At 43.7% G+C, this 60437-nt stretch overlaps 1 protein-coding gene across 4 annotated transcripts; it reads left to right on the forward strand.

The window, feature by feature from the left end:
* Window positions 1–17238: 17238 nt before the first annotated feature.
* Window positions 17239–59866, forward strand: LOC105028601 (POU domain, class 2, transcription factor 2). 4 transcript variants are annotated; one of them, XM_010901456.5, is made up of 16 exons: window positions 17239–18456; window positions 45929–45994; window positions 46537–46571; window positions 47069–47125; window positions 47959–48066; window positions 48404–48622; window positions 48832–48958; window positions 50446–50543; window positions 50659–50853; window positions 51302–51443; window positions 51537–51685; window positions 52765–52956; window positions 53369–53417; window positions 53588–53735; window positions 54421–54494; window positions 54984–59866. In XM_010901456.5, the coding sequence occupies exons 1-16, from the start codon at window positions 18357–18359 to the stop codon at window positions 55280–55282; spliced, it is 2058 nt and encodes a 685-aa protein (XP_010899758.2). In that variant the 5' UTR covers window positions 17239–18356; the 3' UTR covers window positions 55283–59866. The 4 variants fall into 4 exon arrangements, with proteins under 4 accessions (XP_010899758.2, XP_010899759.2, XP_019906070.1 ...); XM_010901457.5 differs by having other exon boundaries at window positions 48832–48940; XM_010901458.5 differs by lacking the exon at window positions 17239–18456 and adding an exon at window positions 43551–43824.
* Window positions 59867–60437: the final 571 nt, after the last annotated feature.

Genomic DNA, 60437 nt, shown 5'->3' on the forward strand with positions numbered 1-60437 from the left:
AATAAACTTGCAATTCATTCAAATAGGCATCTTTCACATGTTTATTTGGTTGCGTATTGTTTTCATTTATATAGAAAAAAATCTAAAAAGCCATTTTGTTTGTTAAAAAGGTTTTTAAGGAGTTATTTATTTTATTATATTATTTGCCCAATCAAATACTCCAACAAAGAGTATGCTGCCATCTTCTCAACCTTTTCTAACTTGCAGTGTTTCACAATTTTCTATGGTGAACTTTCAAGAGCACCTGAGTGAGCATACTGTCTAGTACTGTATAATGCAGAGCACCTAAAATATGTTGAGTTTGAAGATCAGTAGACATCTGTAGTTAATGTTTTTAAATATTATTTTTCTACAAAATGTTTCAGAGTGCCTGAGATATTCCCCATTTAAACTCTCTTGCTGGTCCCTCTAGTTTGCATTGATGTATACTACACAGTGGCCCTTTAAAACATGCTTGTGTTTGTGGACCTCATAATCAGCAGAGTTGGTAACGCAAATGGTATTAAAATGTATTGAATGTCAAGAAGAAAAGAATGGATTTACACTGGTTACAGTGTTTTTGGCTTTTACGTAACTAATGACTACAAGTGACAAACAACATAATTCTGTCGCTGTAGTTGTGCGAACATCAGTACCTGAAAAAGGATGTTGCCGATGCGTAAGCTGATTTCCAGACCCCCATTTTGGGTCCTTAGGTTTGGTTATTGCTCTTGAAAAATCACAATTGACTTCTGTACACTATGATGTAGAGAGGTAGGTCTTGTGAAACCTTGCCACTGATTGAGACAGGTACATGTCATCATGATGTGCAGCACATCGGGCTGAAACCACCTGTCCATCAACTGGAGAAGATCTTTTTTTAAAGCAACATGGCTGCAAACACATTTTTAGAATATTTAATGGAGCACATAAATGTCTCTTAATAGTAATTTTCACAGACATTTACTAGCTACTGTACAAAGGCACCTTAGTTGAAAATGTTCCTGCTACACTTTAAACTATCCAAGTACAACCTGGAATGCAAGCCTTTCACATATTGAGGTTTTCTTATAATAACTAAGTGCCCCCCAGGAGTAGCTTAGGGCCGACTATCAATAACCTGAGTAGAAAGTTCATTTGAATATCAATGGAACTGACAATATAGGGCTATCTTGTGAACCTACTTATGGCAACACAATATTAACGTAGATTATATTATCTTAACTATTTCCTGTCTCAGACTCCATCTTAATTTGATAGTGAGTTTATGTTCCACTAAAATGAACTGGAAATGAAATGGATGTCATCATCGAAAGACAAAACAAAAGCAAAAAAAGTAGCTTATTGAAACAAAATTCACATCAAATTCTCATCTTGAACTTTAATTACCGAAGAAGAATGCCTAGTAACTGTTGATGAAATCTCTCCTTTAGCACACATGATAGTTAGGTCATGATCTGAAGTCCATCACCTGCTGCCCCGGCTTTAATCTCCCTCTGTACACACACACGTGCCCCCTTTCTCTCTAACTGCAGCGCCGGCAACTCAGTCGCCATGGAAACAGCCAAGATGCCGAGTTGGAGCGAGGGGAAGACGAGGAAGAGATGAAGCACCAGAGGTATAGAAAACGTGGCTGAAGGACATGTACAGATTAAAGGTGAGTGTTTTTTAACGCTACTTGTATATGTAACGGTCCCCTTTTAACCCACCGGGGCCCTAAACTGTTGCTGTTCAATGAAAGTCAGTGGCTGAGCCCCCCCCACACACACACACACACACATACACACACACACATACACACACGACAACCCTCAACTTTCCTACATCTGCTTTTCCCTCAAGGCTCCCTCTCTCTCTCTCACTCTCACTCTAAACCTCTTACACACCTTTGCACTGCTGCCTTATTAGTTTCACCGCTGTCCTCTCTCACCTGCTCTCTCTGTTTCTCTTTCTTTCTCTGAGAAAGCCAGATGGACAGAGGGCCTTTTATTCACAGGGGCCCTAATGCACGTGCCTCGGATAGAGAGCCTTACAGCGTTTAATTCATGAGACAGAACCCCCCCCCCCCCCACACACACACACACACACACCCCTTCTTACAAGAGAGGCCTCAACAATCTTACCTCTTTTGCTTTCTTTCACTCTCTTTACACACACACTTTCTCTCTCCCTTTGGCAGTGCAAAGGGCTCTATCAATCACTGATTCACCATGTGTTAGCTGAGAGGGGAGACTGACTGTAAGGGGGTTCTGGATGCATCCCTCCCCACAAACATTAAACTGGAATCTGACCCCCCCCCCCCCCCCCACACACACACACACACACACACAAAATATAGCTTAACACCTACTACCACCTTCGGAAGTGGAGCTCTTATTAGTCAGCTGTAAATGCATCATTTCTGAATAAGAGGTATTTTTAGGATTTCAATTTAGTGATAAGATTAGGCGCCTTCTACGTTTTGGTGTAGAGGTATTCCAAATTGTGTTTTGTTTTTGTAAATGCATATTGTGATTATATAGATCCGATTGAGCCTGGTGAAAATAATTTAAGATGAAAACTACCTCATAGTAAAATATGTTGAATGTAAAGAGTTACAGAATGTTTTACTGTATTTCTTGTTTTTTTGTTTTGTTGACTTTCAGAGGAATAAACAGAATCCGGATGTTTCAGATAAGCGAATAATCAATACGACCAAGAAATAACGAAATCAAATATATTTCTATACATGAAACTCATACGTAAAGCCCAGGTGTCAACACACACGCAACGATATTTCAATAAATTCAATGAACAGTTGAATTAACTGCGATGTATTCAATATTGCAAAATCCAGAATACCAGCAGAGAGAAATTATTGATACGTAGCATCATTCCTAGGATTATACATTTTCCTAAGCGTCTCGCACAATTTTGCGTTATTATCTGCCTTTGGACGTGAAAACGCAGATGACGGTCACCCATAATGTTTGGGCAAAACAGCTGTAGACTCATTTGTACACGTACAGAGGTGCCACACCACACTTTCTCTCTCTCTCAACAAGGTTTTGTGACGCTTTACATTTCAAGAGGGAGTTAATTGTACTTCCCTAGTCGACAGCATAACCGGAATTTATTTTAATATCGGCCTATGCGATTTTGCTTGGTATGTGTCAGTGATGGGCTACTGAATCATGATCTCGGTGTCACACTGCCGGTTGAGGTGCCTTTGTCCCGGAAATGGGATTATTTAGTGCTGTTGATGCGTAATTGTAATCGAATGTGGTCAATATTTATTCGGCGGCACCCCAGGTGACTTCGGTTAACATTAAAATAATAAGGCTCCACAAGCGGTTCTGTGTGTTAGCGGATATCCAGGGCCAATACCCTGTCGTAGGAAAATCGATGAACACACTGAGTTAATTATGGGAAATCAATTAAAAGGAGGGAATTGTCACTTCAAAGGAGCGCGGTGCCATTTAGAAATTGACAGAGACCGGAGAAGAGACTCACTTTGCCAGCGAGGAGCAGCTCCTGCAGTCTTAAGATTTCTTACGTCTGTGGCTGCTCCATGTTCTCTCTGCCAAGTTTTGTAGAAAAGGAGGTAAATGGGAGTTAATACGAACCTGTATTTCTCATGTACGAAAAGTATCAAGTATCAGGTGGCTTCAAACGAAATAAACTCTTAATAATGTTTCGCGCTTTTATATGCAAATGTATCTATTTTACTTTTAATGTATCTATTTTACGGCTGTTTGAACGTATCTCTCTCTCAAGCGCACATACTGTCATTAAACGTGTGGACTTACATTATACTCATGATATGAAGCTTTTGGTGATAACACAGCCGTGGCTTATAGTGGGGTGGTCACTACAAATTTCAAAATAAATTATAGTGAAGCAAAAGCAATAGGCTGATAAATAAATGGAAATCCTATCGGTCAAGGGTGTGCCCTACAAGGTCAATAGGACCCCCCCCCCCCCCTTTAGTTAGAGGCTGGGTAAATATTGACGGGCTTAACACATAACCAGAAACATATTCGCACTTTTTTTCAGATAGAAGGTAACAATAAAAAAAAAGCGAAGATTGCACATTACATTACAAAGTCTGTTATTTTTTGTTATTAGTATTATTACATATTAACCCCTTTGAGTAAGTAAAACGTTCAAAATATTTCATATTAACATTTGTGGTAAAATCCTTAGAGCAAGTTATAAAAATGTTGGCTATATCGGCAGTCCGAATATAGTGTTATTATTAACATAGAACTAATGTACATGTTTACATGGTTGTAGATTAACTGTGAACATAATTTACATACGAGAATTTGCTTTGATCTCTGTATTTGTGCATGGTTTTATCTATAGATGGAGGTTTAAAGCAGCTTTGTAAGGTATAGGCTATAGAAATGTAAAACATGCTAAAGGGTAACTTGCTTTGAATACACAATCATCGTAATGTGAACGTTTTTTCAGAAACACTTGACATACCTCGTGTAGTTTGTTTGAATAATTTCTCACATATACATTTGAAGGTTGAAACCTAATTATGTAAATATCAAATATTAATGTCGTAGTGAAATTTGCATAGACAATGAATCTGATCCTAGTAACCCGGTTAAATCAACCTTCCAGTTTTTTATCTAAGGATGCGATTTAATTTGTCTACATTCTTTAAAATAAGCAACAATTATGCATTGTGAAGTAGGCATATATTTTAGTATTGCATATAACTTAATTGTAGTATATAAAGCTATATGACATTATTTTTATTTTAGTTATTTTTTACATTTCAAGTAATATTCAAATACAGGACTTTAGCGGTAGGCGACGCAGGCTCTTTGGAATTGTGTATTAATTCTGATCAATATATTGATCACGTGTTCAATACGAAAGAATAAACTTGATATCAACTTCTAAATGCGGCTTCATTGATCAGAGTTTATGGAATGCAAAACTTATTAACCAGAATTAGGCTACCTTAATGACTCTGATAGACATAATAAGAGAACCCTCGTATTTCTTTTTTTCTGAGCAACAAAGATGCTCCCTGTTTTTACATTTATTTGGAAAAGATGAATCACCGACAAAACATTTGTTTAATTTCATTGACCTAGCTATTCAATTTGCATACCAAAATTTTTGCATGTGTATGTTAAATAATTATGTGGTCATACTTTTTCAAAGTGTTCAAAAAGGTCCAAACAAAACAATAAAAAATTATTTGAATAATGGAAATATTCCAAGGGATTTTCGAATATAAATGTATCTACCAATAAGCAACTATGCCATGCATAACCAATGTATAATAAACCCAAACAGTACCAATGACAATAACATTTAAGATAACAAGAACCATAACATAAAATAATATTATTCAAATATACAAAATGCGCTATGCACATTTAATTTATTGAAAAAACGTGCAGGCTCTTTATGCATGTTATTAACCAACGTTACGCTGCAACTTTTGGCTACGCCTTTACTGAATGTAAGATTAACTTGTTTCAAAAGTCATGGTTTCATTTGAATGACTGCGCAGAACTACTTGGACAGACCACGAAAACCTAATCTACTGCCTACACCCATTGTAATATAACTACATACAGGTTAACATTTAAACCATCAAAACCAAAAAGTCCTTTTAATTAACTACTGCCTTAAGTTAAAGTCTATTAATGTTCTAATATGCTACATTTAGTTAGAAGGACACGTGTGTTGCTTTTATTGTAGAGATGTGTTATTATAATTATTAGTGAGTGTTTTTATTAGTATTGCATTTTTCATACATTTCTGGAAAGCGTCTGTCACCCACCACCGCCAGACCCCATCTCATTAGAGCAACCCGGTGTCAAAGGGCAGGTGGTCAGTCTCGCGATTGACAGCTACTGCAGCGTTGGCTGCCTATCGCATCCGCTCCATTGTGCAATGGTTATTTACTGAGAACACCACAGTAACCAATATCAGTATCGATGTTTTATTCAAGTTTATTCTCAACCGTGAATAAAGTTTATGTGAAAAACTATTACTCTTCAGTAACCTAAAGGATTATTGTACTAGAATAGGCTTTTCCCCTTTCCAAATAAATGTTAGGCTGCATGGGCAATGTTTAATTATATTATTTAGCTATATTTTGCCGCTATTTGATTATTTTATACAATATACGCCTTCAATATGCTTGATATGAAATTGCGAGATACTGTATTTAATAACAGGTACGAACGTAGTCTGTATTCCCTGCCGCGTCCATATAATCAATGATCCCTAACTTGGCTAATGTTACCTATCAAGTGCAAAGTCGGATAAAGATTAACCCGATGGTCATGGGCATTGTTTATTTGTCCACGGTTGAAATGAACGTGCGACAGTATGCCAAAGGGAGTAGTCAATGCAATGATTATTAGTAGCCAGGAGGTAATAGTGACGAACCAGTTGTCACTACCTTCGAGGACAGGAAATGGCTTATGATTACCATCAGTAAGGAAATAATTCCAAAAGAGAAGCTTATAGTCAATACTGGTGTTATAGAAATTATTATACCCCATCAATAAAAACTGGTAAATAGCTGCTGTAGCATCTTGCGCGCGCACGCTCACACTAATCCTTAAACCTATAGTCACCACTGTCTGCATGGTTCATTGTCCAGGTGGTTAGGATGCAAGCAGGCTTTCAAGCAGAGAGGGTCAAGGGTCAGTTTCATCCCAGACTGCTGACCTCATTCGACTGAGTCTGACCCCTATGGTCAAGTTGGTGGGGGGATGGGCAGGAGAGTGGTTGAATATGTAGGGAGTGAACATCTCTCTCCCACTGGACTGTCCTGCTCCTGTCTTTCAGCAGTGTGGCTTTGGTCACCCCTCCCTCTCCCTGGTTCAGTCCAGCTCACTCTCCATCCCCCTCTGTGTGGCGAATTAACACTTGACCTTGACTGGTGTACCCCTACCCCCTAGACCCCTGACCCTTGTCTCTCAGCCTCCTGTGAACCCCTACTGTTTTAAAACGTGCACTCTATCTTGGTGACACGCATTCACCCTGCCGTAAACCTGTTCATGGAAACGAGCTGACCGTTTTTAGACGGCTGCGTTCGTGGGTTTTTAGTCTTGTTTGATTCTGTGTTCTATGACAATGGATGACTAGTGTAAACACAATTATGGCATCACTGTCTCAACTCGAGAAATTCTCCGCTCGAGAAGTTGTGCAGCAACACCTGTGGAAAATACTAAATATGACCGTTACTCTGTGAAGTAAGACGTTAATTAATAACTGTGTAGCCAATCTCATGGTGTGAGACTAATGTCGATTCAAACCTATATTACCTTCATTTTTTTTAACTGACACGCCGACATCTCTGTATAACACGGTTCCCCTCCCGTGGACTAGTGTGGATGTTAATGTTTTTAATTGTCCGCTCTGAAGACTCTGTCAAAGTAGTTGTTGTATCAACCCATCGCAGTGAGAGGCCACAGTCAACGGATGGCGCCAGCGAGCGGCAGCTTCTCCCTCATAACTTCTACACCAATCTCACTAGCCCAGGGGTTCAAACAGAAAGGTGAGAGGGTGATTTTCTATTTGGGGCGGGGGGTGGGGGTGGGGGGGTGGAAATACGCCTCACCAAGCACTTATGTTTCGATCCCTCCCCTCTCGCTCCTCTCCCCCTCCTAAAAACTCCCCCTATCTTTTTCTTCCTCCCCTTTGCCTCTAATCCCTCACTACTTCACTGCATATGTTCCTTAATCCCGAATATGTGGGGGCCCCAGTCTCTCCTCTTTGTGCCCATAATGCCGTAACCTCCCTTGATTCCTCCCTGGGCTGGATTCTAGCTCTCCCTCTTATCACTCCCCAACACTACCAGCATGCCTCCTCCATGTCTCCTCCATGACTCTCCCCATTCCTCGCCAGCACTCCTACTTGTCATTCCCGTTCTTTGACATGTTCAGTCTACTTTACTCTTTCTTTCACACGCAGTCATTGTTGTCTACCTAGCGGTTTTCGCGGTTGCAACGTACGAACAGCACACCCTGTTTCATGGGCGTCCCTTACAAACACGAGTGCGCGCGCACATACACACACACACACGCACGCACACACTTTATCCCTTCTCTGTACTTTCCCTTTGTTGAATAGAATTCCCAGAGCTTTTGTCGAGCGTTGTTCGAACACGTCAAGTCATGTTATTTTAAAGCCCCTGTCAATGGATTTACTTGGAAATGATCTCTCCCTATCGAAGGAGCATAGAAAAGACTAGAAAAGACCAGAATACCTAATGCCTCTATTGCTCTATCATTGCACAATAAGTCTTCACATTTGTATTGTACACGGCTCTCCACACTTCGCTGGTGTGCTTCCTCTCAACACTCATAAAATACCTGCTTGCTTTGTAATTAATGCCCTCGTGCAATAACAACATAACGACGCTGTGGTGGCTCAGCGGGTTTTTTTCGTACACTGTAAACGGATGTGTCCTGCCCTAAAACCGATGTCCAGACATAATGGTCTGAGACTGGCCATTTTGCAGTAGAGGGTGTGCCTCAATGCAATTGCACCCCATTTTCTATCTGAACCACGGGGAGAGTGTTGGATGCTGCCGAGTGCATTTATTTATACAGTGGGTTGCTGACCGCGGTAAGAAACTGGACTGTGGCCCGCTCCCCTATTTTAAGGCCTAAAATTATGCCTACCTACGTTTGCTTATTATACATGCGGTAGGTGACACATTCATGTGCATATTTTATTTACAGCACGTTGCCTAATATTGATTTATGTAACACTTTATTCAAGCCCACAGGTATAATATTTTATGTGGGGTTTTTCAGAATGCAGCGTTGGACTTCTAGTGTTGTAGTCACCTCATTATGACCTTGGCTGAACAACAACCAGTTTAAATCTGCTAAAAAATACCTGCCCCCAGTCATGACATAATATGGCTTTTAATATAACAGTATAGAAGGAGGTTCATGAATGCCGTTTTATTGAGCTGGCTGGATTAGTTTTTGCCATTGAGAGTTAGTTGTATGTATGAGGAATCAATACAAAACATGACATGTAAAAGCTGAAAGAGAATACATCCCAAATAGGTCTCTGTATGTGTGGATATGATATGGCTAAATACCTTAATGATCAGCTAGGAACCAGGATATAGTGTGCATATCTGTGTAAGAGTATGTGTGGTGTGTGTGTGTGTGTGTGTATGCTTGTGTTTATATGTGTGGGGAGTGTGCGCTTGTGTGTGTATACGTGTGTGGGTGTCTATGGGTGCAAGTGTCATATCGATAGGTTAATAGCCCCAGTCTCAGATTCAGTAACTCTCTGATTAGTTGTCAGTTCACTAATCCACACACAAGTGAGGAGTTATTGGCCTCGCCATTGATTTTTGCACCACAAGCAATGCCAGGAAAAGCTGGGGGTCAGGGAGGGGGTGCAACTATTGATCGACCCCAAATCAACCCCGTTAGCCCCTTTCACCCATGCAGCGGCGTCTCTCACTTGTTTCCCGATTGGACACCATTGGAAGCCTTGGCGGAAAGCCGTAACCCTATTGGTTGGCCGTAGTGTAATAATTGATGATGTATTAGTTATATGCGTTGATTGACTGGTTGACTTACATGGTCACACGTGGATGAGTGACCCTTCATCTGGCCATCTGACGGATCGTTGGGTCCACTGGCCACGCTGACCTGACCAACAGACAGATGCACAGTGACCATTCGTTAAAGGGGCGAACGACAACCATTTTGGTTCTTTCTTTTTTTTCTTCTTCTGGAAAATCACCTTGAGCGGCAGTGTGGCGTATCTTCACTTTTTCTTCAGAGTTTGTAAGGCCAGCAACTGCCAGATATTGTGAAATATCTGGAGTAAATTCCATTTCTGCCACAAAAGACGTCTCTTTTATTGACAGGTTCCTCGTTTGTCTCGCATGAATTCGTCTTCTCTTCAGTGCTCTATTCCCCCATCCTTCATTCCTCCCTCAACATGTCCTCTCTCCTTCCTCTCTCCTCTTGTTCGCCCCGATTCCCCACAGTACTCTCATCTTATCTTTTCCTCCCTTTCTCTGCCCCCACACCCCCCCCCCCACATACCTCTCTGTGTAAGCAAGTGAGAGGTGGTTAAACATTTGTCTTCGCTCTTAATTGTTTTGACTTGTGCCATTGGCATCCCGATTAGGGCTCATTGATTTCCCAGTGCTAAGTGCATTGATTTCTACATTTCTTATTGATCCCGGTTCTAAATCTACCCCCACACACAGTCTCAGTGCACATAGCCACAGCCCACAGAGTGAAGGAGAGATGGAGAGGGAGAGAACTGAAAGAGACAGAGAGGGGGGGACGAGTGGGAGAAAAGGCAAAAGCGAGGGATTGCCATGGATAGAGGAGAGTTGGTTAGAGAGCAGTTGATTCCTATTAGTACAGTGGAAGGGAAAAGTACTTGTCTGTTTACACGAGGTGCCCATTAACAAGTGAAGGCTAGAGTAGATAGGAGAGAAAGATGTCAGAGGACAGACGGTATCGTGTAAAAGCATGGCTCTACTCCATCTTGCTGTGGGGTTTTCCTGGTCATGTTTGGTATGATGTTTTTTTATGGTGTGGTCAGTGGTGGTGAGAATGTGTTTAATAGATAGCCCTTGTGAAAATGGTGAACTGGTGCACACACACACACGCGCGCAGACACATACACACAAGACACACAGACACACACACACACACGACCAGACACAGACACAACGCCACCATGGCTGGAGCAGAGGTGGGGGATCTACTCCCTGTGCAGGCTCGCCTGCGTAGGTCGGATAGCCTCTTCCATGTCATTGCATTAGATGGAGTCTTGATGCTGCGTTAGCGCTAAGCTATAAGCTATTTGGTCCCCCGACTCCCAGCATCAGATTCCAGGCACTGGCAGCACAAAGGGTCCACTGTGGTGTGGCCACGGCAAAGTCCTTCTACACGCCATCAATCCTTTACACCCAGAACAGGGATGAAATAGGATGCAAAATATGTGTGAAATGTAAAGGGGTGTGGAAGAACGTGAGGCAAAAAACGGGCTGGAATAGAATAAGAACACCAGTGTGACGGGTAATGACGGATGTGCTCGGAGTGAGTGTGAAATCGACAGTACTTGAAATCGAAGGCTAGCTGTGTGAAATGAATCCTGATCCAAAACCTGCGTTTCACGCGTGTTGTTAATATGACTTTGCTGTGTTTGCCGTGGGATCAGCTGAGCTTGTAATGGCCGATGTGCTTAGGGTTTGTTACGGCAGCGGTGATCATATTATTGGTGCCGTATTGATTGCTAATGTTTTATGGCCATCTTGATCTGTCTGCTGTGGGAGTAACTCTAATAATGGATCTGAAGGGGGATTATTGGCAGGGCCCGGATGGGCTATTGACAATGTGTCAGCACTGATCATTTAGTCAAGGTGCAAGGAGAAAGGAAGAAAAAGAGAGAACGTGAGAGATAGACAGAGAGGTGAAGAGAGAGAGGACGAGAGGGAAAGAAAGGAGAGAGAGGATGAGGGGGAAAGAAAGGAGAGAGACCTAGAGAGGGATAGAGAGAATGGAGAGATAAGAAGAGGCTCGATAAAAGCGCCACCATTTAAGATAATATGGAAAGAGAGCTGGAGATGGATCATATCATGGTTGTGTGTGTGAGACAGGGACAGCCGGGCTCTATTTCTCTGAATTAGGGGCTCGTTAGAGCGCCAAGCGAGGTGGTGATATAATTGTAAGCTGGTATTGATTGGGGCCGCCTTGTTATTGATGAGACAGAATTTAATTCAACCAACTCGTTTGTCAACATGACAATGCCATTTACAATGAACTCTCACTCACACACACACACACACACACACAGACTCCATCATTACATTGTCACAACTCTAATAAACATGCTTATTACAGTTATTTAATAAATGCTATACACGTTTTGAAGTTCATAATATGGCTGCAGAAAGACTTGTGTGATTACATTGTGGCCAAAGCTGAATTCTGATTTTGAGGATACTGTTTATTGCACTGCAAAGTGTTGAGCGATACTTGTTTTGATTTTGTGTAACATATCTAGTGTTGATTCAGGAGTTAAATAAACTCTGTAAAAGAGAAATCAACCCTCATTACTGTAAAAGAGCAAATTCTGTCTGGATTCCAGTAGGAATTACAAATGACTTTGCTAGTCAAAATATTCTGACTGGTAGGTGGGTTGCAAAATTCTACTACGATTTCTATCATTTCTAGGTTTTCCAGAAATCCGAAATGAAAGATTCCTGGAAATGACAAGGGTATCTTATGGGGATAATCTAGTCTTAAAAAAGCCACACTGATCTCCTAAACCAACGTATAGGTCTACAATATGGACCTGTTTGTGTAATGATTAAATATACTAGATGAGGTAGTATGACATAACACCATTTGTTAAAATCAGCAGTTCCCAATGGTTTCATTTCGGGACCCAGATTTGACAACAATACTTATGAAATCATATTGATTATAGATTGGATTGCAATTTACATTTAGTAAAATCTTATTGATTGTTGAGATTATCTTGCAAAACAGTGTCTCATTAGGCATTTTTCAGGTTAAAATAAAATAAATAACATAAATAGACTATAATTCTGTTTTAAAAGACACAACCTGACAGCCATTCACCATTAGAATTTTGTTTCTTTTTAAGATAATTATCCATTATAAATGATCAAATACAGGAGAATGGTTTTAACAGACTCAGCTAAATATAGATTATTCGAAATCTGTGAATAAATATAGCTGTTAATTAACAGTATTTCAGTGAAACAAAATCTAAAATGTTAAAATGAACTTGTGAACAGCATAAAAACGTAGAAAAGTGTTTATTTTAACCATTCAAGTTTTAATAATTGCAATCAGAACATAACCATATACTTAATGAATTGGCATTAACTGACCTAGTCTAAATTTAAATAGACTCACATGCATTTATTAATTATTCCAATTGGACTCTTAATATGTTCACCCGGCACAGCCAGAAGAGGACTGGTCACCCCTCTGAGCCTTGGTCCTCTCTAGGTTTCTTCCTAAATTTCGGCCTTCTTATGGAGTTTTTCCTATCCACTGAAATTCAACACTACTGTTGTTTGCTCCTTGGGGTTTAAGGCTGGATGTTTTTGTAAAAGCACTTTGGGACAACTGCTGTTGTAAAAAGGGCTTTATAAATAAATACATTTGATTGATTGATTCACATTATATCTATTATATGTAATGTCTGTAAAGACAGTGCACAGAAAAAGACATCCCAATCAGTAGGAAAAACACGTCAAAATAGATGACTTAACTGCTCCTGATAAACAAATTAATATTGACAGAAATGTAATGCTTTATTTTGAACCATCTAGTTCCTAGCAAGATTGTTACACCACAAATCTGTAAACAATCCCCCTCTAGCTAGCTAGCTGTAGCTAATGACATTAGCTACTGAATTTGACCAGCTAGATCATTGTCTGACATGAATATCATGCTTAGGTTGTTTTATACTATTGTTGACATTTGTTGATGAAAATCTGTCTCTAGATCAACATCTCAATGATACTACTTTCATTCAGCTGGGCACGAGTCTACAAACATTACTACAGGAGTAATGGAAACAACAGATTGTGGGTTTTGTGATATCTTGTATTGTTAGCTAGATACTACTTACAATAGCTAGCTGCCTTTGGTGGATTATATTTTCATTTGTGTTTGCTGTACTCATCACGACCATCCCTTTCATTTTTATGAAATAGCTATGGCTAATCTAACATTAGTTAATAACCATAGCAAAGATGCTAGTTTTTGTGACATTGTCACATTTCCTAAATACGGATAATTGGTGCACAAAGAGCCTCAGCTAGTTGCAAAATGTCATGAGTGCACCTACAACAACAAGGGATCCACTGCGTTCCTGTGTGTGTATGTAGTGGTAGCAATGTGTTTATTTATACTTGCTTGTGACCATTTGAAAACCACCAGCAACCGAAATTTAGGTTGGAAACCCTAGTATAAACTACAGTTGTGAGAGAAATTGTGTAAATCTAAAGATTGAACATATTAGAGTCAATCTCTTTTGAAAAAAAACTGAGCAATATTGCATTATCCGAACATTTGCTGATTATAATATTATTTGCTGTAATAGAATACAAAAGAGATTTTGTGTAACAATAAATACCTTTTTTCTCAAAAAGGAATGGGACAAAATGATGTACCCACCTTGATATATCTCCTTGATCACACATAAGTCGGACCACACTTACTATCACACATGCCCTTTTTCCGGTCAAACCAGAGTTTTTCAATGTCCACAGACTGAGATGACCATTGCAAAATGTAGTTTTGGGGCCTATTTGTTTTCAATGGTAGAATAGATTTTGATGTGTGCTGGGGCTTATTGTCTTGCTTGAATATAAACTTGGAAAGTGTCAACTTATTGGCAGAGTCAACAGTTTTCTGCTAAAATGTCCTGGTACTAGATATCTATTGACCTTAACAATGACCCCAGGATCATAACCCCTTTATACCTACTATAAAATATGAAGGTGGATCTTTGATGTTGGGGCAATTGTTCTGGGCCTGGGGTATTTTAGTTTACATTTAACCGTTTAGCTGATTCTGTTATATGGAGCGACTGACAGGAGCAATTAGGGTTAAATGCCTCACTCAAGAGCGCAACAACAGATTTTTTTTGATGGACTGTCAAGATATGGTTGTGGATCTGTTTTGTTATGGTGCTATTTTGCTTACGCTGGTTCTCCCACCCATGGTAAGGGCAAAAGCATCATGGTCCAAGTCCCAGGATATTTTAGCCAAAAACCTGAGGTTCTCCCAAGACGCGATTACTACGTCATACGTCAAATCTTCCAGCAAGACGAAGATTATCCAAAAATAAATGGTTAATTGACCACCAAGTCTCCTGACCTGAAACCCATTGAAGACCTATAGTTTGAATTGAAAAGGACAGTCCATTCCGAAGGATAAACAGCATCTAAAAAGTTTCTGTATCAAACTCAAGTTCAAATCAAGTTCTATTATTTTTCTAATGGTAATAAAACAAATCCATAGTCTTTATTTCATTATGATTTTATTATTTGTTATTATTAGAAAATGTATTTTTCTGAGCAGTTGTATTAGTTTAAAATTATATATATATCTTTAGCTACAATGTACCACATTTCTCATAGCACTGTATGCTGAAGGGAAGTAGATTAAAAACTCTTGAATTTGCTGTGTATTCTTTAATCATAATACTTCAGCATATTATGGCAAATTGTGACAAGTTTCATGTTGATGTTCTCATAAGATGTGAACAGAGTTAGGGATATAAATGGTAGATTATGATAATTGACGTCGCTCTTTTACCATCGCTTTTTACAAACACAAGTATCGTATGAATTTACAAAGCAAATTTTTTCATGATGTGAAGAAAAAAACACTCCCTTATCGCAGCCGGATTTGCCAACAGGCGTTACTGAACCTTCGCCAGCGGTGTCTGGGAGTGTGTCCAAGTAAAAGAGTGCTGGAATCAATGGTCGACAGTCTACCACATTCTACTCCAGCCTGTGTCTGCCCATCACAGGTTCAACCTACTTTTGTTTGTTTGATGTTGACCGACTGTCTGTAGACGTGATGCGCACGCGTGCCAAAATGACCGTGGTGCTTGGAACCACTGCTTGGCTTCTTTCAGGCCTGTGTTTGTTTGCCTTGTTCTCTGCGAGTGTGTGTTTGTCTGTGTGTGTCCGTCCGTCCGTGCGCGTGAGCAATTGTGTGCGCTTAATGTTTGTGTTGGCATATGTTAGCACGTTCTCCCCCATTGTGTGTTCATATGGGGTTGTGGCCAGGAGAACAACCTGATAGCAAACCCATGCACGCATGTTATTCAATGCTTATAAAATGTCAGAAAAGGAAAGACAGCCCGTTTTGATGGGTCCACCATATTCCTCTCCTTAAAATCCACACACCTTTCTTCCCTCCCTCTTAGCGATAGAAGCGCAAAACACACTATATTCTACAAGAAATAATTGCTTTTGTCTGGAAGGAGTTTGGATGGGGGGGGGGGGGGGGTTCTCCGCGCTTTTGCCCTCTCCTGTGAGGGGGTTCGTGAAGGACAACTAGTCGCTTCTTTTTTCCCTTCTCCCTGCCTCCCTCCTTCGCTCGTTGGACATGCGGATGTCATCTGTCAAATGGAGAGGGGCGTGAGGGGGTGCGCGGGGGGGTTGTGGGGGGGTGGGGGACAGAGAGCGGGGACAATAAACCTCACGCCACTATTGTGGTGTCTATGCGGAGATGAAATCAAAAGCACGGCCAAAACAGAGCTTCCCCTTCCCATTGTTAGAAGAGGCTTGATAACGATATGTTTAACAATAGTGATTATGTTTTATCCACAACAGAGGGGATATATATTATATGCCTTTTCTACCCTCCAGTTTGGTTATTAGCATTGGCAATGCCTCAGGCTTTTTATGATATAGGCCCATAATTGATCGATAACTCATTAACAACAGCTCCCACCACAGAGCATATACCAGAATCAGAGATGGGGAGAGAGAGAGCGAGTGTTGGAGAGGGAGTGAGAAAGAGATCAGGCTCAGCGCTTTCGATTTTCCTGTATTGACTGCGATGTTTAGCGTATAGATTTTTCTATTTAAAAAATCTATGTCGGCAATAATCTTGAGTGTAAGTGCGCGGCACAGATTGTGGCTTTATAACTGACAGCATACAATGTATCGGCTGAGGGATGGGGATGGGGGTGTAGGAATGGATGCCTACTATCCTAGGAGTTGCACATATTGTAGACGCTGTAGAAGCTCACCGTTAAAATGACCAAAACTCCAGCATTTAAGGGCTTTTTATGCACACAACACAATGATGCCCAAATTCTCAGTTTACCAATATATATATATTATCTCTATACCTCCTGGTCTGCTACTCATATCATACAAAGGTAGAATACTACGAGATAGTATACTGGTGAATGTTGTCTATGACCTTGCATTGCGTGGATACACGAATGAAGAGAGGTGCGAAAAATCACCTGCTCAACGATACGTTAAAGAACAACTCTAAATCAATGTATTTTTGTAAACCAATCGATTATAAAACCGCCACGATTATTGGCGTCATTATAATGGAGTCTAATCAAGAGATCAATAAAGAGGATAGCTCGTCTTATATGGGATTAGTAAGAAAAGGGAGAGAGCAAGAGTAGAAGGAAGCGGGGGGAGGAAAAGAGGGGAGAGTAAGGGGGAGGGGGAGTGGAGCGGCGGGTCCTCTCTCGCCTCAATGTTGCGAACATCGGTGTCAGAGCGCTTTCAGACTGGAGGGAGTCGGACCGAACGAGCTACCGGGGTTCCCAAATAACGGGAACATAGAGACAGACACACAGACGGATGGCGGGACAGAGCCAAAAAAAAGATACCGCATAACGGGTACCGTGTTTGTTTTTCGTTAAGCTTTCGTTTTGTAGAGACAGCAGGTTAGTTTGTTTATTTGTCTATCGATTGATTGCGTTTTAATTACCGGCCTATGACAGAGAGAGCGGGGGGAGGAGCGAAAGCCAGGAGGTGTCCCTGCGTAGCCTTACTTATTTGATTATTTAAATTCATCAAATAATTTAAATGTATATTTTATCATGCGAATGCTGCTTTGTGTGCATGTTTTCGTGAGCTGACCGATAGCAAGACGGCTAATAACCAAATATAGAGAACCAAAAAGACAACTTGACTCGCACAGTTGTTAACCTTTTGTATTCTGACGAAACACCTGCTATAACAGACTGTGAGAAATAATACTTCTTCATGAAAGTAAAACTGGAGTGACATTTATTTACAAGCATAAACCAAAGCAAAACCGCTCGAGGCAAAGGAGGCCACTACGCGAACAGTCGTGCACCTGTCTTGATAAGCCAAATATTGAAATAGGCCTACCCTAAAAATATTGGAAATAATAAACATTTACACAGTTGATTTCTAGGCAGTTTTGTAGCTAAATGCAGGCTTAACTTTGACCAATGAGAATATAGCCTTCCAGCGTTAGAGAGCCACACCAAGACCGCTATTTACTTCTGGCAATGACTAATATCAACAGAAGCCTATTTTACATATAGCTGGCGTGGTGCATCCTACTATCCGTCTGTGTGCTAGTCTGAAGTGAGGACAGTTGTCTGAACTACCAAGGGACCATATATGCACATCGATATGGCATAAAGACACAAAACCAAAAACATGTGATTTTAGCATAGTCTGGATAGAAACATATACGCCAGCGCAACCAAATAGGCTACTTAGGCTACGACCAAACACCTTTTGAAACACCGTCTACCTGGAAGGCATACGAAGACAAGCAACGAAGAACAGAAGACAAGCACGAATAGAAGAAAACTGCAAATAAAAACCAAGACGACAGCGGATCATGTTTGTTCCCTTGCCGGTGCCGTTCGTCTTTCAGAGAACTGCTTCCGACTTCAGCGCCTGGCGTATCAAGTCCCCGCTGGCTCTACGCTCCGGCTCGGGTAAGACCTTTGTACACATCCGACTAAAGATGTCTCATTTTGCCATGCTCCTGAACATGAACAATAATGTATTTTTATAATCTTAACATATTTTCCCTGCCCTGCCAACTCCTTACACCGCCCATTGAATCCCAATAAAGGATGAGATTTCGATTGAATAATTTATAATGTAGAAATATTATATCTTCGTCGAAGTTGCCCCACAAAAGACGTTAGGATAATTGTTATAAAAATCCGAAGTGTAAAAACGTCTTATTCCAAAATGTTGTCAAGAAAAATATGGTTCAACGGAGCCTACATCCTTTAAACAGTTTCCTGTGTGTACTATCCCATGTTTTGCCAGCCCTTTTCTCTCCCCACTTCATCCCCATCTGTCTCCTCTTCTCCCCTCCGTCTGGCTCTGTCTTTGCACCCACCCGTCTCTCCCGCTTTCGTCCCACGGACGGTTTAAGGGAATATTCATGGTAATTTATCGATCTGTTGGAGATCGATCCAGGGGCCGCTGGAAAAAAAAGGGATAGAGGGTGAGCAACTTCGCGACAAGGCTGTGAGTGGGAAGGACGGAACTTACTGCCAATTCTACAATTAGCATATTCTCAAAGTGTTGATGTATAAATATATATAGGACTAGTTATTTTGTTATTTTGTTAAATGGACATCATTAAAATAAATAGGAAATGACTTGTTTCAACAACCTGTGGAGTACAAGAACGATCTTCTTGTTTTGAACTATCGTCGCCACTTTTTGATGCTAGTGATGTCTATAAACGATGAATGAGAGAGAGAGAGAGAGAGAGAGAGAGCGGGAGAGAGAGGGGGGTGGGATATGCGGTCCCTGTCTCGCCTCCACCCAAGCGGAAATTTCAAATGACAGATGGAAGAGAATATATGCACCTCTCCCGGGTTGTGATGATAATGCAGGCTATCCCGCTTAACTGCATGTCAGGAGGAGAAAAACGGTTGAAATTCTTAATGAGTGCTGGTGGTCAATAGCCAGGAAGGCCGTCGCCAGGAAGACGGCTTGACAGGGCACGTATGTCCATTGCTTCTGCTGCGACAGAGAGGGCATAGGTCAGGGACACTGAATGAAAGGGTGAAATAGACGTTGAGATTTAATAAGAATGAAAAAAAAAATTGTTTTGAGAAGCAATTAAAGAAATTATGAAATCAGTGAGGCTGTAGTTCAGGTTAAAGTAAAGTAGCCTAAATTCTCTTCATCTGCTTTTTATCTTGTAGGCAAATTAGAGGTTATCCACTTATAATGCTCAATATGATTTTTATTTGCTCAATGATTTACCCAATTCACGCTCAAGGTGTACCTACCTAGACAGCCTTTTCGAGGCCCAAAGTGAGATTCTTGACATTTTCCAGTGACGGGTGAGAAACGGTTGTTTTAAAGCTTAGTGCTCACATGAAATCCATGTGAAAGTAGGCACAAGTCCCGCAGGCCTACTTTGTAAATTGATAATGATGTGTACTACAAGGTTTCGAACGGCTACTGGACTGTGGTAGGCCTATTTAACAATGTCCAGCTGATCTGAGCTAACAGTGATTTATTGAGCGATTTAATAACAGGGATTGTGCCTTTTGTATTCTTTTAGTTTCTCAACAGTAAGTTCAGACCTTCGATTTGGCTCCCCCCAAAAAATGTAGCCTTTTGTTTGTAGAAGTTACTGTTAGTTGGTCCCTCAATGTAGTTTTATGTTTGTAGAAGTTACTGTTAGTTAATGAGGGACTTTATACACAGCTGTAGTCTGCTGTTGGAAGGCTATCTCTTCCACACTTGTATCAATCGGGGCTGAGGTGTGAGGAGAGGCCTAGGAATGTAAACACACTCTCGTATTCAGGCTTCAACACAGCGATATAAGTCAATACTCGTCCAAAATGTGAAGGGCTAAAAAAGTGAAAACACCCCCTCCATTTCTTCCCTTCTTTCATTCCTCCTGGTCCCACGAGGAAATGGGTAAAAACATGAGATGTCGGTCAGTCAGTAAAGAGCACCACACATAACCCCCCCCCCCCATCTAGCTCCACCTCCCTCTCTCAGTGTCTCGCTCATCTGTTTCCCTCTCATATCTTGCTCCATCTCTGTCTCTCTCTCTATCAGTCTCTTGCTGTCTCTCTCCTTCTGTCTGTCTGTCTTTCGGTCTTTCCGTTTGTCTTTCCTTCCTCTATTCCTTCTGGGATGGGCAGGTTTTCAATTGGATTTGCCTGGTCTTTTGGTCTGGCCTATAAGCCAGTTTAGCTAAGTCTGTTACCCACACTTCCTCTTCTGATCTGAGGACCAGATGATGGAGAGCTGGGGGGCTGCTGGGGGTTAAATCCCAGCATGCTTAGAGAGAGAGAGAGGCTAAAGTGTTGGTGTTAAGGAGTGAAGGAATGGGGGGACGAGAGAGCGAAAGAGAAGGTACAAACAGCATACGTTAGCAAAGATGGGCTATTTGGGCTATCCAGTGGATTTGAGCTAGGAGCTTAGAGCTTGGGTTAGGTTGACCGTGGCATGGAATACTGTATATGTGGCAAACCCACTAACCCCAAGTCAAGTGATAACACCCCCCCCCCCCACCCCCCCTTGCCGACCACGATTTTGGTGGATGGTATAATTACAGTGCTGTTTTTCTCCACAAGTGCATATCATGTCAGCAAACACAGCATTATCCTAAAAGGGATTGCTTCAAAGGTTTAGACATGGTTTGAAATACATTTGTGATTGGTTTTAGGTTTGATTAATGAGTTTAGAAGAAGCTGAACAATAGCGGAGGAAAAGCTGTAGTCTTAGTAGTAGAAGTGAGTAATAACCTAGTTATACCACATTGACAGTAGTAACATCTGTTATGATAGCCATGGAAAGATGAGGGGAAGGTTTGCATTAGTCTACTTAATAAATCCCATTGAAATCGATGGATTCTGTTGAAATACGTCTGCCAAACGGCTCTTTTCTCAGACGCCTAAGTGTATTGGGATGTGCCATTACTCTGTTAGAACTGTAGGCTTTAAAGTTGTCCGCAGCCAGAACAAAGAAAAAAAACAACACAGTTTTATATCCCATTGAAATCTCCAGAGATTTTGCCCATAAAAAGCCATCAAATTCAGAGACAGATAGGTAAGAAGTCATGCATTTTTGTAGTTGGGTTAATGCTTGGGTCGTGCTATTCAGGAACCGGCATGTTGTGACTATCCATGTGTTTCTTAATCAGATTCATAATTGTATTTTCACCCATCCAGTGGTTTTTTGTTTAGTTTCATTAGGATTCGTTTAGCTACTGCCAATAGCAGCTGCTACTCTTCCTAGGATGGAGGCTATACTAGACAGGATCAGTCGTCTTCATGTACTCTAGAAACAATATGAAAATAACTTATGAGCTGATCAACAAAGAAACGCCAGATCAACATTTATGAGTGTGTTTGGAGAGTTCCCAGTGTAGAATGTAACGGGCAGTTTCCTGGTACAGCTATTCAACCAAATTTACCACCACATACCGCTGCCTCCATGCTGCTAGATAACTCCCTCCAGCCCACACCCCAACTCCTCAGTTCTCTCTGCCCAGGAGGAGGCTTTGTACCTGGGCTGGGCGAAGGCAGAGAGGGGGTTGGGCGGGAGAGGGCTTGGAGGCCTGGATTAATTGGCTACTATTTCTCTGTTTGTGCGTGTGTGTGTGTGTGTGACAGCTCAGGTCTGTGTGAGAGGGCGGACAGGTGGTACACTGGATAATTGCACATTGAGGTCAATTATAGATCTGTGTTTGTGTTTCCATCTGAACCAGTATGAATTCACAGGTACTTATTGTACCAGTCGTTTTAACCTTGCACTGATATTGATCAGGCTCCGCTGACTATTCTTCGCCTGTGTGTGTGTGTGTGTGTGTGTGTGTGTGTGGGGGAATGTGTCTGGGTGCGTGTGTATAGATCAGATTTAAGAGAGAGCGTCAGCACGTCCCAGTGCTAACGTGATTGCGAATGACAAAACGTCCACCAGGGTTTGTTAGCGACATAATGGAGAATCAATGGACAGAACAGAGATGTCAATACAACATGCTTTATTGCATTAAGCTACCTCGGCCATCCCCTAACACTGACCCACTCTGTGTCTCCGCCTCTCTCCCCTTGTCTCTTATGAACGCACGCAACACATGCACCTCTTCCTACGCTCCGCTGATAACGAACTCACAGCGGACCGACTCTGTGTAGCCTCGCCGGAGAGATGACAAATCTAAATGGACCTCTGACTAGAAGCTAAATGTGGAGGGGAGATTTCAAGTCGGCCCTCCCTGACAGACCGTTCCCTACCGCGGGTTTCTGCTGCTAGCGTTACCATGGAGACGTTCATAGGACATTAAACACCTACAGTTATAAAAAGCAAGTTGGTAAACACATGCTCCCTCCCCTCGGCCTTCTTACCTTCAGAGCCTTAATGGTCACGAAGGCCATTAGGGGCCAAATTGGCCTCATTCAGGACACGACGCCGTACGACATGCCCAAGTCTGTGCGTGCACCCTTGTCCGTCTTTGTGCGTGCGTGTCGGCATTGCGCGTTCGTTGTTTACGCGTGAGTCTCAGAGTTTGTGCGTCCGTGCCAGTGTCTATTGCCCGTACCCAAGTCATGACGGCGAGCACAGCGGGGTCTCCTTCGCTGGCCTACTCCAGTGCACAAACCACTCAGTGCTCAATGGTCAGTGTCCGCGCGGCCGCCGTATTGCCAGTCATTCCCGACGCCTAATCGAATGCACTTGGCCACGGGGCCCCTGTTGGTCGAACGCAAAAGGACACACGGCGCAGACGCAGGCTCACGGCGTGGAGGTGGGGCGGTGGGGTGGGGGGGTGGGGGGGGTTGAGTCTATTCACACGAGGCGCACAACATTCCGCCCTGCCTCCTACAATAACTGTACCTTGACCCGGCAATGGCGCCCGAGATAAATCGCCCAGCGAGCTAACCCCACCGAGTACTCCGCCGCGAAAAAAAAAAAACCAAAAAAAAAAACCTGGGGGCTTTTTCGCTGATTAGCAGCTGATCCGAAGTCAGGGTTAGCCACCTCTTAATGAAGCATTTTCACAGCAGCACAACACAGGGGAGGAGAGGGAGGGGAGCCTCCGGGGCCCTTTGTGACACGCGCTCGTCTGTTAGACTGCCCGCTCCCTCGTGGTGCACTCAACGAGGCCCAATATGAATAGAGGCTAAAGAAGGGAAGAAGAGGATAAAGCAGTCAGAGGGAAGAAAGGGCCTCGCTCTTTATATTTCGGGGGGCTTATCATAGCGAGGAAGAATGTGTGACTTTTCCCCCCCTGTGTTGCTGAGCTAGTAGCGGCGGGGCTAAAGCGTCATGCTGTCGAACGCAACTTTTGTTGGCGGTGATGTTTAAAGGAAAGTGCCTGCTACATTGTAAAATCGAGTGAGTGTGTGTGTGCGTGTGTGTGAGAGTGATGTAATCCCTCTACCTGGCTTACACAGAGCGTTTTCGGCGACGACAACCTTGGTGTCGGCCGGGCCCAGAAACGTGTCCTTTGTGTGGCTATTTCTTGTGCGAGTTGCACGGGAAAAAAAACGCAACACTTAGGGTAATAAAGGAGAATAATAAAACTTGTTCCAGTTTGATTGAATTCCACCCCCCCCTTCCCATTCCTCCCCACTGGTAGTGACGTTTCAGGGGAGATTTAGGTCCCCCAATTTAATTTAGAGGACATGAGTTATGATAACGAACGGATGGGTGGATGGGGGGGGGTCCCTTATTTACCTCAGGGACGTTCTGTCCTTCCTCCCTCCTTCATCCCTCATGCCTCATCCTCTCATCCCTTTGTAACTGCCAGGGGTTTGAGTGAAAAATGTAATATCACGGACCCCGCAAATATATGTGCGCGGCGGACAGAAGAAACGTGGCAACAATGGCGCGGCTCGCGAAGGGGGCCCCCGGAGGCTCCGGGGTCTGGCTTTTAATAAATCTGAGTGCTCGGGCGCTTCAATCACTTCCACTGTGTGCTTTCACAAACTCCCCACCATCACCCACCATACTGCCTTCCTCAGAAACGTGCATGCACTTGACACACACACACACACACACACGTGAACATTTGAACTCTTGACATGCGTCATGCACGTTCCTACAAACACAGAGTAACACCGGGTCGGACTGTCCCACCTTCGGAAAAAAACACGCTGTTAACAATGTGCAAACCGCTTATCGTTTCAATAGTGGCGCTGTGTCACACAAGGAGACGGCTGGAGTTGTGTCAGGGAGACGGTGGGAGTTGTGTCAGGGAGACGGTGGGAGTTGTGTCAGGGAGACGGTGGGAGTTGTGTCAGGGAGACGGTTGGAGTTGTGTCAGGGAGACGGTTGGAGTTGTGTCAGGGAGACGGTTGGAGTTGTGTCAGGGAGACGGGGGGAGTTGTGTCAGGGAGACGGTGGGAGTTGTGTCAGGGAGACGGTTGGAGTTGTGTCAGGGAGACGGTTGGAGTTGTGTCAGGGAGACGGGGGGAGTTGTGTCAGGGAGACGGTGGGAGTTGTGTCAGGGAGACGGGGGGAGTTGTGTCAGGGAGACGGTGGGAGTTGTGTCAGGGAGACGGTTGGAGTTGTGTCAGGGAGACGGTTGGAGTTGTGTCAGGGAGACGGTTGGAGTTGTGTCAGGGAGACGGGGGGAGTTGTGTCAGGGAGACGGTGGGAGTTGTGTCAGGGAGACGGTTGGAGTTGTGTCAGGGAGACGGTTGGAGTTGTGTCAGGGAGAGGGGGGAGTTGTGTCAGGGAGACGGTTGGAGTTGTGTCAGGGAGACGGTGGGAGTTGTGTCAGGGAGACGGTTGGAGTTGTGTCAGGGAGACGGTTGGAGTTGTGTCAGGGAGACGGTGGGAGTTGTGTCAGGGAGACGGTGGGAGTTGTGTCAGGGAGACGGTGGGAGTTGTGTCAGGGAGACGGTTGGAGTTGTGTCAGGGAGACGGTTGGAGTTGTGTCAGGGAGACGGGGGGAGTTGTGTCAGGGAGACGGTTGGAGTTGTGTCAGGGAGACGGTTGGAGTTGCGTACATGTTAATGAGGACCGGGTTCCCCCCGACACACATCCGATGGAGGAGAAATGCCCTCTTTCCGTTTCCCATGCTTCACCTCCTTATAGCCGTCTCCTCGGGTTATTCACCCTGTGCGCCCTTGGCTCCGGGAGGGGAGTGCTCCGTCCTGAAATGAAATTAATCTGTTGTACTACACCCCTTACCCCCCCCCCCCCAACTCTCCCCCGTCTCAACCCCCTGGCTCCAGCTCAATGTTATTCTCCCTTTGTGCTATGGGGAGGCATCAAGTCTTCACTTTAACCTCTCCGTATTGGATATGAATCTGCTAGTCTGCCTCGCTGGCAGTGACACTCTGTCGACCTAATCCGTACGTGCTAACACTATACCCAAAATCACACATGCACGCACGCACGCTTGACACCCTGACGAGCCGTCCTCCGGCGCTTCCTCGAATGGCTCGATACGAATCTGGCCGTCTCGCCACCGCGCCGTCTGAACGTTTTCAGGTTTTCATTCAGACGCCATGCCGTTTTTCCCCCGAAGGCCCCCCTGTGGCCGCATAAGTATTTAGAGGCACCCCCCCCCCCCGTCCCTGTCCCAGTCCCCGTCCCCCGGCTCACCCATCCTCCCTGGCCGCGTATCGTCACCTGTTTTTGGATGCAGCCCCAGTTGAACCTGGCCCTTATTAAGAGGGCTGCTCTGAATGACGCGGAGGTAGCCTGCATTACATAAAGAGGACTGCATCTTCCAGCCTAATGGCAACCCTCAGGGATTCGGGAGTGCAAGCCTGCACACGCTGTGCCCAAGTAGGACAGGTGAAGAACCTCCGTTGTCCTCCCCCAGCGCCACCACTTCCCTCCGTATATGAATATGGTAAACCTCCCGTCCGCTCAGTAGCATAATTCTCTATAGAAAATGGGCCCTACACTGGTATTCCTCGGGGGGATTTCTTAAGGAGATTCTGATATTTAGGCTAGCTCTCCTTTTTTTTCCGGGGGGCTTTAAAAGCCCAGCTATCATCCACCCCCCCCCCCCCACACCCACCCCCAATCCAGCTATCCATCTATCCATCAGGGTTTCTCACACGGAAAGGGGAACAGAGAGCCGTGGGCTGGGCTGTGGCTGCTGTTATATGGACCCAATGTCCCCCTGCCATTATCTTCAGTACATGCTGGGCTTTTTTTGTAGATTGCACCCCCCCCCCGCCCCTTCTCTCGGTGCGGCTAGCTGGCCGTGGCAACGTTATATTGAGCCGCTGCCCCGAGGCGGTAAATGATCTGTGATGAACCGCGTACGGCGGCTGTGTAGTGCTAAGGTTTTTTATGACCTATCCTTGTAAAGGCCAAAGACCGCGGTCGGGCGCCTGCAGACTTTAAAGGGATCATTTGCATCCTCGACATTTCAACCGGAAATTAGGCTGCATGTGGACGGATTGACCTCCCTTCTATGCATCTCCTGGATCTGGCGTGGACGACATGGCCGTGCTGGCTAAAATACCTCGACTGTCCTTCACAGCGTCTCCGTCAGATGGCGCAGGGTTTGCGACTTGGTGTTCTGTGGTACTAAACATGCAAAATGTGTCGTGTTGTCCTTATAGATGTCCCCTAAATAGGCTTCAGTAGCTCCTTTCCCAATTCACCAGGTTCGATGTTTGCCAATGGTAGCCTTTGAATTTAGCTAAAATATGAATGTAAATATCCTCCATTGTTAGGTCCCTATTTCAAGAGCAGAGACTCAAGGCCTTTATGTATTTAGATGAAATGGGCTAAGTGTGTGTGTTTGTGTGGGCGCGTGTGTGTGTGTGTGTGTGTGGATGTGTGTGTGTGTCTTTTACAAGCCCCCCTCCCTTGGAGCACACAGCCCTAACCCCTCTGCTCTTCTTTGTCTCGCTGTGAGGGGGTTTGGGGGGTGGTGGGGGGGGCGCGTTGGGAGTGACCCCTGACCTCTTCCCCTCTCCACTGCCCTCCCCTCTTCTGCCCGCCCCCCACCCCTTCTGTCCATTCATATGCAGCCATCCCATCAGCCCCCTTCTATTCTTCCCTTTCATCTGTCCACGCCTGCTAGATCTGTTGTGTCATGTCTCAAGTTCAAGGCCTGGAGCTCAGAAGTAGCCAGGCCAGATTGGCCATGACGCTGAGTGGATTAGCCGGCCGCTCTCTACAGTCAGACACTGATGAAGACATGGGCCTTGGATGTGGCAAGATGAGGTGTCTGTTGCATACCGGGGGGGCTTGAAATGAAACGTTTTGACTGTAAGTTACAAACAGAAAGGTAAAATATTTAGTGAAAAGATTGATAAGCTTGGAACAGCGTTGACCGTTGTTTCTACCTTTCGGTTTGGTTGATGATGTTTTTGCAACACACACACACACACACAAACAGTGTGGTTCCGTGGTCAATGCTGAGCATATGAAAAGTGGTTCCCGTTGACATTAAACGTAACAATACATAAAATCACTTGAGAAATGCCACAATTGTGGGCCAAAACTGTTAAAGCTGCAACGGAAGAAAAAGCCAGACGATTGTGATGAATGAAAATGGCCATTGGTTAAAAGCTTTACATTGTAGCTATAACCACATTCCGCATTTTTCAAGGAAATTACAGCCACACAAAATCCCAAGGATGCCCATGTGAATGCTTCCCGCCAAGCAATTTGTGGCCCCTTCGGACGGTTAGCAAATGACTATGTTCCTGGCATTCCTGGTAATAATGGAGCGCCGAGCGCCATTTTCTTTTTCAAAAGCGGGCATAATTGAATGATTATAGTGTTGACCTTGGGGTTCTGTTTCCAGGTGTAGAACTGAACCTCGGCCCCGTGGCTTTAAGAAACAAGTGTTGCGGCGCATCCTGTTAAGCCTGGTGGCCAGAACATCTCGGGGGCCGACAGAACCACTGTATTTCCTCCTGTCATTTCCCAGACGCTTCATTGTGATTTAGTGAAAGGGGCTTTTCGTAAAGGCGGTAGACAGAAAAGTAGGGTCCACGACATAGAACGAGGCCCTTTGTGTCATAGTCTTTAGATTACAGTATTACGGTATTTTTCTAAGTCATGTTTGGGTCACGGTGGCCCATAGCCAACAGTGTTGTATGCCACCTTTATACTCTCTCGCCTCCTACAAATTAGAGTCTTTGGAATTGGAGATAGAATGAATCTGGAATGTACGACTAAAAGAAGGAAAGGGGATTCTGTTGGTAAGGAGTGTTGATTGATCTTAGTGTTGGTTGATTTAAGGCTCTCCGCCATATGCAAAATGTGCCAGTCCATTGAGGGACAGAATACCACATCTATAACTTCTAGTTTCCCGTATACATACAGGATGGCCTGTGGATATGGAGGGTTTATGGTAGGTCCACACAGGTCAATCAAATGACCGGAGACACGATGTGTTAACATGACTGTAATCTAAAAGGCTCTTCCAATCCAAATCGGTTGAGAGTTTTTTACACACACAGCTGTTCAAATAAAATCGCTTTTTTGTAGGCACATTGTAAAAAGAGTTTGAATTGCTTTGCTTGAAGTGAAAGGACTGGGCATATAATTTTCATGACTGGAAATGTGTTACACCTACAGATTGTAGATATGACGTTATGTTAGGAAACACCCCCACGTCCCACATGGAAAACATGACTCATTTACTAATGTAGCCAGTTTTTGAAAAGGGGGTTTATTTCATTGAATTTTGGTGGAGCGCCGATGAACTCAATCAAATGAGAGCGCTTTTATTGGACGTGCCCTATATCTCATTCTCTTCCGCACACTCTCCGGCTCGTGCAGTGAGTGCTAGTTAACGGGGGGGGGGGGGGGGGGTGGTTGATATAGGAAACCAGGCTAGGAAATGAGAAATGACCCAACCCCAGACCCCCACCCACCCACACCCCTCTCCTTCATCCTTCCCCCAAGAAAGAAAGAGAGAGGAGAGGGGCAGAGGGATAGGTTGGATGGGGGGGGCAGACAGAAGGCATTAAAATTCATGGCCTTTTTTATTTTCCGTGCTGAAAATCAATACAGTCTACTATGGATGAGGTGAACAGTGGACAACAGTGGTTGGCAGTGAGGCAGGGAGAGAGGGAGGGGTCGGGGCGGGGGGGGGGTCGTCTGTATAACCAGTGACAGAGCCACTTCAGGCCAAGGTAAAGACGGAGGTGGACACTGGGTGGGGGATGGGCACCAAGTCTGACCGACGGGGATGGACTCGTGGATGTCCGGGCCCCTATTGTCCGAAGCGCCACACTGAAACACATGCACACACACACACACCTAGCACCCACACACACACCTAGCACCCACACACACACATACACACCTAGCACCCACACACACACCTAGCACCCACACACACACACACACACACACCTAGCACCCACACACACACACACCTAGCACCCACACACACACACACACCTAGCACCCACACACACACACACCTAGCACCCACACACACACCTAGCACCCACACACACACACCTAGCAGCCACACACACACACACCTAGCACCCACACACAAACCTAGCACCCACACACACACACCTAGCACCCACACACACACCTAGCACCCACACACACAGACACCTAGCACCCACACACACACCAAGCACCCACACACACACACCTAGCACCCACACACACACACACACACCTAGCACCCACACACACACCTAGCACCCACACACCCACACCTAGCACCCACACACACACACACCTAGCACCCACACACACACCTAGCACCCACACACACCTAGCACCCACACACACACCTAGCACCCACACACACACACCTAGCACCCACACACACCTAGCACCCACACACACACCTAGCACCCACACACAGACACCTAGCACCCACACACAGACACTTAGCAACCACACACACACCTTCAAACATCCGTCCACTCTCCATCAGAACCCCTGACTGAGAAGGCGACTGTAGGAATATAAATGTGCGTGCACCTATAGGGAAGGACGTTTCTGTCCGTGGGGGGGTGGTTCCGGTGAGCTACAGGGTAGGCTTCCCCTGCACGAATATATAGGATAAGGAGAGGTGGTTACTATGGGGATCGGTATGAGCTGGCCTCCTGTTTTCAGGCGTAAACCATCATAAATAATGGAGGAAGCCGATCCACATTGAAATGCAAAGGGGGTATCTCTGGCATGTGGGGTAATATTGGCTTTTTGAAAATGTATTTTTCTTAAGGATCCTCCTGCACGCGTGTGTTTCACATTTACATTCGTTTGCATTTGAAATCTCCTCAACGAGTCAACTGGAGTGGAGTTGGGTTTATTAAATCCAGTCACTCATGAATCGACTGCCGAAGCAATATCAACAGTAAGTAAGTGAGATGTCACATGTGTAATAAATCTACATGTCAATACTTTTCACTGCGCTTAGAAAATTTAAAGCAATCTCAGAGCTGGAAATGAAATAGTCATATTTTTGTGTAATTACGCGGAATATCACAGCCTTCCGTCTCCTAATGCCAATAAGAACAATGCAGTCACTGTTTATTTAAATGCCTTTCTTTTTTTGGTTATTGCACAAAGAGTAAAGTGATTGATTAATACTGCTTATTATTCGCCATTCATAATTGTCTTTGTCCATACGGTGAAACTTGCTGGGCTGTGTCCATTCAATCTAGTGTCAGTCTTCAAACACAGGTGTGTTCCCAAGAGAAACATGCCTACATCAGCTGAAGCTGAAATTTCTGTCAGAATATGGATGAGACAGCTAACTCGATATGACTGTGTGTGTGGTGTCTGTGTGTGTGTGTGTGTGTGTGTTGTAGGTGGCAGAATGAGTTGGAAATTCTTTTAAACATCATAGAATGGAAATATTTGAGTGAAGGTTTTGCCATACATGAATGTTTAGTGCCATTGGGAGTCCAATGTTATTTATAATATCGACCACTTCCTGCTTATAGTCCACTTAGTCCCCATCACTTTGTACTGGACTATTATCTTCTAGGTCCCCTTCATTATGTACCAGGCTACAGTCCACTTAGTCCGCTTCACTATGTACCAAACAACAGTCCACTTATTCCCCTTCACCATGAACCAGGCTACAGTTCACTTAGTCCCCTTCACCATGAACCAGGCTACAGTCCACTTTGGTCTCTGAGCAGAAGTTGTGGAGTTCGAGTGTCAGTGTGCATATTGAGTCGGCCCACAGGCAGCCAGTCCAGTCCAGCCAGGTGGAGGAGGCATGTTGGTGAATGGGGCTGGACCATTTGTAGTGGAAATGTGTCTGCTTGGCAGCGGGCCAGGGCATCAATAAAGCCAACTGGAGTTTGAGAGCCAGTGAGAGCCATTTAAGGTCCATTTCTCTGAGGCCCTACAGCACTCCCCAGGACCCGGCCGTGACACACCAGCCCAATTAGAACCAGGGAGCAAGGATAGCATGGCCTGCATTAGCACATACTGCAGGGGACGGTGGTGTGTGTGTGTTTATTACCATAATCGTGAGAACCAGAATTCCTCAAGTGTAGTAACCCATGGCAAATCAGGAAAAGTTAGGCAATTCTTCTGGTCCTTCAGGTTAAGGGTAAGGTTATATTGAGGGTTAGGGTAATGGGTAGGTTTATGGTAAAGGTTAGGATTAGGCTTTTGGGATTAAGATTAGGATTTGTTTTAGAGTTAGGGAAACCAGAATTTTGAATAGGAATACATTATGACCGCAAAGGATCCTATCAAGTATTGTAAAACAAGCGTATGTTTGTGGTGTGTGTTCAACATAATGAAATAAGGAATAACATTTTACTGTTGTCATTATGTTTATGTTAGCATATAGTTTACTGGTACAAACACATACACACACCTGCTCTTTGGCCTGTCTGTTCCCTTAGCGACCGTTTCCAAGGTGCCCATTCCTCAAGGCCAGAGGAAGGGACTTGTGATGTCAGGCATGCATAACGATGTACCTGTAGTTGCTGCTGCTCCGTCCATCCATTCATCCATCCATCCCTGAACATATCTCTCTGCTTCAGCGCACCTATTCTGTCTTACTGTAGTCTGTCCAACACCACAAGCTATAAACATGGAACACCAACTCAGCTCAAAGGAGGAAATCATTCTGAAATTCAGTTTCTTGACTATACAATATATTGCAAAGGAAAGTCCGCTTCTGGCACTAATTGGTCGGCGGTAAACCACTGTGTTAGCTTTTAAGATACATCTGGATCTGTTGTCAGAGCATTATGGGTACCGTAGTACGCCACGCTACATGCATAACTACCCATGTTCTACTAGGTCAGCTTAACCCCTCATCCTGGGTCGTTGCCATGCAGTTTTTCACTCGTGTCCCGAAAAAGACACCTCAACGTGTTTAGTTCACTGCTGTCAGATTCGTTGGGTTGGGGCTCTTAGTCTTACATATTTACTTACCATCAACAGTGGTGGAGTGAAGATAGGCCAACATCCTCCATGTTGGATCAGTTTTTATTTACCAACAGGAGTGGAGGAGTGAAGATAGGCCAACATCCTCCATGTTGGATCAGTTTTTATTTACCAACAGGAGTGGAGGAGTGAAGATAGGCCAACATCCTCCATGTTGGATCAGTATTTATTTACCAACAGGAGTGGAGGAGTGAAGATAGGCCAACATCCTCCATGTTGGATCAGTTTTTATTGACTCCGACACTGTCTCCCCCGTGCACTCTCCCCCTTCGCTCCCATCTCAACTTTCTCACCCTCCGCCGCCACAAGTGTTGCACCTCAATCTCAAACTCTGAACCTCCCCTGTTTCCGACTCTCCTTTTCTGCCCTGCCTCTATTGCTCTCCCTTTCTCTTACACACTCTCTCTCTCTCTCTCTCTCTCTCTATTGATCCAGTCATAGTTTTCCGTCTTCACTGTGCTGGCTGGCTGGCTTTAATCAATACAGATAATTGTCTGCTTTCTCCCGATGCCAAACAGTCTGTGTTTTTTCTCAATGAATCCAGGTCTTTCCCCTCCGCACTCCACCCTCCCCCTCCCTCGCCCGGGAATCCCTCCATTAATGACAGGAGATAACCTGCTTTCCTTACCGATTCCCCCCCCACCCCTCCCTCCCCCTCCCATCTGCTACCTCGTTCATCGATCGCCGTGAGATATCGCCCTGCGTGCCCCCATTCTACAAATGTAAACATGGCGAACACGTGGCGTTCGTGAGTACCAACATAAACTTGGTTACGGACCCAACACACTCACACACACCACATCAGGTATGCCCGGGCTGCATCACTCCTTAATCCACACGGTATGCCTCCATCAGGTGAAGGCCAAGGCTACGTGACAGGTTAGGCCCGGCGTGAATGCAGCACGTGTGAATGGATTCGGTTGGGATTGCCGATGTGTCCTGGGACTTGTCCATCGGACTACGCTTAACATCGTTGCACTTCGATTGCCCCTTTGCGTGACGGTCATGCGCACTCTTTTGCCGAAGAACAAAGTTTGAGTTTACTCAAAGTTCTATTGTTATTCAATGTTTTTCACCTTGAAACAGCAAATTCTTTCAGAAAGCGTTCCATTAAATTATATTCTGTTGGCTATCATTCACATAAAGAAATATATTACTACTAAATAATAGAATTAGTTGCTTTTCACTCACGTTGACTGAATGGGGAATGGAGAAAATTCCAGAAATCCCAAATAGGCACAGACAACACATCAACAGCGTGGACCCAAGCTTGCGCTACAATTATAACTTAGTTAGCTTTCTACTGTAGGGGCGAGAAAATTTTTTAATTATATGCTTCTCTATATGAAGTAGGAAGCCCTGACAGAGTTCCACACATTGTCTGAAGGGAACTAGGTTTGGTACAGCGTGGCGTTCTGACCTGTATTGTGTGGTTTGCCGCAGACAAAACCCTGAATCGAATGGCACGCAACGGGCATATGAATAGGAGGTGAAAGATTAGGAACATTCAGAACAAACAGGGAATATGGTGTGCAAGGCCAAAATATACAAAACATAAAGGACATACAGTAAGCAACATATAAAGCAAACATTTTACAAATGCATGCGCCACACCAACCTATCAGCATATTATTTAGCAAAAATAGCGCTATTGAAATGTCATACAAAACTACCACTATGCTGTATACAAACGTATGATTAGAAAATAGCTAGAGTAAATGGGAGATTTCTACTTTGGCATATTCAAGGGTACATGACACCGGGACAGTTTTTTATCAATCATTTCCTGAGGGTGGATATGAAACCTCTCCCCGATGGATTCTGGGTATTAGAATAAAATAACTCGCAGACGATTGCAGCACTTTGTATGAGTTCTCCAAACACAGGAACGCAGCCAATGAGGAATCGACATCAAAGCTTCCTAATCACTCACGTGCCGGGCTCTTCAGGGAATTGTGAAGTGCTTCATAATTTCAGTGTGAAGGTGTTACCTGTACAAATAATGTTTCAGAATGAAAGTATAATATAAAAACCTTAATTTCCTTAGCATGAATAGCGTTGAATCTGGTCACATATTCTTTTACAGGTGGTCTTTGTACACAACACAATACAAATACAGTATGATATAATACAGAGCTCTAAGGAAAAATAGCTTTCCCCGCCAATCCTTAACCCCTAAATTCAATCCCAGAAGATTTATATTTCAAATCTACTGCAAACCCCGATCCCTTTTTCTCTCCCTTTCACTGACATGAAACTGTGCCATTTCCCCATTCAACGACTTGTCCGCGACAGAGAAACAGAGAGACATTGCGGCCATTTTGTTTCTCCCTTTTCGCCGGGTGCCGGCGTGAACAAACCCTGATCCAATTTATACCGGTCAGTGGTGTGAAATGGCGGTCAGCCGGGGATGCGGAGGGCTCTTCAGCCACTCGGGCCTGGCTGCGGCCGCGTTTAAGTGGCCCTAGATGAACACGGCGCTGCCGGTCCAGCGTGGCCGGAGTCACAGCACAAGGGCAGGACGAGCAAACACACGCCACACGCAAACCCTCCAGCACGCGCACACGCACGCTACACAAAAACTGCAGCCCGCTGATGCGCTTTCAGGTCTCCATCCTGTGCGCGTTTCTTCATCTTCTGCCTTATGACCACCCTATCCTGGTACGCCCCCCGTTGTTTTGGAAACAGTTCAAACATCGTATACGCCTCTCCTTCATATGGAGTCGTTTAGTATTTCTTCCATTAAGGTTTTTACTCCTTTATTCCCCCCTATGGTTCCATGTAATGCAAAAGCCGGACACCCTCACACGCACTAAGGCACGTATACACACACACACACACTTACGGATTTTCAGTATGATTCCCATAGCTATATTTGGCCTCCTTGTATTGAAGCTTTTTCAGTGCTGAGGGGTGTGTTGTTGTCTTAATAGACACTGAAAACAGAACCACCCTTAGCTCGATAGCTGCATGGTTTTGTTCTCGTCTACACTCCAAGAATTAATATTGACTCGAGGAACGCTGTAGAACCCCAGGGGTTCCTCAAAGAACCCTTTTGTGTTCATCTGTTCTGATGAATTGTCGTTTGAATGAGACTACCAAATGAGCATCAGTTCCTCAAGATCCTATGTCAGTCCCAAAGCATAAATAGTTAGCCATTATCCATTCATTACTAAGTAGTCAACAATGTAACTACAAATAAAATATTTAACCAATATTTAACTGCAATATGTAAAAATATATTTTTTATTTTTATATGAACCTTACAAATGTAACAAGATTAACAAGAATAACCTTTACAAATCGCTAATGGGTGGCCAAAAAAGACAAGACAAACCTCCAATTTCATAGGCTGTCACCTCTTGAATATAAGAAAAGGTTCTAAACCCCAATTTATAAATGTTCTAGTTCAGACATTTCCACAGGGGTTCTTTGAAGACCCTTTTCAGTGGAGTTCCTAGTGGAACATTTTTTGGACTGGAAGGCATCCGCCAGTGTGGCAGTGCATAACAGCTTACACTGCGTTGGTCCATGGTCTTCTTACTGCAGCATTACACAAACTGCCGGTCTATGAGGAAACCTTTTTGCCCACTACAACCAGTCATTTTACGATCGTCTGATTGCTCAAAATAGGCGGATTTTGCTATTTTATATTCCACTTGGACAATTTTTTTCCCTCATAATATGGATTTTGAGTCATAAAAGAGATGAAAATAGATCAATTGATCGCATGGTAAAACTTGGCTGTTGGTGTAATACTTCATGTTAGAGTGTATTAGGCTTTGTAATAGGGCTTCCAAATAAACAGTGTTTTCAAGCTACAAGTTCTTATTATTTTATCATGTAAGATTTTAGTTATATTACTAGGTCACTTAGACCCAGGATTTCAAATTTCATAATCTATTGTACACCCAACTTGTTTGGTGGCTTCTTCAGATCCAGAATCTGAATAAATAATTTAATCAATGCTTATTATGCCTGTTTAATTTTATCATACAATTCCATTTCAGCTGCTTCGATTACAAACACAGTCCACACGTAAGATGCAAACAAGCCCGCTAGAATCATTTGGCCAGCTTGTGCGTTTTACCAAACGGAAAACAAAGCATGTCAGAGATCTGTAGTGTATTTTCCATAGGACTTTGGGCCGACTTGAAGTGGAGCAAACACACAAAACACACACACACACACACACAATCACACAGATGTGTTATTTTTTTGTCCTTGGTCGAAAATTGCAGTGCTTGACGACCATCCAGCGCCGACATGGCAACGCCGCGCTCACCATCTGAGAGTGCAGAGTGGTCTTCTGCGTCTGTCATTTGGTGAGTGAACATAAGTGGCGACGAGATGGTCAGAGGGTCCGCTGATGGAGGCAAGTTAAAAATAGAGAGATAAGAGCCACTTTTGACTGGTGGTCTGCGGCCGGCAACCTTCGCGGCTACCCTCGCCCCGTCGCCGCAAACCCCCCAACCCTATCGCCCGATTTGTCGACTCACCCTCCGCAAAATGGAGTTTGTTAACCGAACGACGAGTCGGCGTTATGAGACAAGGCCGTCTTTAGTTGGGAGTGCAGATCCTGGGGCCCAAGGGCGCGACGCGACATCGTAAGACGCCCGCTTGTCCAGTGACTCTCCCCGGGGAATTAGTTGGTCCTCTGATTGAATCCACTCTTATCCCCAAATTCAGAATCTGTCCCTCAGCCTCTTATCCCCCTCCTAGTCTAACCGTGAGCGGTCACGCTCCTGGCTCAGGGACTTCTGCTGAATCTCTAGTCAGGATGCCGGTTGTGTGTGTGTGACTGTATTGTCACAAATCCCCAAAAAGCGTATCTTTTTAATCGGAAATGTGTGGTCACACACAAAATATTTATTCAGTGTTATAACTGACTTTTCTATTTCTGAAATGCTTCCGTGCTTTTGGTCGAGGGTATTTTCACTGACACTTTTTAAAATAACAAATGACCATGGGATTGACAAAGAAGCACAGAGGAGAAATATAAAACCTTTGTGTGTGTGTGTGTGTGTGTGTGTGTGTGAGAGGTCGGATGGGGTGGATATGGAGACTTATGTTCATGTTTTCATTCACATTTCTATTCTCTGGCCTCTGAGGTTTATGTGTGTGACTCGGGCGTTGTGTTTGGAGTGCGGTTAGGTAAATAAAAAGCTGGGCGCTCTGCCTCTTAACCTCTGAAAACAGGGAGCTGCGAATTTGAATCCCCCAGCGAGCTGAGCCAAAGAGAGAAGAGAGGAGAGAGGGGTTAGGGGAAGAAATGAGTGTGTGTGTGTGTGTTGGGGGGGGGTGCAGTACTGAGGCAGCGGCTGTTGCAAAAGTGCCTCCGGAGCGCGCGGGTCGGTGCACCCCCTCTGAGGGGCCCCGATCGATACAAACTCAGAGCAATAAAGCTTTCTCCCTGTCATCTCCACAGAATACAAAGCAGAATGGTGAAGGGAGGGGGAGTAGGGGGGTGGGGGGGTGAAAAGCTGTTCCGCTAGCCAGACCAATTTCCTACCCCCCCTTCCCCTCTCCAACCCCAACCGCAAACCACCACCTTCTCTCTCTCTCTCTCTCTCTCTTCCTCTTCTTTCCCCCCTTTTATTTCCTCCGCTTGTTTTCTCCACAGGTCTTCAGGTGCAGCTACGTTACGTATTATATAATTAATGGTGTTTGAATAAATAGACTCAATAATTCATTGTTGTTATTTTAAAGAGACTGATCGAGGGGAAGAGAAAGGGGCTCTGAACTGTCGGCCCAGAGGAAAAGGTGAGATGCCGAGAAAAAAGGAAAGTCGAGGGGGCGAAGTGCGAGAGACAGAGAGCGAGCTGGGAGGGAAGAATGAGAGGGTTTAAATGGGGGGTCTGAACAGAGGAGAGAGAGGGGCTGGGGGGGATGGTCCTAGAGGAAGGCACGAAGGAAGGAGAGGTATTACACCGAAAGAGAGGGATGAATGTGGCAATGGAAGGAGGGAGGAGAGGTGTAGGAGGAATATTTAACAGGATAGGAAGAGGCAAAGACAGGAGGGGTAAAGAGGTCAAATAACCGTTCTCTTTAATTGAGAGCCAATTTAAGTCGAGTCCGATCGATAGACCTATAAACCGGGCAATCTAACGCCGACCCTAATGCATAGATCACATTGTTCCGTCGGTTAGGGGGTGCTGTCAACTCGAATGACTCTCTGTCCTTCCGCACTTTTGTCGCACTTTGGGCAACACCGATATTCACGACAGTGGGGCGAACCCGGCTCGTGTCTATTTTAAAAGGGGATTGTGGTCGTCACATTCCTAGGTCTGTGTTCCCCGTTGCTCAAAACCAGACGGATTCTAGACGTTCCGGTATCAAAAAACCTGTCGGCTTTCATTCTGGCCAACGCATCCACATTTAGGACTCTAACCCTCTCCCTGGACTGTCTGTCCGTCCTGTTATTCTCTTGAGGCCTATCTGTTCCTTCCTATTTCGGAAGAGGCACTGTGTCTTTGTTACTCTCATTGTCACTCCCTCCTCCTGCTGACATTCCTTCTTTTATTGGACTACTGTCCCCACTGTCTTCTCCATCTCTCCCTCGAACTCATTTCTTTTTGCTACTCCTATTTTCCGTGCCCCCTGCTCCATCCCTGGGACTTTGGACCTTAATCCCTTCCTCCCAGGTCCCCCGAACTCTTTCTCCCCCCTTTCCATTCACCACTGTCCCAACAGCCGCCTTCTCCCCTCGCCCTGCTCCACCCCTTCCACCATCTTTTTTTTTTTTTTGCGCCTGGCCTTCCACCCCAGCGAAGAGAGCGAAGAAACGCGTCGTTGCTATTTCCCCCTTCTTCTCTCTCCCTTCATTTCTTTGTCTCTCTGCATCCCTCCATCCCGCTCCCCGGGGAGGTCAGTAATAATGGTGGAGACGGAGCGAGGTGCGATTATTGTCTTGTCGGGAGTCAGAGAGATCGATCGGCCCAGAAATATGTGGTGCGAGAAAGAGGTACTGTATCGGATATAATAAACACTCCAGAGACGCATTCGCGCAAAAACACACACACAAGGTCGCGCACGCGCAGCACACACTTAGACACATCAGACACGACACCAACCATAAAAAACAAACAAATAATTGCCTAGATCCGCGCTACACTCACTCACGAGGGGTCGCTGAAAGACCTGACTGTCAGACACTAAACATCGGTGAAAGAGACAAACAAAAGAGAAACATTTATTTACCTGAAGATTTGTATCTGTATAGGCCCTCAATTATTCTTTCCATGTTATCTGAATATTTGCCTTACAACGGTTTTAAGAAAGTAGACAAAACCACAGCAACGTTCGCCTATTCATGTCTATCAATGAGTTGGGCTACAGTGTGGAAAAACATACTTAGACTTCATGATTAACACTCACGGACACACACTCACACACGGACACACGCACAAACGGACGCATACACAGTGATCTTTCACTGCTGTTGCCTGGCAACATGCCCATGTGTCCTATTGGAGCACAGCTCTGTCCAGTGATGTCATGACCGCCGCTGGCTGACCGCCGCGGCTGCACCCTGTAGTTCTGCGAAGCGAGGATGAAGAGGAAGATGTGGAAGGAACAAGGTACAGGGACAGACAGATAGAGAGATAATGAAAGAGAGAACACAATAGAAGAGACCAATGATAGGTGCAGATTGGAAGGTGGTTGGGGGGGGGGGGTGATAGATGAGCAGTTGTCAATGTTGCTTTACAATCCAAGCTTATTGGATTAACCTTATCAAGTCTATAAAGAAGCGGTCTAGTGCAGCATCAATCCTTGTCCAGTGGTATATCTTCAGAAAAATGCATTGCTTTTTAATGTATATTCTTTTCCTGGAGTTTAAAGAGATCGGACGGGATTGTGAGCAATTACAAATCTGTAACATGTTGTATAAATTGCAGTATATATATTTTGTTGCAGAAGGAAATTAATGACGTTCACAATTTGTGCTAAATCTTGTGGGATCTGGTTCTCTTTTGAGATCTACTTTTAAAACTACTACCTGAAAGTACACAAAACTCTTTTTCCATTTTACACCTCCACCTCTTCTGCAACTTATACAACTGCGCAGCCCAAGAGCTCAATTAAAATGTTCCAAAAAACATATTCTTCAATCTAGTTCCATAAATTCAGGATTTGTCTAATTACAAAAATTCAGAAATGTATATAAAACATTAATCACATCTGAATTTGAGAAAAGCAGTGGCACAAATTCTTTGAACATGTTTGTGTGTGTTTATCAAGTCCCACATGTTCTTCCCCTTCCCATTTTGAACATGTACGGTCAACATCCCCTTATGACCATATAAGGTCAACATCCCCTAATGACCATGTAAGGTCAACATCACCTTATGACCATGTACCATCAATCATATGCCGTGTTAAAAGACTACAGCAGTCTCCTTTTTAAACTCAGTCCCCTCTAGAAATGAGCCATGGTTTCTTTCCATTGTCTGTGTTAACCAGGTCAACATATAGCCAGGTAGCAATCCAACACCTTCCATAAGGGAGTTTTTAAAAGTCCTGTTTTAAGCAACACTGGTTGTTTGTGTATTGGTGTGAGGCAGCTTGGACCTATCAGCTCCAGTCAATGGATGATCCAACTAACACTTATCTTTCTCAGTAGTATCACACATATTATACAGTTTTATACAGTGGGTCTCTGAGAGTGAAAGGCCCTGCTCTCCCTGAGGCTGAGCCAGGGGGTCAGCTGCTATGTCCCATGACCCCAGACCAATAAAGTTGAACTGCCTTGCTCCAGGGCAGAACGCAATTTTTCACTTGGTCCACTCTGGGCTTTCGATCCCCCAACCTTTGGCCTTAATTACTAGGCTTCCCGCCACCCAGCGAAACCAAATACTCAGATTAAACTGTGTCGCTGACCGCTGAGATGCACAGGTCCTGTACTTTTATGTAGGTCCTCAGGCAGTGCTAGTTCATACATGGGGAAGAGCAGTTTAACATAGGATCTTACAGGGGCAGAGCACAAGTGGAGGGTGTCCCCAGAGCCCCATAGACTACAGGTACCCCTGAGGGGCCCCAGATGAGTCCTTGCTCCCAGGCATTTTTCTGACTTTGTGTGGGGGTTTGAAGCCAGGGCCTAGCGAGGCGGGAGGCTTTGGGTGAACATGGTGTTTTCTGTTGGGTCTGGGCGGATTGGGAGGCATGAGGTGGCCCGGGTTTGTAAAGTTGACCTTTTGACATCCACACGCCTGCCTGGCTACCCCCCCCCCCCCACCACCGGTCGAGCCCCCATAGTTGCTTCCCAATCCCCCTCACACTGCTGCCCCCCACACCCCCGCAAACCCACGCGCCGTCTGTCACCGGCCCCTGACAGGCGTGACCAGGTGGGGGGCAGCAAGGCCCCTGGGTCTACTCTCCCTCCTCTCCCCTCTCCTCCTAATTCCCTAACAGTGACCCTGGGCATCCCTCCCCTGCGCTGCCTCACCCCTGTCAATGCTTTGCACCGCCCAAAGACAGATACATCATCTGTCGAGAGGCCCCCCTCCATTAGCACTGATAAACCGGGGGCCTCTCGCAGCCTGCTGGCCGAGGTGTATATGTATATGTGGATGGGCAGGTTGGGGGGCACTGGGATGCCTGGTCAAAGGGCTGATGAAGGGGGAGAATGAGTGTTTAAAAATAAAACTGTGTTTACGTGGACTGTTCTGTGTGGATATGGTGGTTGCGCGTGTGTGTGTGACTGTGTGGATGGTGTGTGATAGCAGTTATACATTTCATATCTATATTAAGAAAGAGTTCTTCTTTCAATATATCTATTTCTTTTTATCTATAAATGAAGTAGGGCTGCAATGAACTTGAACTATATGCTGTACATGACTGCCTATATAGGCACTGAGCAGTGTGTTTGTTGTTTTCAAAGACTTATTGACTGTCCGAGCTGTTGCCATGCTAGGCTCAGGCAATGCTGAGTCTCTGTAAGTTTTTCTCCACTTAGAGTTCTCCAATCCTAGAGTTCCTATGCCAGTGTTATGAGAAAATATCGTGCGATCATGATTACTACTGCACCACAGGTCTATTCCTGCTGGTTGTCTGACCGTAGTCAGACTGCTCCTTCTCGGAATCAGCAGGTTAGTGCTGCCATCATGTGGTGATCTTTAGCACCTGCAATTTCTTCGAGATCTGTTCACCTAAGCCAACATATTCTCAAAGGAAATTCAATTTCTGCTCGAAATTTCTGTCAGACACAGTCGTAGTAACATATCTACCTTCACGACTATACGTAGGACACGATAGTAAAAGAAAAGAGAACGAAAGTGCGCAGTGATCACAGAGCGGCAGCCAGTGATTTTTCATGGTATGACCAGAATTTTCCAGCAAGACACCCAAGCACTTTCCAACTGTGCCACTTTCACTTGTTATTTCCTTTTCCTCTATGGGTGCTTGACGTTTTCTATTCTTCCACCAGACTCGGATTTTCTGTCTCCCACTCTGTAGTTCTGAAACCACTTATTTTCATCCCCAGACCTTGAATATGATACTAACCCTCATAATAAGATCGCCCCCTTCACTTCCGCTCCCCCCTCACCATACTATGTATTATATTAGTTAAACAGTGTTTTTTTTTATTTCCTCTGCTGTCCACAACATGTTACAGGATGTGGGAGGAGGGGGTGTAAGTGGGTGAGGGAGGGAGGCAGTCGAAGAGATAAGTTACTGTTAATCATCTCCATTTCTCATAACTGACATTAGCAGGCATAGTTCAGACAGACTGATAAAGAGAGTCCTGGTTTTATCTTGTATGACTTAATTTTAATTTTACTATTCAAGCTTAGCTATTATTACTATATTAATACCTGTATATAAATTTAGTAACTGCAAAATAAGCTACATGCGAGGCCTGGCGTAAATGTGAAAAGAATACCATGAAATGACATGGGGAAAGGCGAAGAAGAGACAGGAAGCATGGAGTCCAGCACAGACGAAATAGTTTATTGTAAAATGGTGGCTATGGTGCACAATAATGTGATTTCCAGGTAAGTCTGACGATCTTCGTCTTGTACCAATTACTGGCTAATGGTCTCTCAGGGGTGGAGGCTTTGGGGGTTAATAAGCGTTACCGTCGGTAACAAGCCCTGCTAATTAGTGAACATCAAAACGCGCGCTACAGGTCATAATTGTAATGAAATGTCAGGTCATCTCTCCTGAGGCAGATCAGCGTGTGTGTGTGTGTGTGTGTGTGTGTGCGCGCGCGCACACACCCCGCGCGCGAGCGTTTTTGAGTGTAGATCATGCTTATATCAACTCACGTAATTCCGATGGGTGACCTGGTATCGCTAACCTCTAGTTTCGTAGAAACAATTGTGCTGTCTTTGATATTATCTGAACTCACAATATATTGAGGGGGAGACTACTGATGGAAAGTTGAAGTAGTAGGCTGTGCCATACCAATGAGAATATTTCAATTGCGTGCTCTCGTTTATTTCGGCCTATTGATCACCTACCTTAGTTAATACATGTATAGATATATATGTATATGCAACATTGGTATCTTAAATAGAAATAATATTCTTAGAGATACATTTGCCTAAATAACAAAACTCCTTTTAGGCAAGGGAATGTCGTTACAGATGCCCAGGAGCAGCCTCTTAGCAAGTTCTACCTGTGCTGCTGAAAAATGCAACAAAAATAGCCTATATATAATTATAGAAATGTACGTCGTAACAAGGCTTAACCAGTGACTGTCACTATAGTTGCTCTGTTGAGGGTGGAATAATTTGGGAATCCAGAAATAGGGAAAAAGGGTTATTACTTTGCTCAATATTATATATTCAATACGTATTTGTTGGTGATTGTAGTCCTGTGCAAACTATTTAGGCCAATTGATTGGTCCAAGTAATCGCGCGAAATGAATCATTGCACGTGAGCAAATAGGCTTTAGAGTAATGCAACCTGTTATAAGAAGGAAATTCACAAGCGGTAGGTAGCATACACTTTGTCATGAATGACGACAAACCAGATAACTTTATTGAATCCTGTAATAATTTTAAAAAGTATATTAAGTCTGTTATTGATAGAATAACAACTAAACATTATTCAAGTATGAATATTTAGATTTGACTTGTGGTAAAAACATCGAATGCGATGGAAAATGTCGGAGTTGTTTTCTTAGAAACGTTAATTTCCGGTTCAAAAGGCCTACAATTAATAATTTAAAATGCAAATAGTGGAACTATTTTATAGGTGCAATAAAAACAACTGCAGACTATCATTGAATAGTTTAACGCGCATGAAAATAACAATATATTAGCTTATTATTAAATGAGAAGATAATGTAATATATTTGTCATCCACCTACACAATTATTCAAATATGAAGTAACTTGTCACTGAAGAGCAAATAGAAAATTCAAGACTCGTAAACAATTGTATAATAATAATAATAATAATGATAATACTAACCCGTCTATATAAGACGTAATTAGTTTTGGAACATATTACATTACAGTCAAAAACGTGTTTGAAATACATTTACTTAAATCTAAGCGTGGTAGAACTGTTCATAGATGTATGGCTATATGAAATTAGTAACAGTATTGCTCTTAGATCAAATTTAATGAGAAATATGTTTTTAATGTATTTGTTATTATGTAATGTTTTTAGAAATCCATTCAAATGTAGGTTTTATGTGAAATTATTTCTTTTTCAGGTTCTGTAAAAACAATACTGTTCAAGATGCAGCTTGACTTGTACAAAAATCACATTCCTCTTCCAAAAGTGACTTTATTACAAAAAGATTAGTTTCATATATAGTGAGGAGATGTAGGGAAAGAACTGGTCTGTGTCACCTATCCTCCTAAGCATTTCATTTTTGTTCATTAATCCAGCCTGGTGGGAATATTGTCTTTGGCCTGTTTCTTGAGTCTAGGATGCATAAAGCACATAATACTGAACATGTCCCTGTGACACTGTTGAGTTGAGAAAGCCACTGTGAGAAAAGGAGAAGGTGGGTTGGAGGTTGGGTGAGAGGGATTTTCTCCCTGTGAATCTCTCATCCTCATCCCTTCTTATATGCTGGGCCCGGGATATTTGTTGAATGGAAACATGTTACATTTAACCTGTTTCCCTCCCTCCTCTGCAGATATCAGGATGTCAAAACCAGCAGAGGATGAGAAGCCTGGACCAGACTTTCCAGGGGAGAGCACAGGTAACTATTTCTGAGACTGCATTATGTGTTTTTTTTTTTTCATTTCAGTTTAATTTAATTTCACTGTGTGCCATCGTTAAGCCTATACAATTTGATATTGTACAAACTGTGTGTGTTGGCACGTCTGTCTGTGTTCTCATATAGATTAAGAGAGTGGGCTAAGTAGGTGTATTGTTTTTGAATGTATGACACACAACATCCTACATATTTCAAATCTTCAGTTTTGGTCATGTTTCTCACATTTTCCGATCAGAACGTGTGAATGTTTTGCTCAGCCAATTTAAAGACTTCATGTCCCCAACTGTACCTTTGAGTAGTTCACTCGAGTAGTTCACTGTTGTGTGTTCATGACACACCTTTGTCTATCCAGCTAGATTTTGCAGCTAAACCTGCTTTGCATCTTGGCTTGGACTGCAGAATGTTAACACTTTGCATTTAAAAAATAATTGATAGTTATTTAAAGTTGGGCCAGAGGCATTTACAGTTGCTCAATTTTCATCTAGGCGTCTTCTCTTTCTGACAGTCTTTTTATCTGTTTACAGACTCCGAGAGGAACAGTCCCGATGCCAACGATCAGGTTTGTCATCTTAATTTAATTCATTTTAAAATGTTGTTTATGTGTTGTTATTTTTGTAATTATATTATCCAAACTGTAGGTACCCAATTTTACCTTAAACACAGGAATCTCAGTGTGAAAGACTGACCTGTCAACCAAACAGGCAGTATGAAACCAGTAGGTTAGCTAGATTAAAAAAACTTCTGTGGGCTACAATGTGAATGTTGCATCTGCTAAAACATATACTACTCAATAAATACAAAAACACATTTCAAGGTGTTTAAGACATCTTAGTGTTCCAGAGCATTTTCTAGCGCTTTCTCAGAAGCCCGAGTGTAATATTTTGGATTGGTTTGAGTTATGGTATCGGGATAATATATGCACAATTTCTGTTAATTTTATTCTGCGTTTTATCTTGCTCTTCTTTCTACTGAAGATGGCAGCACTGTTTATGGCTTTGAACAGATTTATAGATATCTGTCTGAATAGGGTTTCTCTCACCATTTGTCTCCTGGCAGGTTCAACCAATGAAAACAAGCCCCTTCAGTCTTTCTCCTACCTTGAGCGGCACCAAGGTGAGTAAACTGGTGTACCAGGGAAAGACAGACATGTGTATGGGTAACATTTTATATTTATAAATCCACTGACATTCCTTGGGTGGAGCTACACAGAGATCATTATGCAAATCAGGAGGTTTGGTCCATATATATATATATGCTGACACGCCCCACACCTCCTCAGAACTGGGAATGAGCATAACTCACTGAGACAGGTATCAGAAGACGAGCTACAGTCCTTCAGATAGACAGACAAATTGAAGTATACAGGAATTTAGTGAGATGGAGAGAAAAATTGTTGTGTAGATGAATGTCACGTAAGAGAAACTGTCAAACATGTCAGAATATTCTAGAAGTGCTCATCATTCAAACTGTATGAGTTAGGGCAATGTGAATACATTATTTTCAAAGTTGTTGTAATGGTTTTGTTGTTAAAGTCAGCAAAGTTGATTAACAGACAAGTGGAAACATTTTTATTTAATATCTGTGGCCATTTTTTTATTGTATTGCTGATTGCTTTGTTATCTATTTGTAGTCAAAACAATTTTGACACCAATGTTACTGGTGATACAGTATGCAAATAAAATCCATTGTATGTATGTATGTCAGTCTATTCAAGAAATTCAGTAAACAATGCTATAATTATAATATTAATACAAAAATAATTGTTAATTCCACTTAAGAAAACATTTGTCCGTTGGTGTTGGAAGCAGTTCCTTTTTTTGCCCAATTTGGTCCTTTCTGGGGAGTACTGGATTGAGTCCTGTGTTGCAGATGACAAAAAAACATGTATTCTTTTGTATCTATTTATCTGTTGAGTTTTCACTCGTTGCGATGTTGTCCCTCTGAAGAGTAAAAGTGAGGCGGGGCCTGAGATGACCTCCGCCCACGTTCCCGCCCAGCAACAGACAACTCACCCTCACACACAGCTCATGTTGGCGGGGAGTCAACTGGCAGGGGTAAGAACCAGCACTGCCACCCTGTCTGGATGTAGTGTGGAAATGGTTAAAGCAGGCTTCCTCTGCTTGGCTCTTGCTTGGCTCTCACTGAAGGGTTCGGGTGAAATCTAATTGAATTCTGTCAATTTAGTGAAGAGTTCACTAAAATTTCAATTTTCGTCAATTTTGAATTGACCGAATGAAAATAGAACTGATCCCGTCTCTGCCTCTTGCTGCCTTCCCAAATGCGTGGTTACATTTTCTCATTTTCTATACCTTTTGCTTTCCCCTATTGTCTTTTGGTGAACACTACCCTGTCCTGCTCCTCCTCTTCTTCCATCCTCCTCCTCTCCTTCAGCTGGCTGCCCTATTGCCTGCGCAGCAGCAGATGTTGCTTCAGCAAGCCCAGGCCCAGCTCCTAGCTGCTGCCGTGCAGCAGTCCAACGCGGCTCATGTTGCTCATGCCGCCCATGCAGCCGCCCAAGCCAATCAGCAACAGCAGTCAGCCAAACAGGAACAGAGCGGCCAAGCCCCGCCCCAGCTTGCCCTCTCTCAGCCAATACAGCTCACCGCCCAGGTAGGAGAGACCAGCGGGGCAATCCAATATCACTCACAAACCAACGCCCTTTCCCTCGGGTTGTGTCGCTGTAAATGAGGGGGACCTACGCTCATTTCTTTGCATGTATCAATCGAGAGTGCACGTTAGCCTGTTCGGAATTCGAGTGAGTCGCTGACTGACGTCCCGAGACATTTCCCTCTGTTGATCGGTCGTTCTGTCTCCTCCAGGACATCCAGCAGTTGCTGCAACTCCAGCAGTTGGTCCTGATGCCAGGTCACCACCTGCAGTCTCCTCAGTTCCTCCTGCCTCAGGCCCAGGGACAGCAGGGGCAGCAGGGTAAGTGGGACCTTCTAAGTAAGTAGGAAACACCACCATCAGCACCGCCGCTAACGTCACTCTTAGCATGACGTCACTCTTAGCACGTGACGTCATGCATAACTTGGCATTGTCATCTCAAAGCCCAGTTCAGATACATGAGAGTTATGCAAGATGAGACGAGATAAAACAGGCTAGTTTTGGAATGGTGTGCTGCGCAGCAGCTAACTAAGGACACTGCCATTTGGATAAAGTAGATGAGAGGAACCACTGAGTAGTTTTCACTAAACTGGTTTGTCATTACAATGACATGGCTAATCTTTCCTCACAAAGTTGCCAGTTGTATCGAGATGTTGTAGACAATGAGTGTCATGAAATACATGCACCAGAAACATGGCTGACTTTGTGACTTGTGTGCAGCAAAATAGCTAGGTAGAACTTTAGTGAACTTTAGTGAACTGTGCTTTGATTGGCTAAGTAGATCTGTCTTGATGCAAAGATTAGCTGAAATGTTGAATCTTGGAAAAACCTAGTCAATGATGACACAATTTAAAACAAGAGTGTTATCTCCCAGATAGTGCAGTGGTTTAAGGGGCTATTTTGTAGCATTGAGCTGACCAAAACAGTCTAGTCCTGACTGTGTCTCAAAAGTTTCCTTCACCTGCATGGGGGTGTAGTCAGCAGAGATTTCCTGGTATCACCACTCTCTGGCAACCCTCACTTGCTTCAACCTAGGTGACTGCCTGTTTGAATGTGCAGCATTAGCGGCAGGATTTTTTTACGGCTTGATCTATGTGTAGCATGACCATTGCATAGTGATGCATCCAATATAGGATGTATATCATCATTATTATGAAGACAATTCTGAGGCCAGGTCAGTGTGATTGAAAATTAAGACGCTATCTAGCAAGGTACCTGCTCCATTAGAAGAGCAGAAGACAATCCCTTTCAAATAATTATAGCAATGTGGTTTCTGAACGATGCAGTCAACTTCCACCAGGTGTTAAATGCGCCTACCTGGGTGCCAGGGCCAGAATAAATGAGTCCCCTCACTGAAGAAACACACATTTTATTTTGCCAAGGCTGTGCTTACTGACCACTCAGATCTCATTTGTAAGGACAGGATTTTGAGGTGGCCCCAGTGCTCCGCCTTGGGGCCACCACTGAAAGCAGTGTGGATAGAATGTAAAAGGCTTAGCGCTGATGCAATCTTCAGCCCTGCAGAATCCATTGGGAGTTGTTGTGATGAGACAGGGCCATAGATACAATTGGATTTGATGAAATTGGGTAAGAGAAAAAAATGGGTAAAAATGGGTTATCAATTCTAAATAAAAAATAAACTTGATATTTAAGATCAAGAATAGTTTGTTCTAAGATCCTTGCATCCTCTGTTATGAATCTGGACTGGGCGTAACTCTGTAGTTCTAAACAGAGTTGTCATAAATTTTTTATAACAACAACATTTAAATAAATGTTCATATAATTACATTACTGAGTGTTGACTGCCTCCACCCTGCTTTCCACAGGTTTGCTGTCAACATCAAATTTAATTCCTCTACCTCAGCATCAGCAAAGCCAGGGTGGTCTTCTAACCACTCCACCCAGGATGGGACTGCAAGCACAGGTAGCTTATTACAGAAAACCACCTACAATCTGTCTGTGTTCGCTAGCTAATCTCAGCCAAGTCATCACTCGCCACTCCACACAGTCATTGTGGCTTTATGTCTCTCATCCTGTAGCGCCGTCACGGTGATGGCCTCTCGTCGTTACAGAGGGACAAGAGTGGGGACGCCGGAGTGACCTCCGGGGCCTCAGCCGCTTCCTTGACCTCAGTGACCTGTGGCCCGCATGGCGAGGAGCCCAGTGACCTGGAGGAGCTGGAGCAGTTTGCCCGCACCTTCAAACAGAGACGCATCAAACTGGGCTTCACACAAGTAGGTTGTGTCTGATGTGGACTACAGGTTCTACAATGTAAATGGAGATAGAGATGATCCCAGTCTTTGGTTAAACTAGGAACAAGCCATTCATGCAGACATTTTCCCTTTCCCCATTCTAAAAAAGGCAAGTTTGGGTAAACGTTAAGGTTAGAATTAAGGTAATGGTTAATTAGAAGTTTGGTTTAGGGTTAAGTTTAGGTATTTGTGGGTAGAGTTAGGTTAAGTGTTAGGATTAGTAAATCTGATGATTATTTTATTTAGATTCTACCATTTAGATAGATAAGGTACGTGTGTGTGTGTGTCCTGTATAACCATAAGCCTTTAAGTTGTGGTGGAGGTCAAGATTGAGCATGAGAAATTTGATCTAGGCTTTCACAGGTGAGAGTGTGCTCTGTCTCATGTCTGAGTGAAAGCTGCCTGATTAACACGGACTCTGTCCCCTCAGGGTGACGTGGGGATGGCTATGGGGAAGCTCTATGGCAATGACTTCAGCCAGACCACCATCTCTCGTTTCGAGGCCCTCAACCTGAGCTTTAAGAACATGTGCAAGCTCAAGCCTCTGCTTGAGAAGTGGCTGAGCGATGCAGGTGAGAACTCGACTTTACCATGCCTTCTTTTCTGTGGAAATATATTTGCATACTGTGTAACTAACCCCCCGGCTTTGCAATTTATTCCCTTAGAGACCATGGCGATAGACAGCATGTTGCCCAGCCCCAGTTCTCTCTCCTCCCCCATGATGGGGTTTGAGGGCCTGCCGGGGCGCCGCAGGAAGAAACGCACCAGCATTGAGACCAACGTCCGCGTGGCCTTAGAGCGCAACTTCATCTCGGTGAGAAAGAGAGAGATGCTTTAATGGATCCTCGGGAAATTCACACAATCACTACTAAAATGAAAAAGAAGCAAAAAGAAAGCTCATGCCTGGTGCATCGGAAAAACCCCCTCATATTGGCAAAGCCAACAGCAGTTTTGAAATACAGTATATCGTCATGTACCGAGTAATCATTTGATCAAGACGTCAATGTTTAGTGATTATTAGTGACATACAAATGTTAACTAGCATGTAATTAATTACCATTTCTGAAATGTCACTGAAAATATTAGTATTTTCAGCTAGTTGGTTAGCGACATGGCTAAAATATACCACGCCGTATTATGGTCCACTGTCCCATGTTATTGGCCACCTTGCTATTTTGTTCAAAAACGTTTTAGTTCCTTTTTATTCATATTAGAAATGATAGATAACAGTCTTCTCTCAGGTGTTCACTAGAATCTTTTAGCTACCTTTCATGCCTTCTGGTGAAGAAAAAAGTAATTACATCTGATCAGTTTGATATTACATGATGCCTGTCAGTCGCGCAAGTCGAATTTCACGATTTGCAACTTGTCTAAAACAATTTCCATATACACAAACATTTTTAAATAATAAAAAATAGGATTTAGCCTTCATACATCTCTATAAATATGGTGGTGGGCTAGCTGAAAGGGTGTATTTAATAGCAAAACATCCCATTTTTTCCAGTGCATTTAAATGATAGAAACGTCAGATGATAGAAATGTTCGATTATAGAAACGTCCGATGATAGAAACGTTTGATGATAGAAACGTCCGATGATAGAAACGTTTGATGATAGAAACGTCCGATGATAGAAACGTTTGATGATAGAAACGTTTGATGATAGAAACGTCTGATGATAGAAACATCTCATGATAGAAACTTCTGATGATAGAAACTTCTGATGATAGAAACTTCTGATGATAGGGGGACGTTAGCTCTTACTTCGGGTTTGGAATAAGTGATCCTCTATTTATTTTTGTTTATTGAAAATAGCATTGAGTTTATGTTTCGTGTGTCATGTTTATCTCCTGTGACGGCGCTTGACCTTGAACCTTTGTGCGTGTTTCCTCTAGAACCAGAAGCCTACCTCAGAGGAGATCCTCCTGATGGCTGCGCAGCTCAACATGGAGAAGGAGGTGATCCGGGTCTGGTTCTGCAACCGGCGCCAGAAAGAGAAACGCATCCACCCCTGCAGCGCCACCCCTCCCCTGCCCAGCCAGACAATTTCTGTGACGCACAAACCCCCCTGCTACAGCCCGCACATGGTATGACCCTGCACTCCCCTTCATCCATTCCCTCCTGGCCCTCCTCCCCCCACCAGCCCTCTCCTCGGCAGGCTTTCTGGTCCTTCACCTCCCTTGCCCTTAGTTTGGAAAGAAACTTGGTCTAAAAACTCTGGCATTGTGAACCACCTTTAACCCTGTGCATCTATTGACATACCCCTCCCCCTGCACGATCTCATGTGTGACCCTTGTGCCTTACCCATCCTGCACTGCTCCGCTCTCAGCGCTGTGCTTAATGACAACACAGTTGTGTGACGTGTTGCACACAAACTCCCACATCAGCAAAGTCACATTAAGAGCATGTCTCCGTGTCTCGCATGTGTCTCTACCGCTTGCAACATATCCATGCTCTCTCTCTCTCTCTCTCTCTCTCTCTCTCTCTCTCTCCCTCCAGATGTCGGGTCAGGGGATGCCCCAGGCTGCCTCCAGCCTCAGCACAACAGGTTAGGTGAATTTGTATTTTTGTCTAGTCATGACACAAGTACACAAGGTCCAAATATACCTTATTAGCGGACTAGGGCCTTCAGGAATCCGACCCAGTACTGTTCATCAAACACTGATGCCGATGTCGTTCATACTGCTGATGTTTATTTTTTCTCTCTCTCTAACTCAGCGACCAGTCCGTCGCTCTCTGTAAGCTGTCCTCTGACCCCCAGTGGCTGTGCAGCCACCAGCTCCGCCTCCTCCGCTGTGACCCCACCTCCACACAGCACAGCCAGCCCTGTCCCTCCCACCCTCAGTGCCCACAGCCTGAACGCTGGGTGAGTCTCTCCTCCACCCCCCCACCCCAGACTCTACCTGTTTCTCTTTATACGTGTCTGTCACTCTTCACTCTCCACTACTACTGTACACTTAGTCAATCAGACACAGAGCAATCCCTCAAAATACAACCACTTCGATGCTAGAAGCTGGGTTAGTGTCCCCGGTCAACCTATTCCAAATCTTCTCCCTTCACATTTCAAGACTGCTGAGCTCAGTACTGTACTTAACCACTTCGCCACGTTGTCACTCAAGTGTCCTATCTCAGTGTTGACCTTCCTGGTTAGGTTGAACAGACTGATCAAATGAACAGGCCAGTGCACGTGCTGGCGCTCAGCTACAGTACACACGTTGACTCAGACCTTCTGAGACTATATGAGGTGACAGTCCCTGGAACGGGGATGGAGGCGGTGTGCCGAGTTGCCCCACCTGTTCCGCAGCAAATCTGCATGTTCTCACACCATGTCTTCAGGCACCGACACGTTAGTCAGTCCTGAGTCAGACCGGGACCGAAGCACACGCTTAAAACATTTAGTGTATCCCTACCCGACAAAAAGCAGGGCGTGTGATTTAACCAGCTTTCACCTAACCCCCTTGGTCCTTTCTCTACCTCTGCATGTATGTGTGCGTTCAAATGTGTGTGGGTGCGTGCGTGTGTGTGTACATATGGATCCATACATATTCCAGCAACACAATGATGGGAGTAAGCACAGGGATGAACCAGACACTCATCAGCACCAACCCTCTGGCCACAATGCAAGGTGGGTTAGACTGGCAGCATCAGCGTTATGGACGTATTCTGACTTGTGATGTGCGAGCGGGTGACCCTGACTTATATAATGCATGCAGTCAACAAGAACGTTAGATTGAACCGTGCAGATCTCAAGTCAGAAAAGAAGACGTCCCTCATAATGTTCATGGCATCCCATCCATATCCCCACCAAGTAGATCGTGTGAGTGCTGTGTCTGTGTGGATGCGCGAAGCGTGGGTTATCGCTGGAGGAGTGTGCAAGCTCCAACTGACTAAGCCCGGCTAGCTCTAGTCATGCTTCTGCGTCTACTGTTGCCTTATCTCACATTCATCTTCATCTAACTGTCGCCTCAGTTATAATGTCTCACCTTTCGTCGTCTCACTAGTTAGTGTCATCCAAATTTTGTAAAGTGTATTAACATCTCCTGTGCCTATGTCTTCCTCCATCCATGCTTCACCCTCCTCTTTCACCGTGTCCTGTACCTCAATCCTGGGTCAGCTCTGGCTGCCAGTGGTGGGCAACTGCCCATTTCCAGTCTTGAGGCCGGAGGTCAGATGATTCTGGGCGGCCCTGGGGTTCGCCCCTCCCTCTTCCTCAACCGCCCTACCCTTCTGCCTATGGCATCCCACCAAGCCGGTATGGGATTGGTCGGTGGCCCAAGGGGCCCCTCTCCACCCCCCGGCACCAGCGGCATGAACGTTGACTCTTGCTCCGCCTCTCCCTGCTCTAGCCCCGCCTCCTTCTGCTCGTTCAGCGAAGCCTCACCGCCACCCATGGGCGGGGCCATGGCTGAGTGACGACAACGCAACCCAAAGGATCCTGTCCGAAGGAGGAGGAGGAGGAGTTTTAGTGGAGCTTTACAGAAAAACCTCGCCTTTCAACCAAAGCCATCTTTCTCTCCCTCCATTTGTCGCCTCCGCTCTCTCTCCCGGAGTCTTTTCAAGCCAAAAAATACACAGATTGAAAGAGGAAGGAGTGAGCGAGGAAGAATGGAGAGGAGGAGAGAACAGGAGAACGAGGGAGATTTAAACCAAAAAAAGGAGCTATCTATACACTTGGAGAGGTGGCATTGTAGATTGTTTTTGTCAGCAGGGAATGCTAATTTACTTCTTTCTCTGGAATAGAACAAACAAGCTGGAAGAAAACTGGATGAAAAAGAGGGCAGGGATGAGAACCGAACTGAGACTGTGTGTGAGAGATAGTTGGCATGGCAGGGAAAGTAAGGAAAGAAAGACTTTCCACGTGCTTCAGTGGATGGATGGAAAGAAAACCAAATGAAAAAACCTAGAAAGGAAAGACATACAAAGACAGAAATGACAAACATGCCAAAATCTCCAAAACCAAAATACCAAAAACTGAAACCAAAAAAAACGGAGAGAAAAGCTTTACTTAAAAGACTTTTGATACTGATCTGTCCAGGATCAGCCCGTCATCTACACTCCACGACAAACACATGTAACATTTCATTATATTAAGATCTTTTTATGTTTTGTTAATTTTTTCCAACGCTTATTTATGTATTTGTTAAAATTATTTGAGTTTTGGTCATACCATTTGAACATGATTTGATATTAACAGATATCTCAGTAGTGTCAGTCCTCCTAAATGTCTCTACCTACCTCTCCAGTCGCTCTCCAGTTTCACCATATTTACAGTATTAATCCATGTTGTATACATAGTAGTCATTTACCAGACACTCTTAATCAGAGCGACTTACAATTAGCAATCACCTCAGACAAATAACAATTAGTATTTTGAACAATCATAGTTTGTTGAACTTATTTTTTTTCTTTCATTATTTCTTTTATTTCCTTAATAGGGTCATTATCTTCAACATCAGTTGAATCATTTAGATTTTATTGCCTTTTTTGTCTTATAATGTTACATATATGGGAACATTAAAATGTACTGCCTGTTGCTTCAAGCACACACAAAAACACTCACTACAAACTAAATTAGAATGTATGTAGATGTGGAACTAAATTTATAATTTCTACCTTTTCTGTAAATTTCTTTGCCTGTTTCTTTTTTTTACTTTATATCAACTTCATATCATTCATTTTCAGTCAGTCACTCTTGGATACCAAAGCTTTATTTTTTTTCCGGCCAGAAGAGTTGGGAAACAAGTGTTCACACAAAGACCTCAACAGTGTCAAAAACCAAACACCCCATTACAGAGGACGACTACAAAACCAAAAAAATAGTTACAGCGTCCCCGAGCCCCCTGCCCTCCATCCTTTCTGGCACTCTCCTTTGCCTCAGAAAGATGGGATTCAAAGAAAACCAATGACTGCCATTAGGGATCTAAGGCAAAAAGCGGATCTGTTGGAAACTGCAGGGGGAAATAGAGGAGAAAGCTGGAACGAAGGACCAAAACCAAAAAATAACCTTACCAAACCTACGTATGAGCGACTGAACTGAACAGATAACAAACCAAAAACCAAATACAACACATCGTGGACAAAGACGAGATGGAGGAAGAGGACTAGGCTTTGGAGAGAGGGATGTCTGTAACAGCCTGGGACAGGGGCTCCCTCTTTCCTTCTCACTCTCTACTCCTTTCTCCATTTGTGATCTTACTTTGTTCATCATTTTCCTGGACAGAGGATTATTTAATGACCTCACTGAACTGAATTTAAGAATATATATATATATATTTTGTTTTTGCTTTCCATGGTCTGTCTGTTGATGGCTGTATGTCGACTTGGTCTCATTTCTTTCTACTTAACATGGGGATAATGGGGTGATGTATTGCCTATTTTCATATCTTGTCCGGGTTCATTTTGTTGTGCTCTGGCTTTCTCATTAGGTAGTTGGGAATAATACTGTGAAAATGTAGCTTCCAAATCTTTCTTTTTGATCAAGTTGTGAAAAAGCCAAAACTGAATACCAAAAGCAAAACTTTTTGACACACAAACATACCAAATAACAACCAAACCAATGCACAATTGTTGGCGAGGAACAGTTGAATGACTGTGTTGGTGCTAGGTTACTTGGATGGCTAAAGAGCGTGGCTAGTGGAGAGAGAATAGTGTGTGTGTGTGTGTGTGTGTGTGTGTATGTGTGTGTGTGTGTGTGTGTCCGTGTGTGTCCGCATGTGCCGATATGTGCATGCTTCCATACAAGCTTGTGCACACACCTACCTGTGTGTGAGATAAGGACAGTGTGTATGTGAGAGGGAAAGCAAGTGTGTGGAAAGAGTTATTCTCTTGCATATTAACCAAACCGTAGAGATTCAGTACACACTGGTCTGCCTAGTTAGTCCCAGGAGAGGGTTCGACAAAGGACCATCACAAGATGAGAGGCTCACAGGGGCACCGCTAGGCAGACACGAAAGAAAACCATGGATAATAACGTGTGCAGGGGTGGGCAGAAATCAACTGAAAAATTAGTTGACATACACTTTTAGAGGGAATGTATCTGTTAGTGCTTCAATAGATTTTGTAGGAAAAAAGATCTATGTTCTACTGCTTAATTATTGCTAATGTATAAAAGGCTGTGAAATTATCCTTAAGAAAAGTGTTGATGATAATGATGACTTGATTTTAGACCAAAAGCTTTAAACTATCTCTCTGGGGATCTTTGTTTGAAGATTTGTATTTATTCATGTGACGGGATGATGTGGGGGGTTTTTGCAAATGGTTTGTATTTTATGAACTCTCATCTGTTTATTTATTGATTCATTCATGTATGTTATTTATTTTTTCTATTTATGGATTCTGACCTTTGTAATATCTGGGCTTTGTGAGGTTGTATATCAGAGAGAGGTATTCTTGAGATAAAAACAAGAAGACAAAATGCTTTAAAACACAAAGAAAAAGGCCAAGCTTTAAAACAAAAACTGAAACCAAATGTAAAGACTGTTGTTGTAATAGGTGTCATCTTTGATTCCATCTGTCAACTGAAACCAGCCCTATAACTGGAGGAAGAGAGACTTTTGAACTGGTCCATGAAATGGGTCCATTTTAGAGTAATAACTGCCCCTGAAATTTCTCCTTTAGTTTCCCTACTTGCACCTGGGAGTGCCAATTGGAGTTCAAACATGTCTAGATGCCTTTAGATGTTCATCATTTCTCCACCTCTTATTCTTGCTCTCTGATCCCATCTTTAATTCTAAGGCGAGGTTAACATCATAAATACCTCATATTATTTGATGAAAAACCAAGAACCGTGGTCGTCTTGGCTCAGGAGAGGGATAAGATAACCAACCTGGCTATTGAGATTGATGAACTAGACTTTAAAAAGGACCGTTCGTAAGCTGTTTCCTCAGTTTTACAAGTAACTTGTTCTATGAACTCACTCCTCGGAAGTAGATACGCCGCTCCTCACTCTCTTTCGGTGAGTTCCGTTTCTGTTGGCAGTGCTGTTTCTGACAGTGTTTCCTGAGAAAGTGTGTGTGCGGGATCTTAACATGCTGTACAGTAAGTGTGCCTGTGTAGTGCTCTCACGCGGTGGACCGAGAATGATACCAAAGTTAAACCACTACAGTGAGACCCTACACACACAAAACACACACGAATACACACAAACACATCCAGAGTCACACACAGATTCTCTCTCACACACACAGTTAATCCATGTGTATATAAACATGCAGGAGTCTTTGTAAAGACTGTAAATGCTACATAATGGTATTTACCAACGTTCATTGATATCAAAAGACAAATGTCTTCAAGAGCACTTAATGCTATGAAGTAATGCGCCTTGAATTGTGACAGTTTTATACAGTAGTTATAACTGGCTATGAATGTTTATGTTTATTATGTGCTTATTAAGAATATCCTCAACTTACAGGTCTCCATGAAATTAAGAGATTTCTTTGGCCTTGAAAACACATGTCTGAATGTCACATCAAATCCAAGTGGATATCGAAAAGAGAGAACATAGTCAATTAGCCCCATAAGTTTTGTTAATTTTTTTAACATAGTTTTTTCTTCAATACAGCTTAAATCCAAAGGTAATTTAATGAAGACGGCAAAGAAAGATTTTACTAATGAAAACCTCAATAGTGAAAACCAAAGAGCTCCACCACACTTTTTTTCCTTTTACACGTTGGAAAAAAACGCTTAGCATTTTTCTTTTTGACGGTAAAAAAAAACCTCCAACAGTTCTCTTTAATACGAATGTTTGATGATGATAACTTCAATGACGATGCTGATGATAATAACACTGTAACTCTGTACCTGTTACGACCTATTTCCTTTCTGTTTGTGAGTAACCTGCTTTTACCTCGAGGCTCTCCGAGTTAGTAAAGCCGTTTTTTGATTAGTTCCCAACTGTTAAACGGTCCCTTACTCATCGCTATCTGTGTGCCTGTTGTTTGGGGGGAGGGGGACAAATGAAACAGTAATTGTTAGGAATAAAGTGCGAATTTAGACCAATCTGTCCGATGTCTTTTATTTGTTGTCCTGCTTTAACATTAGGGTTCATTTAATTAACACCAGTTACTGGATGACTAAAACAATATGCCAGTATGTAGATTTCAAGTTGTATTTTGAAATGAGTAACTGTTTCTATATGCTAAGGTTATTCACATCTTACACTACGATGGCCGGCGCCTACTGGTTTTCTGTTCTATTTTATCATTAATTGCACCCACCTGGTGTCCCAGCTCTAAATATGTCCCTAATTAGAGGGTTGCAATGAAAAGATGGATTGGAACTGGCTTCTAGAGCTAGAGTTAAATACCCAGGCTATATGCAATAGGAAGAGACTTTGATGAGAGGGATCAACTCAGTAGATACACAGAGTGGGTTAGAGGTCCAGTATGTCTGAAGGTGCCTAACTGCTTTCATCTGTTCAGTCATAAACACAACTTTATTTTCAAATGGGTTTTGTTAAGGTATCTTTTTATAACATTGTCACTAACAACACAAACTCAACTATGGTAGGCTTTAATTAAACTGGTTTGGAGTTTGGTCAGACTTTGTGCAGACTTTCTTGTTCATTAGT

Source organism: Esox lucius, chromosome 10, assembly GCF_011004845.1.
Source record: "Esox lucius isolate fEsoLuc1 chromosome 10, fEsoLuc1.pri, whole genome shotgun sequence".
In the NCBI taxonomy this organism is placed as follows: Eukaryota; Metazoa; Chordata; class Actinopteri; order Esociformes; family Esocidae; genus Esox; species Esox lucius.

Coding starts and splice junctions, on each gene's coding strand:
- LOC105028601 (XM_010901456.5), top strand. CDS start 18,357: ATGTTTGTTCCCTTGCCGGTGCCGTTCGTCTTTCAGAGAACTGCTTCC. Junction 48,067..48,403: donor CGGGGAGTCAACTGGCAGGG/GTAAGAACCAGC, acceptor CCTCTCCTTCAG/CTGGCTGCCCTATTGCCTGC. Junction 54,495..54,983: donor CCCTCTGGCCACAATGCAAG/GTGGGTTAGACT, acceptor ATCCTGGGTCAG/CTCTGGCTGCCAGTGGTGGG.